General features: G+C 47.2%; 2 protein-coding genes and 1 pseudogene across 4 annotated transcripts in view; 1 reads left to right on the top strand and 2 right to left on the bottom strand.

The window, feature by feature from the left end:
* Positions 1-17711: 17711 nt before the first annotated feature.
* LOC138393359 (uncharacterized) lies at positions 17712-18861 on the bottom strand (annotated as a pseudogene).
* ACBD3 (acyl-CoA binding domain containing 3) lies at positions 18260-49507 on the bottom strand. 2 transcript variants are annotated; one of them, XM_069484622.1, is made up of 8 exons: positions 49155-49507; positions 35713-35854; positions 34922-35062; positions 31637-31795; positions 29720-29894; positions 25696-25882; positions 22839-23123; positions 18260-19075 (listed from the first exon to the last, which is right to left on the bottom strand). In XM_069484622.1, exons 1-8 carry the CDS (start codon positions 49438-49440, stop codon positions 18864-18866), a joined length of 1587 nt encoding a protein of 528 aa, XP_069340723.1. In that variant the 5' UTR covers positions 49441-49507; the 3' UTR covers positions 18260-18863. The 2 variants fall into 2 exon arrangements, with proteins under 2 accessions (XP_069340723.1, XP_069340722.1); XM_069484621.1 differs by having other exon boundaries at positions 22827-23123; positions 49155-49503.
* Positions 49508-69468: 19961 nt separating this feature from the next.
* MIXL1 (Mix paired-like homeobox) overlaps positions 69469-71190 on the top strand; it is a 1885-nt gene continuing 163 nt past the window's right edge. The window contains exons 1-3 of one of the 2 annotated variants that reach the window (XM_069484758.1): positions 69469-69858; positions 70571-70572; positions 71032-71190. The exon at positions 71032-71190 is cut by the window's right edge and continues 163 nt beyond it. In XM_069484758.1, coding sequence (XP_069340859.1) covers positions 69469-69858; positions 70571-70572; positions 71032-71190 — 551 coding nt within the window. The remainder of the gene's footprint in view (positions 69859-70570; positions 70573-71031) is intronic. The other variant, XM_069484760.1, reaches the window with a different exon arrangement.

Consider the following 71190-nt stretch of genomic DNA (forward strand, 5'->3'; position numbering starts at 1 on the left):
CACAGGCACACCTGTTCCTCCCAGGCGGCCTGAGCCACACTGGCCAGTGGGCCGGGGGGAGGATGTGACGGATTTGGCATTTTTAGGTAGGACTTGCTGAATAGAAAGTCTTCCTGACCCCCTCTCCTGGGAAAAATGCTCAAAACAAAGTCCCTCATGGAGTGTGCGGAGGGCTGGCTGTGGCATCCGTCTCCCTGGGATGCCGGGCTCCGTGATCCAGGGCAGGAATTTCAGCCTCGGCCGGCTGCAGTCAGAGGATATGCATGTTAGAGGCCTAAGTCCTCAAGCATGGCTGCCTCCTGCGCGCTTTCCCAGCTCTGAGCCACGCCAGCAGCGCCCGCTTCTGTTTGCATTCACGCGTAGGAGGGTTCGGTGAGGGGGGCTCCGTGAAATAAATGCCCCCTGCTCGGCTTGGGTGGGCCAGGCCTTGCCAGCTGCCTGCGCTTGGCTGCAGAAGGCCTGCCAGGCTGCAGTGTGCAAGGCCTGGAACAATGACTGGTGGCATCAGCTATTTTAATGCAGAGTTAGGCACACAATCCTTGCTAAAAATAAATACAAAGGAAAACCCCAAAGTAGCTAAGCCTATTTTAATACCTTTTATTTTTCTTGTTCCTGGTTCTTTTGTCTTCCCCTTGCTTCTTTGGAGCTGCATTTCACACAGGGCCCACCCTGAGTGTTGTCAGGGCTCCCACCCCGGTCCTGGAGGTGCAGCCCAGTCTTGGTCTGTCTGGAGTCAGGGGCAATAGATCCAACCACCATTCCTTTGAATGCAGTTTACATGAAATGGGGTGATGGTCCCACTTCTGAGACAGGATAAGGAAAAAGGAGCTTAGGGGTGGTGAGCCATCTTCCCATTCGTCCCCTTTTCAGCTCTACACAGTCCCTCCCCGGGGACAAGGGGTGTTTGCAGAGCACCAGCCAGCAGATAAGGGACGTCCTCCTCCTGATGGAGCACAAATCTGAGTCCCTTTGGGCTCCTGGGGCATCACTGCTTACCTTGCAGAAAGGAAGCAAGGGTGACAGACACCTTTGGGGGTGTCTACCTAGACTGGAACCAGTGAGCCCTCTTTTCTCTGGGAAATGATCCTCATCCACGCAGGGTCAGAAAGGTGGCTTCACCTTCTATGTTGCTACAGTTCTGCTCCCCCCACCCACCTCCCCCGCAGCTGATAGGACTGGCAGGTGGACACCTGGCCCAGCCGCAGCCTCTAGCCTGGGAACCGGAACAGGGAGAAAAAGAGAGAAAGAGAGAGACAAAGTCCAACATCTGGGCCCCCTCGGTGAGCTTCTGTTAATTCCTTTTTCCCCCAGAGTATGGGTCACACTTTTCTTTTCTTTGCATGTCTTGTAATTTGTTGTTGTTGGAAAATGGACATTTTAGATACTATATTGTAGCCACTCTGCATTCCCAGCCCCTCCCGGACTGCCGTGTCTGTCTGTGTGTTTCCCGGCTTGCTTGGGCTCATTCTGTGGGTCTGTCTCCTCCTCGCACTGTGCAGCTGTTGCCATCTCTGCTCGGTTTCCGTTTTTTTAAGAAAAATTTTGTCTTTATAGTCAGAATGTTCTAATAAAAATATTATAGTAATAATAATAGCTACCTTTATCTTCTGGGCCTTGACCTGCTCAGGTTTTTCCTGCTTGTTCCACTGGCTTTTTGGACTTAATGAAAAAGTCACAAAGTTCAAGAGATTTAAGTGAGCAGTGGTATCTGCGAACCAGTGCCTGCCCAGTACCAAGGGGCCAGGGGGGGCGGGGCTGGTGGGCCAAGACTTGCTCAGACTTCCCTTGGGGAATGCATGCCATTGCCCCCTCCCCTTGCTCAGAGAGGTGCCCTGCTGAGTTCCCTAACGGTGGGTGTCCCCAAGCCAGACAGGAGGAGCACCCACTCCAGGCAGAGCTACAGCCTGGGAGGCCCTGCCCAGCCCACCTAGGTTGACTGGCCAGTGAGTGCTCCCTGGAGGATCTCCAGGTCTCTTCCAGCCAGGCCATGAAGAGCAGCCAAATAATCCACCCTAGGGTATGGGGACAGGAGGGAGAACAGGTGGCAATGGGAGGGAAGACCCCCCCCCTCCCATTCAGGGGGTCTTTACAGAATATTCTAGGCACCTATCAGCTGAGCCCTGAGCAGGCTCCAGCCTGAATGGCATGCCTGTCCTTGGCCCTGTGGCCATTTTTCCCAGGGAAGTATTTATTTTACAATAGGATTCATTTCCAAGTCCCTGGCTTGTTACAACTATTTTATTTACAGGGGTGGCTCACGGACAATTTACTCATGGAGAAAAATCCCGTTGCAAATTATTTTGTAAGTGGACAAATCCGTTTGTCAAGCGGATTATCAGCTTCTGCGTGTGGGGACGGATCTGCATACAGGAAGGTTTGCTCAGGATTTCCCAGGCTTGTGTCGAGCAGCGACAGAATCACAGCGCGGGGAGCAGGCGCACCTGCAAGTTGGGGGCCCTGGTTCCCACCTTCTTTTAAAATACCACAAGGCGGTTGTATGACGTGGTCCACACCCGAGATAAGAAAGTTCACACTCGGGGCCTCCGGGGATGGCGGGGCCGCCTTGTCCCCACGGCCAGCCCGGGGGAGCTTCGGAATCGCGCCCCTCGACACAGACCGGCAGTGCTCGCTCTCCGTTCACAGGCGGGAAACTGAGGCACAAAGAGAGCCAGCAGCTGCCCCGAGATCACACAGCGACCCAACCCGGTTCTCCAGCCGGTGGGCCCGGTCCAGCCCAGGGAGCCCGCGATGGCCCCGCTTCCCCGCCAGGCCGCGGGGCCGCGGTGACCTCCCCCGCGCCGGCTGGTCCCGCGCTTGGCCGGGTAGCGGCGCCCGGGCGCGGGAGGACCAGGTGACGGCGCCGGGCGCCCTCTGGTGGCCACCGCGCGGCAGCGGAGAGCGCGGAGCCCCGGGGCCTGCAGCCGGGCGGGGGGCGACAGCGGCCCGGGGACCCCGCGCGGGGGCGACCGGGCCTCGCAGGCGTGTTTCCTTGCCCACAAAAAGGAAGCACATTTGTGCTCACACCCAACTTCTGCGAAACCGATAATGACACGTGGTCTGTGAACCCCGCGAGAAGCCTCGAGGGGGAAGGAGCCGGCGGGGAGGCGCGCGGAGAGGAAATGGTGGCTCTTGTCGCCGCCTCGCGCGGCTCGGCTCCGGGAGCTCGCGGAGGGGTGCGGCCGCCGGATCCCCCCGGCGGGGGCCGAGAGGAGACCCCCGCCCCGGGCACCGAGGCCGTGCCCGCCCGCGAGCCCCCCGCCCCGCGCCCCTTTGTTCCGCGGTCGCAGAGCCCGTCACGGCCGAGAACTGGGGGCGGCGACAAGGCCCGGCGCTGAGTGACCGGCTGGGGTCCCGCGGCACAGCCGGGCGGCGCTCAGGTCCGCTGGGCCTCGGGAGGGCGCCCCGCGCTCCGCGGCCGGCCTGGACCCCGGAGGGCCGCCGCGGTCACACTGCGGGTGTGTGTCACAATCTGGCGGGCGCATCCCCAGCGCCCCCGGTTTTTATTAATAAAAATCGCTCTTGTTTACGGAGCCCGGGCAGAGGCGCCGCTTTCCGGACGGAGACGGAAGAGACAGGGCAGCCCGGGGGGGTTGGGGTGCCGCGCAGCGCGGGGGCGTCGCCTCCAGCCCGGCGGCGGCGCGACAGGGAGACGAGCTGCCGGACACCCAGGGGCCCGGGTGGGGGACTAGCGAGCGCGCCCGAGGCCTCGGCCTGCGGCCCTGGGGACCTGGCGCTGGATGAGGATGAAATACTAGTTTCTGCTGCCCGGCGGAGGAGGGACCGACCGCGAGGGCTCGGGCTGGGCAGGCAGGACGGAAAGGATCCGAGGGGACTTTCTGAGCCTGGCAGGAGGCCAGGGGATTTACGGGACAGGGAGGAGGCCCGGGAGGAGCAGAAGCTCCGCGTTGTGTGGCTGGAAGGGAGGCTGGCCAGGTGGGGATGCCGCCGAGGAGGGTCTGGAGGCTGCCGGAGGGTCCCTGCAGGTACCAAGGGCACCTGTGAAGCGGCCCCGCGAGGGTGGGGTGAAATGAGCTCTGGTGGCTTGCTGCTCATGAAAGGGACCGTTTACGACAGTGAGTGCAAATGCAAACAGTACACGGCCAGCGAATGTTTGCCCAGGCCCTGGAGCTGGGGCATGTCCGGGCCCCTGTCCTCTCCAGCTGCCCGAGAGGCGCTCACTGGCGGTGAAGGTGGTTTCCCTGTCCAGGGGGAGGCCCTGCCCGGCCAGGGAAGCCCAAGGGGGGCTCAGCAAGCTTCTCAGGCCCCCAGCTTCCTTGAAAACCCAGCAGAATCGTGTCCGGTGGTTGCCTTTGGCAAGTCACAGCTCCCGTCTCTCAACATCTGGGTCCTGACAGGGCTTCTTGCTATAACCAGCAGCACCACCTCCATACATGGGCCACATGTGGGCACACTGACCAGGTGTCCCTCACACACACTCACCTGTGACACTTGGAAGGGCCTGAGCTCCACAAGCCTGGCCTGGGCCGCATAGGAGGTGGCCAGAAACCGAAACCAATCCTGGTGACTAAGCAGAAAAGGCGTTATTGGGAGTGTCTGAGGAGCCCAGGGACCTGACCAGAAGTCTGGGAATCAGAGAGGGATGAAGGGGATCTGGTGGCCATAGCCCCCGCCAGGCCCAGTCTGGGGAGGTGACTGGTCACCCCCACTACTGGGTTGCAGCCTTGCTGGACGCCGCCCCTGCAGGCCTCAGCCGGATGGCAGGGGGTGCAGGGCGCCGGCGCCGCAGGGGTGAAGGCAGGCTGAGGTCCCTGCATCGGGGCTCTGCACCCGCTGCCCCCTTCAGCCTCTGGGGTGGCAGGAGGGGCCGGGCTCCCGTGACAGCTCACACAACAGGGACTGCCCCCTAATAGGAAGATCCTGGGGATGCCGGTCAGGCCACCAAGCGTTCACTGCTGAGGGCCAGGAGGGGTCTTAAACAGATGAGCAGCAATCGGAGCTTTTAAAAGGCCCACCTGGCCGGGAAGATGATGTGGGGGGGGGGGGGCCTGCGGCGACAGCCAGAGCCGTTGCAGCTGCCAGAGGTGAGGGGGAAAGGCTGTAGAGAGGCCAGAAGGACAAGGACGTTGAGGGAGAGGACAGGAGTCACCATGGGGGAGCCTGGTGGCCCAGGGAGGTGGCTGGGGGGTGGGGGCAGGGGTTGGCTAGGAGGGCAGCAGGAACTGAGCTACTGGCATCAGGGGTTATTTTTTGTTTGTCTTTTGTCTTAGAGACTTAAAAAGGTCACATTAATCGTGTGTAAAAGGAAAGGCCTCCTTCACTCTTGCCCAACCCCCTTCCCTCCCCAGAGGTCACTGTTACTAGTTTGGAGTGTGTCCGGTTTCAAATGTATAGGGAAACACTAGGTCAGGTTTGGGTTTTTTTAATAAATGGAATCATCCCATCTGTATTGTTCTTTAATATGCTTGTTGGAGATGTTTTCAATCTGGCACGCTCCTCTTATCAATTGCATAATATCCCATAGAGTGCATGTTTTGGTTATTTCGTTCTACTCTGTTATGATAAATGCCCGCTTTTTTGTTGTTGTTGTTGCCCGGGCTAGAGTGCCGTGGCGTCAGCCTAGCTCACAGCAACCTCGAACTCCTGGGCTCAAGCGATCCTCCTGCCTCAGCCTCCGAGTAGCTGGGACTACAGGCATGTGCCACCATGCCCAGCTAATTTTTTCTATATATTTTTAGTTGTTCAGCTAATTTCTTTCTATTTTTAGTAGAGACGGGGGGGGGGGGGGCGAAGAGCTCAGGCTGGTATCGAACTTCTGACCTTGAGTGATCCACCCGCCTCAGCCTCCCAGAGTGCTACGATTACAGGCGTGAGCCACCGCGCCCAGCCGATAAATGCCGGCTTCTGTGCACAAATTTGAGTGCGGGGCTGGGATTTGAGAGGAAGAGGTTCATTTGCACCCACTGATGTGAGGCGCAGGTGTATTGGCTCGCAGGTGTATTGGCTCGGCGTTGAGCAGGCAGCTGGCAGCGCAAGCTGAGCTGGGTGCGAGCGCGGCTGGACTGTGGATTTGGGACTCAGAAGTCCCAAGGCACAGAGTGGGGCCAGGTAAATGGCTGGTTTTGCTTTTGGGCCACCAAAGGGATGCGGTCCCTGCAGACCCAGATCTGTCCACCAGACGGCGCTGAAGCCAGCACGATGAGGCCCTGGCTGCAGGGGCTCCCAGAGGATGCGTGAAGATGCTCTCCCACACCGCAGGCTGCCTGGCGGAAACACTGGAGGGTTGCGGGTGGGTACGGAGCTGGACAGAAGTGAACGGTTATGCAGGCTGTGCCCTGGCCAAGGGCTCAGGTCAAGGTGGGGGACTGAAATTCAGGCTGCAGGACGGGTCTGGACGGCCCCGAGGAAAACTACAGGCACGCTGCATTGCCGGTGCCTGCAGAGCAGCCAGCTCCCGCAGACAATGCACGATCATCGGGGCGGGTTGTCCATGCTGAAGGCTTGACGATGACACCAGGGTGGTCCCCGCCCCCAAAGGAGCCCACTGTCAAGCAGAGGAGACAGACACGGGGATAGTGCGCGGTGTTGCGGGCACTGCTCTAGAGGTCAGTTTGGAATCAAACAGGGTGATGCGGGGGAAGGTGCTTGGAAGCCCCCAAAGCCTTCACCCAGGTAGGGAGGGTTGTGTTAATGTCACCATTGACCCAGGAAAGCGCCAGAGCAGCAGCAGCAGAGCTCCCCTCCCCCTTCCTGCCACTCTCCCACCCAACCCTAAGTTCAGAGCTGGCCCTGCTGCTCTGCCACCCACAGCAGTGCCCAGGCCTGTTCCTGTCCCAGCGCCAGGAGCTGTCCCAGGCTCCCAGGGCTGGAGCTCAGGCCTGTTTAAAAATGAATGGATTTGCAGAGGCACGTCAGCCCCTAGCTCCGGTTCCTAGCATCCCGTGGGTGCTCAGTTAACTGTGGGAAGAGGGGAGGAAGGAGGAAGGATGGACTCTGAGCGACTGAGGTTCCCTTCCCTGGATTTTCCGTGTTGAGGCAAGAGAGGTGCGGCCTCCCCACCCTGTGGGCGAGCACTTCCCACCACACACGCTTGACACAATGTGGGGTCAACACCCCCAACGGAGCACGGTGTCTGCTTCCCTCCCCGGGATCTGGGGAGCCTGTGACAGCTTTGGAAGTGATGGTCTGCGATGATGGAAGTCACCTGGCGTTCTCCCCCCCTGCTGCTGGTGCCCCGCAGAGCTGGACATGCCCGAGGCCTCAGCTATTCCAGTCTTGAGCTGGGTGAATCATTTTGGGACAGGAGCCAGGTGTGGAGTGGGAGAACCTTCCAGTGACTCCACACCCCAGGCTTTGAGCTGCCCTAGGAACACAGAATGCTCCAGAGACGAGCTGGCCCTGCCCAAATTCTTGAGCAAAATAATAAGTCACTGTATTTTGGGGGTGGTGCTGTTTCAAGCGTCACATACCGAAATGCAAGCAGGGGTGCCCCACCATCCCAGCGTGCTTGGGACTGAAAGGTTTCCAGGACTCAAGACACTCAGTGTTAAAACTCAGAGAGTCCCAGGAAAATTGGAACAGTCGTCACACAACAGAGCAGGCTCTCAGACTTAGGTGTGCCAGAAACCCTGGGGACAGTGGTGAAACACAGAGGGCTGGCCCCACCCCAGAGTTTTCAACTTAGTAGGTCAAGGGTGGAGTCCAGTGCTTTGCATTTCTATTATAACAAGTTTCCGGGAGCTGCTGCTGTTGCTGCTGCTAGGGTCCCAAACTTCCAGAAACTTCCAGAACGACTGGTCTGAATGAAGGGCTGGGCGTGCCCCTGCACCTCCTCCTAGGTCTGGCCCCGCAGTGTGGTAGGAAATGGAGGGGGTCAGAGTCCTCTTGCTGTCAACCAGGAGAAGACAGTGTCTCGCTGGCTGGCGGGGTGGCTGGGCGCCATGGAAACAAGGCTCGGCCCAGAAGGGCCCAGCCTCCTTCCCAGAAGGATCTCCAGTCCCCAGGGGAGGAGGGAAGTGAACAAACCGAGAGAGAGCGGAGCTGGCCTCACCCCTCAGGAAGCCGCCCTGAGCGGCCTCGGGGCCCAGCCTTCCGGGAAAGGCCACCGTCCGCCTCCCGGGCCCTGGCGTGAGTTTCAGAGTTGGAAGGACCTTGGCAATCACTGGTGCAATGTCCTCTTTTAACTGGGGAGAAGCCGGCTGTGAGTGACAGGACGTCCGGGTCCGTCCGCTGAGAATGAGCTGTGGCCACAAGGTTCTCCCCTCCCGGCCACCCGTCCTCCCCCAGGTGCTGACCCCCGCCTCCGCCGGCGATGCCCACAGTGCTGCGCCCACAGCTTTACCTCCACTCGGCTCCCCAGAGCTGCGAGCCCGCATCCCCCACCTGGGTCCCCAACACTGTGGGTTTCTCAGTCCTCGTCCGCACGAGCCAACATGACATGCAGCTGCGGCCAGGGAGAAGTAGAGGGCGGTGGGGAGTGACGCCATGACACCTAGCGCGGTCCTGCCCGGATTCAGCATTCAAACTGCAGCTTCCCGAGGCCCAGTCTGGTTCCGGGGGTCTGGGGTGGCGCCCAGGCTCTGACCTTCCCACCGCGGCCCTAGGCGACAGGTGCAGGCAGCACCGGCCACATGCTGAAAGCACCTTCCTGGCACAGACGCCCACCCAGAAAGGTGAGAAAGTGACAGAAACCAGCTGAAGGAGGCCTGGGAGGAAGCGGCAATTTATTGGTTCTAAAACCCAGACAACGGACGGGACTGAGTGCTGTGGTTTGAATGTCCCTGCCGTTGTGACAGTACTGGGAGATGGCCTCTAAGGGGTGATCAGGTCACGAGGGTTCTCGAGAGTGGGTCTCTCCTGATAAAAGGGTCAGTTTGGCCACCGCCCTCCACCTCGCCTGCGCGCTTCTGCGGAGCGACCCTTGGCAGGAGCTGGTGCCAGGCGCTTGGGCTTTCAGCCTCCGGAACTGTGAGAAATACATTCCTTTTCTTTTTTCCATGTTACCTGGTCTGTGGTGCTCTGTCATAGCAGCAGCAAATCTACCAAAACACAGCGCAAAGATGTCCCTGGGACTCACGCACAATGGGAGCTGAAGCCTGGAACGCAGAGGCTGTGTGTCACCTGGCCGTTTCCCCACCAGGCTGGAAACGATCACCCCCAGCCACCTCTCCCACCGGGATGGACTCATTCGCTCCCAAACGAAACAATCCAGCCGGGCGCGGTGGCTCACGCCCGTAATCCTGGCACTTTGCGAGGCTGAGGCGGGAGGATCGCTTGAGCCCAGGAGTTCAAGACTGGCCTGGGAAACAGCGAGACCCTGTCTCTACAAAAATTAAAATAAAACCATTAGCCAGGTGTGGTGGTGTGCACTTGTAGTCCCAGCTCCTCAGGAGGCTGAGGCAGGAGGATCGCTTGAGCCCAGGGGATTGAGGTTGCAGTGAGGTATGATGATGCCACTACACTCTAGCCTTGGGGACAGAGAAAGACCCTATTTCTAAATAAATAAATAGACAGACAGATAGATAAATACATAAGATAAAATTCCTAGGGGAGGGCTGATGGGGTCAGATGCTTCTCCCTGGACCAAGGAGCTGTGATCAGGTGGGTGGGGCCCACGTGGGCCCCGACAGCCCGGCTCTGGGTCCGAACCACTCAAGAGTCTACGGGAGGGAAGCATGGTGGGGAGGGGGTAAGGCCTCACCGGTTAACAAATAAAAACTGTATGTATCTATGGCATACGACATGATGTCCTGATGCGCGTACGCACTGTGCAATGACTAAACCAAGGTGACTTATCCATTAGCTCTCCAGAACTTACTCCTCCTAACAGAAACTCTGTGTGCTTTGGCCAAGATCCCCCCACTGCCCCCGGCCTCCCTCCCTACATTCCTGCTCCAGTCCGCGCAGGCTGCTCCCAACCTCTGCGTCTCCAGGCTGCAGACTCGCTGTGGCGGCCAGCCTGTAAGATGGCCCCAGGATTCATGTCCGTGGCACTCCTGTCCCTGTGTAGTGGCTTCCACACTGAGCAGGGCTGACCTATGTCATGCATAGGACATTGAGGAAGTGACAGAGTGTGTCTTCCAAGGCTAGGCCATAAAAGGCATTGTGACTTCGTCCTTGCTCTCTCTTGGGCCAATGGCTCTGGGGGAGGCCAGATGCCATGTTGTGAGGACACCCAAGCAGCCACATGGAGCAGGGCTGGGACGAGGGTGAGGTGAGTGAGGCACTTGCCCCAGGCACAGAATTTAAGGGAACGCCAAAAATAGTCCATAATCAAGATACATATTGTAATTCAATTTTTAAAAATAAAATTAATGCAAAAAAATCGATGATGAACAAAATATCGATTTTTTTTTTTAAGAGATGGGGTCTCACTATGTTGCCCAGGCTGGTCTCCAACTCCTGGCTTCAAGTGACCCTCCTGACTCAGCCTGCCAGGGTGCTAGGATTACAGGCGTGAGCCACTGCGCCCAGCCCGTAGGATATTAATCAATAGAGTACAAAGACAGCATTTGCCACAAGATTTTTAATCCTTTAAGGGATTTCATTACTCTAAAGAGCTCAAGGACTCTCCTCCCTCCAGGAGAGACTCTGCACCACGCTCCCAGCCAGCTCGCTGAAAAAAGGTTTCTGGGGACAAGTACCTGCCCCCAGAGACACTTGAGGCTTCGGGACATTGCTGGCCTTATGTAGCAAAGGCTGACTCCGAGGGGTCCCTGACCATCGCTGTGGGGGCGGATCCAGGACTGAGCCCCATGTGCTACACAACCCCGCAGGCTCCCTATCAACTTCTGAGAAACGGACCTTAAAAACAAAAAGCAGACAGAGCCCCAGAAGGTGCTTTGCTGAATGCACACTTTGAGGTACAATCACCAACTGAACGTGACAAATCTCTGTCCTCATCTGACGCAAGTTCTCAATATGATCCTGGAGCCCAATGGGTGGATGCGGAGAGCGTTACCTGCGTTCTCTCCAGCTCTACCCGCCTCTGCCACGGCTGCTGAAAAGGTCTAGCAACCCCCTCACGGGACTGGGTGAACAGCAGCAGCCTTCACAACCACCACTCTGCCCGACTTACGAATGTGCGTGCAAATCATAGATCTGTTAAGGGATTAATACCCAGAGCACATAAAGAACTTCAACTCAGCAACCACCAAATGATGCAATCCAAAGGACTTGAATAAACATTGCTCCGAAGAAGATATACAAAATTGCCAACAAGCACATGAAAAGATGCTCTAAATCACTAATCATCAAGGAAGTACAAATCGAAACCACATGAGAAACCACATCGCACCCACTAGGATGGCGTAGGCATAAATGACAACAGTAAGTGTTGGAGAGGATGTGAAGGAACTGGAATCCTTGAGCACTATCTGTGGGAAGGCACAATGGTGAGCCCACTGTGGAAAACAGTATGGGAGTTTACCCCCCCAAATTAAAAATATAACTATCATATGACCCAGCACCCCTGCTCCTGGCTAGATAGCCAAAAGAACTGGAAGCAGGGTCTCGAAGAGGTGTTTGCATACCCATGTTCACAGAAGCATCATTCGCAATGGCCAAGAGGCGAAAATCAATGCCCACCAATGGATAAACAAAGTGTAGTCTATACATACAACGGAATCTTTTTCAGCCTTAAAAAGAAATGAAATTCTGATACATGCTACAACACAGATAAACCTTGGAGACAGTTTGCTTTGTGAAATAAGCCACACACAAAAGAATAATTACACGATTCCACTTGTATGAGGTACCTAGAATAGTTAAATTCAGGAGACAGAAAGTAGTATGGTAGTCACGGGGGAGGAGGAATGCTGCTGTTTATTGGGCACAGAATTTCAATTTGGGATGATGGAAAAGTTCTGGAGATGGAGGGTGGTGATGGCCACACAGCACATGAATGTATTTAGGGCTAATAAACGGTACATTTAAAAATGGTTAAAATGGGGCCAGGCGTGGAGGCTCACGCCTGTAATCCTAGCACTCTGGGAGGCTGAGGTGGGAGGATCGCTTGAGGTCAGGAGTTCAAGACCAGCCTCAGCAAGAGCGAGACCCCATCTCTACTAAAAAGAGAAAGAAATTAGCAAGGTGTAGTGGTATATGCCTGTAGTCCCAGCTACTCGGGAGGCTGAGGCAGGAGGATAGCTTGAGCCCAGGAGTTTGAGGTTGCCGTGAGCTAGGCTGACGCCACGGCACTCCAACTCAGGCAACAGAGCAAGACTCTGTCTCAGGAAAAAAAAAGGTTAAAATGGGCTGGGTGCAGTGGCTCATACCTATAACTCTAGCACTCTGGGAGGCTGAGCCGGGAGGATTGTTTAAGGCCAGGAGTTCGAGACCAGCCTGAGCAAGAACAAGACCTTGTCTCTACAAAAAATAGAAAATTAGGTGGGCGCGGTGGTGTGCACCTGTAGTCCTAGCTACTCAGGAGGCTGATGCAAGAGAATCCCTTGAGCCCAGGAGTTCAAGGCTGCACTGAGCTATTATTGTGCCTGGGCAACAGAGTGAGACCCTGTTAAAAAAAAAAAATCCAAAGAACAGATGGCACAAAGAGAGAAAACAGCAAAACTGTATATTCAAATCAGGCCGGGCGCGGTGGCTCACGCCTGTAATCCTAGCACTCTGGGAGGCCGAGGCGGGTGGATCGCTCAAGGTCAGGAGTTCGAGACCAGCCTGAGCGAGACCCCGTCTCTACTAAAAATAGAAAGACATTATATGGACAACTAAAAATCTATATAGAAAAAATTAGCCAGGCATGGTGGCGCATGCCTGTAGTCCCAGCTACTCGGGAGGCTGAGGCAGTAGGATCGCTTAAGCCGAGGAGTCTGAGGTTGCTGTGAGCTAGGCTGACGCCACGGCACTCACTCTAGCCTGGGCAACAAAGTGAGACTCTGTCTCAACAAAAAAAAAAAAAACAAAAAAAAACAAAAAACTGTATATTCAAATCCAATCATACCGATAATCACTACATTAAATGTAAATTGTCTAAACACGCCAATTAAGAGAAAATGATTATCAGATTGGATTTTTTAAAAAAGACCAAACTAGACCAAACAAGGAACCCACTCTAAATACAGACATAGATAAGTTAAATGTAAAAAGATGGAATAAGATATATCGTGTAAACTTTAATCCAAAGAAATCAGGAGTGGCAATATTAATACCAAATGAAATAGACTTCAGAACAAGGAATATAACTTAAGGATGAGAAAATACATTAATATTAAAGGGGCCAATTAATCAAGAAGACACAACAATCATAAATACGTATATACTCAACAGGAAGCTTCAAAATAAATGAAGCAAAAATTGCCAAAAAAAAAAAGAAAGGAAAAAAGAGGAGAAAGAGACAAACCCATAAACTAAAGAATTCAAAACTCCTCTGTTGGTAATTGATAAAACAGGTAGACCCTAAGACCACCACCAACCAACTTGACTTGCTTCACATTTATAGAACTTTCCACCCAGACTATATATTCTATTCAAGTGAACACAGAACGTCAACTGAGAGAGACCATTCTAGGACATAAAACAAGTCCCCCAATAAATTTAAAAGAATCGAAACAATGGAATTAAATTGCAAATCAACAACTGTTAAATGAAATCATTTTATACAAAAATCAAAAGCACTTTACAAAACCATACTATTTACTTTTCACAGCAACATAAATGTGTCATAAAAACCCCATGGAATGATAAGCATCAAAATCAGGAAAATGGTTATGTTTGGGAGGAAGAAAGGGGGATGGTAGTTGGAAAAGGTACACAGGGCTCAAACTCTTTCACTAATGCTTTATTACTTAGACAAGAGCTGAGGCAGAACAGGTAAAATGGCGAACGTGACCCATGTAGGTGGTACACGAGTACTCACTCACGCTCTACACTTCTCCGTATGCTCGCATTGCATCATAATTTCGAATTGCATCATAACTGAAAATCGGAAAAAAAGGCCAGGAAGAAAAGTTTCCAAAATGGTAATAACTGTTACCTCTTAGTGGTAGGCTTATGATTTTATTCTTTTCAACTATATATACTGTCTAAAGTTTTTAGAGTACATGTGTATGGCTTTAATAAAGGTAAAAAAAAAGATCAATGAAAGTTACGCATTTTGAAACTCACCTGATGAAGGCAGCCTGCTCACCGTGAACTACAATCTGCTTCTTCGTAACAGACACTTACCCTTCTCTGCGCTGTGGCCGGATGCTCGGCTGACTGCCCAGGTGGACACACTGCGGCTGGGGCGGGCTCCGCAGCAAGTACTTGCTGGTGGAATGACGGGACGTGAACAAAGGTGAGGCTTTTCCCCTAAACACTGGGCACGGGTCCCCGCACCCCTGATTGCCTACCTGGGTTGAAATGGGAACGAGACCCCCGCAAGCCAGCTTCTAACCACGAGTACAAAAACACCACCTCCCTTAGGATGGTGGAGCAACAAAATGAGATTGGGCCCCTGCACTGCCTGTTTCCTGTGGCCTGTACGTGAAAGCAAACGGTCTTATTTGAGCCATTTTATTTTTGAGTCCCTGTTGCCCCAGATCATCCACTATGCTAATTAATAAAGGCAGGAAGGACCACTTAAAGGCTGTACCTTCCATCTCTTGCACTGAAGATACCATTTAAGAATAAAGAACTATCAATCTTTTAAAAATGCAATCTAAGCTCACATTAAAAATCATGCATCTCCACAATTCATCTGTACATTCAGTGCAATATTCCAACATAAATCTCATTAAGATTTTTCATGAAATGTGACAAACTAATTAAATTCATATGGAAGAGCCAGGCACAGTGTCTCATGCCCCTAATCCTAGCATTTTGGGAAGATGAGGCAGGAGGATTGTTTGAGGCCAGGAGTTTGAGACCAATCTAGCGAGACCTTGTCTCCACAAAAAATAAAAAAATTAGCTAGGTGTCATGGTGTGCACTTGTAGTTCCAGCTACTTGGGAGGCTGAGGCAGGAGGATCGCTTGGGCCCAGGTGTTGGAGGTTGCAGTGGGCTGTGATGACGCCACTGCACTCTACTCCAGGAAACAGAGTGAGGCCGTGTCTCAAAAAAAAAAAAAAAAAATTCATATGAAAGAAAGGTATAAAAACAGGTAAGAAAAATTACCAAAACAACAGGATTTACCTTGTATCAAAATATAAAATTATAGTAACTTAAAAAGTGTGATATTAGCACATAAATGGTCAGACAAATGGAACAGAGTAAAGAAACAGGCGTATATAAATGGAAATAAGCAAAAGCCATAAAGGAAAAAAATGAATAAAACTGACAACATAATTCAAAACATCTATGACCAAACACCTAAACAGACACCACAAACTGACCAGCTTCTACCTTTCATTACAAGAAGAATCAAGCAAAATAAGCACTTGAAATGACAGTGTGATAAATTCAAAGGGCACTGGAGGACAATAATCTCCTTGGTCTTAAAAAATTTTAAATAAGAAAACTGAAGACTCATGGGCAAATATATGTGAGATAAAAGTCTAATACCAGCCGGGCATGGTGGCTCATGCCTTTAATCCCAGCACTCTGGGAGGCCGAGGAGGAAGGATCACTTGAGCTTAGGAGTTCCAGACCAGCCTATGCAAGAGTGAGACCCCGTCTCTACTAAAAATAGAAAAATGAGTGGCGAGGTGGTGAGAGCCTACAGTCCCAGCTACTCGGAAGGTTGAGGCGGGAAGATCACTTGAGCGTAGGACTGAGGCTGCAGTGAGCTACAGTGACACCACTGCACACTACCTGGGGTGACAGAGCGAGACTCTGTCTCAAAAAAAGAAAAGTCTAACACCAACTCACACGTATTTTGAGAAGTCAGTGAATGGAAATGAAGTTAAGATTTGCTCTACCCTAAGCAGATGTACAGGCGCACACATTTTTAGGGCACAGACAGAAGTGCTGAGCTGAGCAAAGGCTGGGACAGAAGCAAAGACGGGTTTTGGTTGTAGACTGCTGCACTCTAAGCCCCAGTGAGTTGTAAGTGATCATTTATTATTTGAACTGGTTGCTCTCTTCTTCCGTAAGACAGATGGTCAGGACTCACCGGCATCGTTTCCAAGATGTGCTTACATCAACCGCTCTCCTTAACTGTTCTTCAGGGCGCCCCGCACGGCAGAAATACTGAGATGATGACCTCATTCCGTCTCCAGATTTCGAAAGAGAACAAAACTGAACACCCGGCCACTCTGCGTCTCAGAGGGGTCCTTCTTAGCAGCCGTGTCCTGACCGTCCACATCCACACAGCTGCTCTGCCATCGCCAAGCTCCGAGCACCCCGGAGGAGCGACTGTAAAATACGCTGGCTCCGCGTACTTCCCGGAACACACTACACACACGGTGGTGTAGGCAAACCATTGTATAACCCAGCTGTTTTCAGTAAGAAAAGTCAGTCATTTTCCTTGCATTAAAAAGTCTGGGGCCAGGTGCAGTGCCTCATTCCTGTAATCCCAGCACTTTGGGGGGCCAGGACAGGAAGACTGCTTGAGCCCTGTAGTTTGAGACCAGCGTGGGTAACATGGCAGAGACCCCATCTCTACAAAAAAAAAAAATTTTTAAATTAGCTGGGTGTGGTGGCACGCGCCTTAAGTCCCAGCTGTTTGGGAGGCTGAGGCAGGAGGATCGCTTGAGCCCAGGAGTTTGAGGCTGCGGTGAGCCATGATCTCGTCACTGCACTCCAGCCTGGGTGAGAGGGAGACCCTGTCTCTTGAAAAAAAAAAAAAAAAAAAAAACAAAATCCCAAGGTAACAAAAAACAAGCCTGGAAATATTTTAATGTATTTTTAACTCAGCAGGGTAATTCGTAGGAAAACTAATCAGCCAGAAAGAGTTTCTTGCTGATCTTCAACTAGAGCCTTTTAAAACAAAAAATCTAAAACGTACCTTCTTGTCCTACCCAAAGGATGGAATATTGTACTAACGCTTCAGAGAGTAACTATATTAATGAAACATCAACAAGGTACAGATAAACATTTTAATTGATTAAATATATTATTTTCAGGAGTTTTTTGAAATCGCACTTGTACTGTACTAATCAACCGCCGAAGGCAATAAAAAAGTTTAAAACCAAAAATGTTCTGACGTGAACACCCGACAGGAACCGCCGCTACTGAAGTGACGCACACCGCTCCCGAGAACGACGACATTTTAGAAGATAATTCACCTTAACATGTGCAAGGACAAATTCGTAATCAAGGGCTGGAAGAAATATATATTAGTGCCTGCTTTTTAAAAGTTTATTTTACATTTTTAAATACAGTATTTTTCTCATTAAAAAAAAAAAAAAAAAGCCAGGAAGTGCCTAACTCCGTGGTTTCTATCCCGAGTGTACAGGAGAGCTGACGGACAGCCGGACAAAGGTTCCGGATATAACAGTATGGATACTTATGAGCTGGGACTGCTTCTCAAACGAAATTTAAAAACACAAATTAAGCACTGCTTCAGAGAAAATAATCCAGTTTCAGAACAACCAAAAAAGAACAGAGTTAGGTACGTATAAAACCAGGTATTAAAAAACAGAAAGAAATGCAGCACACAAAAAACTCAAACACCCCGTTATGTAGTGAATTGTATATACTGCAGCTAATCAATGGAAACCCTCCTACGAGAAGTGATTTATGATTTGAAATTTTAAAAATCTAAGTATTTCAGTAACAACATATAATAACAACATTAAGTGTATATTGCCATCTTTGTCATTTGCTATCTGGACCACCCTCCCATCTGGAAACAAGAATCTCTAGACTAGCCAATCACTTACACAAATTTGAGGCAATTAATCCATATTTGTTTTCAGTAAAGAAAACAGAGGTCTACCTCTTTCCATTAATAAAGACATAATACAGATTAAAGCTATAAAATTTAAGCATGGGCATGTGCATTTCCAATTCTCTTTAATTAGCAATTCCAAACTGGAATCATGTAGGGTTTGTGCCTAAGTAGTAACAAATTAAAAGAAAACGGACCATCCCTGGCAGTGATTCCATATTAGTGCAATGTTATTTCCCATACACTGAATTACATTTAAATGATTTTATGTATTTTATTTTAATTCAGTAGGTGCCAGTTTGAGTTTAATAAAACCTCTAACTGTATTCTTCTTTGTGCAGAAAAGTTTCAATTTGAGATGCTCTAGGAAGCCAAATCAAAACAAAAACTAATTAATTTTATTTTGTTACTAGTGACATGAATACCAAATAAAGAGAGGAGGACTGAAAGTTTGTGGAGGCTCTCGGAGGATGTCTGACGTGTTCTACGTATCTTGATACTTCAGTTGTCAATTGGGTTTGCAATTCTAGTTTAAGATTATCTCTGAAAGTAATTCTCTGTGATACAACTCTAAACTAAACAGCTGCACCTAAAGCAAAACCAATCAAGGTCACTTGAACAAGATCAAATTGAGGCAATTTCTTTTTCTATTATAATCTGTGAGGTCTTGAGTTTTTAACTTTTAAAAGTTAGGACCTTCAATCAAAGCCAGCTGCACCTGACGTAGACTGTTAAACGTAAGGATCTCAAACGAGAGGGCACCGTGTCTATGGGCTCTCACAGAACATATGGAGGAGGCAGCAATGGACTAACCATCAGCCAGGAAAGGTCAACGTTGGGATGTTTTATTTCGGAGACTTTAAATATTTAACACGTAGCTCATGTGACTTCGGCATCCACTAGTGACTCTGTTGGTCAGCAACCAAGGGCTGGATGAGTCTGAGGAATCCTTTTTAACCCCGAAGTATTAATGCTAAAGAGTTTCAAGGAAATTCTGATTCCCAACAAGAGTTTACAAACCATCAGACCAAAATCGGTAAGTGAACACTGACTCCAATGCTCCACACAAGTCAAAAGAAATTTCCAAATTAAATGCCATCTTCTGCCCAACCCTAGACTCCAGACTTCGCAACAACATCTTTATCTAGTATAATAGACTCTGTAGTAGACTGATTTCGACCTCCACAAAGAGTAGGAGTTGTCAAACTTGAGGAGATAGACTCCTCGCCCTGGATACTGGTGGCTGCCAGCGTACACTTCCTCATGACAGTCCCGTCGATACACAGGCACAATCTCATCCAGCAGAGGCTTGTTGGCGTTCTTTTTGGCTTTCTCTTCACAACTAATGTTTTCTGTGAGAGAGAACAGAGACAAGTCAATGATCCAGGAAAAGCACTTTTGCATCAAGCAATTAAACTCTATCCTTTCTTTGAACAATGGCTCGTTACGAATTCTGTTGAACCATTCTACAAGTTATGGGCACGTGAGCACACATTCTTTCAAATACCCGAGCGTCTGCGACGTCCCAAGCACCGTTCTGGGCCCTGGAGCCCAGTGGTGAACATCTGCTGTGGGAACAGTCAGCATCCCCATCCCTCTCCGTGCTCTGACCACTGCTCCTGTTTCTGGACTCCATTTCCCCCTTCCATCTCCACTCAATTTCTAATTCCTCCCCAAAAGGAGGAATCTCATTCATCTAAGAACAAGGAACATGGTGCTCTCTCTCATCCTCCTCCTTCTCAATAATATGAGAGTCTTCTCCATTTTAGGAAGAGGAGAATGTCACTTATGAGGACTAGTACTTTCTGTATATCTTAAAAATGTAAAGAGTAAAATGAAAAAACCACGGTAAAGAGGTTTCAGAGACACCCGGAAAATTCAATTATTTTCACCATGCCTATTTAACCCGGAAATGATCCAAGTGGCAAAAAAAAAAAAAAAAAAAACCCAACCTCTGATTATAGATTTGCCCCAGTAAGTAGTTTTCTGAACTGTAAGGATATGAAGTTAGGAGGAAAAAAACCCCCTAGAAACCTACAGGAATGAGAAAATTATGAACCAGCTTAAAAGTCTCAGTTTAACATATTAAATATAAAAAACCTCAAGGAAAACAGGTCAAAGGACTATTCAGCACAGAAGATAAAAGACTTTAAGTTTTATAACATGGCAGAGTGAATGCTGGCACCATGAGTTAACTGGGTGACGTCTGTCAGTGCCACCATCTGCAATTTATAACAAGGTCATAACCAAAGCTTAGTCAGACTAAAAAAACAAAAACAAAACAAAACAAAAAAATAATAAAGCAATTTAAAACAAGGAAAGTCTGAGAAACTCACAGTTTAGAGGTGTTTAAAGAGACACAACGACTACCTACAATGTGGCATCCTGGATTAGATCCTGGAACATTAGGTAAAAATGAAGACAATCTGAATAAATATGGCCTTCAGGTAATAATAATGTATCCATATGGGTTCATCAGTTGTGGTGAATGTTCCATAGTACAATGTAAGATGTTAACAATAGAGGAAACTGCATGCCTGGTATACAGGTACTCTTCGTACTATCTTTGCAACTTCTCTATTAAAACTATTCTAAAATTAAAAGTTTACCAAAAAAAAAGAAAACGAAAGCAGATGACACTCTTATAAAAGTAGGTCCAAATCAGATTTGCTTTACCACAGCGATACTTACAAGTGAGCATCTTTCATGTACACATAACACAGGTTCAAAATGTACACGATTATCGATATCTAAGAAACAGAGTGGTCCATTAATAAGACCAAATTTTGTTCAAAATCTACAAAATTAAAGATTACTGGGATAGATGGAAAATGCACATTTCTTCCATTTAAGGAAAGACTTGGGAGCTGGAAAGCATAAAGCAAGCGGAGAACTGAGGCAGGGGGAGGGACGGCTGCACATGCTGCTTCGGAGAAAGCAAGCTCCTCTGTCTACCTTTCAAGACCTAAGGGGGAAAAACCAAACCAGCAAACAACAACAAAAAAACACTCTTTTTCATCTGCAGTCAAGCCAAAAAGGACTCCCCACAAAGTGCCCATCATGGTGGATAAGACCTCATGGCACAGTAACCTCCTAAGGCCTATGGACAAATGCAGTTTATGAGCCAAATCTTCACATAGGACAAAGTTATGCTCACTCTTAGCAAGCAATTCTTGGGAGCAATAAACCCTCACTGTTATTCCTGTTGATACACAGGTTTTAATGGATTTTAATGGATTAGTTTTAGCTGCAAAGTGCTTTATGATGAGGAATGGTGCAAGGGCGGGTAGGCAATGCCATCTTCCATTTGAGGGACACACGTTAGAGCTACCTTAGCCATCTTCACCAATGCTAGTTTCAACATCAGTAACCCCAAAACTATCATCAGCTGAGGGCTCAGACTAGGAAGTAACCTACTTTTAGAAAGAAGCTCTCTAGCAGGCAAGCCAGGAGAAATGTATCACTGCAACTGACTTCTGAACAGAGATTTCTTCTATACTTCTCACAAAACTCTTTTTATAAGTACAGTAATTTCTGCACGCGCGCGCACACACACACACACACACACACACACACACTTTCCCCCAGACATCTGCTAACAGTCTGATTTAATGAGTCCCTGTGATGCGTCAGAAAGGCCAGCGCAGGGCTTAGCCCTGGTCCCAATGTTGCTGAGGGGCACATGAGACAACAGTGGTAGCACCTGGCCCATCTGCTCAGGTCCCTTTCTCTCACTTCCTCCTGGTTTTTTTCACTTTCCTATTTTTTCTTTCTGGTCAGTAAATAGTATTTACGGGCACTGCTTTCCTTTGCTGCTGGGACTCGGGAATAACGACGGCTAAAAGCAAAACACCACAGAAGACGAAGCGGCTCGTGCTTCCACGTCTCCCAGCTCCACCGTGGACCTGCAGGGCATCGAGGGGTTGCAGATCTGCTTCTGGGCTGAGTCACCTGCAAGATGAACTGCAAGTTCTGGGACACCCTGACGGTTCGTGTAGATGGTGGTACAGAATAAAAATTATCTTTGGAGCTGAAAAACTCCCTGGCATTAAATTAAATATTAACTGTTAAATTGAACACTAAATTAAACTTAATTTCAAGAAGGGCCACGGCATACCTGCGGTGTGTGTTTCTACACGTGACCCCAGAGGGCCCAGAGTGGGGCACGGTTGGGAATATGATCGAGCAACTCTGTGCCTCAAAAGTTGAGCGAACTTTTAGGCTCGCTCCATGCACTTCCGACAACACCTCTTTACATTTATCCCAGTACAATCCCTATAAAACAACATTAACAACGCGCTTCAAGAACAAGCAGTCTATCTCCGAGTCACCTGAACGGTCAGTTAGTCCTGAAAAACTGAGAGAGGGTCCTTTTCTGTTCTCACCATCAGGCCTCCTTCGTATCATTCTCAGTCAAGTCAACAAACTTTAAGTGCTAAGTAGGTGTGCATAAAAGCCTCAAGTTGTAACTTTTCTGGGTAATAAAATTAAGAAGACCATCTTCTTCACAAGCAGTACATTTTATAACCTACTTCCTAGGTCAGGATAGTTTAGACTGAACTTGAAAACACCCAATTTTGTCTACTTATTCAGAGACAATAAAAAATTCCACTCTAGTAAAATAGAGATTTCCAAAGGGAGGAATAATTGAAATTTCTTTAGGTGGAATGTTCTGGTGAGTTTCTGTATTTACATAAGAAAAAAATCTTAGAATAATGACCTAAAAAGCTAATATCAGAAACATAAATTTAAATAAATTCCAGGGTTAACAGGAACTCTCACATGTTCCTTTAAAATTTTTCAAAATTATCTTGCGTATCTGGCTTTTCCACACAAAAGGCTGGAACTAAAATGGTATTCAGAAAGAGGTAAAATGACAAACTGCCAGACAGACTTTCCTGGCATCCAGAAAAATTCAGGTTCAGGTCCCAATCCCCCTATAGGAGGCTGGCGTCTCCTCCAACCTTTTCAGCTCAAGGTCCCACTAGTGAAGAGGCTGTTCCCTGACCAGGAAGCGCTAATCGGGAAGCATACGGCTTCAGGTATGTCTGACCCATGCACCACTTTCGCCACCACAGAACCCAGCAGCTACTGAATACAGACCAATGGGTCTACCTTCCTCCTCCTCGTCGTCATCGCTGGACTCACTGACGTGCACGCTGACAGCAGTGTTTGGAGAGTCTGTCCATTCAAAATACACCCCAAACCCAATGTCATAACTGTCTGTAGCAAATTCCCAAAAGAGATAGGATCCTTCTTCGTGGGTGGGTACTCGAACAGTGACCACTTCTCCTCGGCCCACTGTGATCACAGAATCTGCATCCTGCCGAATCTTCTCTTTAAAGTCTTTGATCTGGGGTCTCGTCCACATGGATGGAGCTGCTATTACTGGAAGAGATTCTAAAGACAACAGGAATTACAAAAGCTAGACTGAAGGAGCCTTCACCCTGCAGGCAGCAATATTCACACAGCACCACCCGTCTAGCTGCAGTCAGGCACCAAGCACGACATGGTCTAGCTCACTCAGATCAGGGAGTTGGGGGAATATAAAAGCCTCCCCATGAGTTTCTCCAGATTACTAAATTTAACAATGCCACAGGTACTCAGGGGTCATCATACTACTTCAAGTAACAAATGTGATCCTCATTGTTTTTTTTTTTGAGACAGAGTCTTGCTCTGTTGCCTGGGCTAGCGTGCCATGGCGTCAGCCTAGCTCACAGCAACCTCAGACTCCTGGGCTCAAGCGATCATCCTGCCTCAGCCTCCCGAGTAGCTGGGACTACAGGCATGCGCCACCATGCCTGGCTCATTTTTTCTATATATTTTTAGTTGTCCAGCTAATTTCTTTTTATTTTTTTTAGTAGAGACAGGGTCTTGCTCTTGCTCAGGCTAGGCTCGAACTCCTAACCTCGAGCGATCCTCCCGCCTCGGCCTCCCAGAGTGCTAGGATTACAGGCATGAGCCACCGCGCCCGGCCGATCCTCAATCTTTGAAGTCATTTTTTTCAATACTCTAATTATAAACAGGATTTAAGAGTGACTTTGGAAACTCCCTGACTGGAGCTACAGAAACATTCTGGCAAAGAAGAGAGATCTGGACCTAAGAATAAATTACTCTTCTGGATATGAACAAAGAAAACTGGGCTTTCACTTCAGTCTATCTGTTGGAAAAAAGTCTTGACCTCTGAGAATCCCACATTTCTAGGGGTTATTCTAAACGAGCTCAAAGAAACAGAAAAATCTGGACAGGATTAGAACCACTAGGGACTGAGAAAAAGGGGTAAAGTCTTGTTACTCAGCATTATCTACATGCACTGAACTACCCAACTCTTCCAGAGTTAATTATAGAGACTTTGATAAAAGATTTTCTCTCATTTAAAAATACTGGTATAAACCCTTGATAAGAAAGTTTGGGGGCAGTAAACCAAGGGATTTCAAGGTCTTTTCTGAAGCCATTTTCTGTTACTTGTCACTGACCACTGTCACTGAAATGCTCTTTTCTTCCTCCTTACTTAGTTAACTCCTAACTCCTGCCTCAGTTCTCAGCTCGATTGTCCCTTCCTCAGGAAAGCCTCTGGTGACCTCTCTGACTAGGTCACACCCCCCATAACACATGTTCTCAAACTGTAGTGTACCTCTCTCTCCACTGTAGTACTTACTGTATAGTTACTGCTACAGTTTACCTTTTTTGTGTTTATTTTGCCTCACCACTATACCCCGAATTCAAAAAACCTTCACCCAATTGTTGAAGGAATGAATGAGCTGCTCATGGGAAGCTAGTAGAGCTATGAAAAGTCAAAGCTATCTTCTAGGCAACATGGTCCTTTGGTCTCAAAAAATACAGTAATATATGGTAGCCAGCTTCCAAGATGGCCCCAGTGACCCTGACTTCCAAGTCTTCATGCACTTGGGAGGTTCAACGCCCAAAAGGTATCGGGGTTGCTATGTGTGACCAACAGAATATCGCGGAAGTGCTAATGTATTACTTACAAGGTCAGTGCTTTGGCTTTGGCATAAAAGGCACTGCCACTTCTGCCTTATTCTCTTTTGGATCACGTGCTCGCAGGGAAGCCAACCAGTGTGTGTGAGAACATTCAACTAACCCTATGGAGAAGTTCCATGGGGCAACGAACTGAGGCCTCCTGCCAACAGCCAGCATCAACCGGCCAGCCACGTGCGGGAACAACCATTTTGGAAGCAGATGGTCCAGTCCCGGTCAAGCCCTCATGTGACTACAGCCCCAGCCAACATTTTGACTGCGAACTCATGAGAGACCTTACGCCAGAACCATCCAGCTAAACTGCTCCTGAAATCCTGACCCACAAAAACTATGTGACATAATAAATGTTTATTGTTAGTTTAAGCTGCTAAATTTGGGTGTAATCTGTTACACAGCAACAGATAACCAATGTACATAATAAGACAAATGACATCTTTTGTCTTAAAAGTGTCCAAAAGACATCTGACTTGCTCTTCTACACTATTCTAAGGGTCTCCAGAAGCATCAGATTCTGACTAAAAAAAGTAAAAAGGTGTTTAACTCTCATAAATACATAATCACTCTCAAAAGCTAGTTAACCTGACCTTGTGAATTTGCTTTTTTTTTTTGAGACAGAGTCTCACTCTGTTGCCTGGGCTAGAGTGAGTGCTGTGGCGTCAGCCTAGCTCACAGCAACCTCAAACTCCTGGGCTCAAACGATCCTATTGCCTCAGCCTCCCGAGTAGCTGGGACTACAGGCATGCGCCACCATGCCTGGCTAATTTTTTCTATATATATTTTTAGCTGTCCATATAATTTCTTTCTATTTTTAGTAGAGATGGGGTCTCGCTCTTGCTCAGGCTGGTCTCGAACTCCTGAGCTCAAACGATCCACCCACCTCGGCCTCCCAGAGTGCTAGGATTACAGGCGTGAGCGACTGCGCCCGGCCTGAATTTGCTTTTAATGGAGTCTGAACTATGACACCAAACCATACCTTTTGGTCCATTCTCCAGGGCTTCTTCCGCAGCTTCTGGTTCAAGTTCTTTCTCAGAGTTGTCAGTGTGGGTTTTGGCCTGTCCGTTAACTGACATCATATCACTTGGCGCAGTCGCATTCACTTTTGATGACGCAGGCAAAGACGCCCCAGCCACTACCACTTCCTGTTGTTTCTGTAATGCTGCCTACAAGTCGAGAAAAAGTGAAGACACACTGACCAGGAAGGCGAATAAATGGGACATTTGCCCTGGAGTGCATTCTGACCACAGGCTTTTGCCCTACCAAAGTACTCTGCTCTAAGAAATCACTAATAAACTTTTTTTTTTGTTTGTTTTTGTTTTTGAGACAGAGTCTCACTCTTTCACCCCAGCTACAGGGCAGTGGTGTCATCATAGCTCACTGCAACCTCAAACTCCTGGGCTCAAGCGATCCTCCTGCCTCAGCCTCCCAAGTACCTGGGACTACAGGCGTGCACCACCACATCCGGCTAATTTTTTCTATTTTTGTAGAGACCGCGAGTCTCACTTATGATCAGGCTGGTCTCAAGCCCCTGGCCTGAAGTGATCCTCCCACCTCAGCCTCCTGGAATGCTAGGATTACAGGCATGAGCCATCGCACCTGGCCACTAATAAACTTTTATAAGGTTTTATCTTATCTATAATGAACAGCACAATATCAAACTGATAGCTAAAAATGATAAAAATTAATGTGGATGAGAAACTGTAACTGATCACATTTTTGTGATCTGAGAATCACGAGAAAAACTAAGAGGAAAAGTTAAAGTAGATAGAAATAATCAACCCCAAATAAAACTATTAAAGGCAAAAATTAGGCCAAGCATGGTAGTGCATGCCTGTAGTCCCAGCTACTCGGGAGGCTGAGGTGGAAGGATCGCTTGAGCCCAGGAATTTGAGGTTGCAGTGAGCTACAATGATACCACTGCACTCTAGCCTGGGTGACAGAGCGAGACCCTGTCTCAAAAAAAAAAAGGCAAAAATTGAACACCGTAATATATGTTCTTAAAATTGCTGGAAGAAGAAAATCTTCTTGATAAAATTCAAATTAGAAAAATTAAACTTAGTGGAAACAAATGGTCACAGAAGAAAATTCACAAAGGCAGAAGCCATAATTGGTAAAATCTGATATGAGCCCCCAAAGTAACCAACCAATCAAATATGGACAATTATTTTATTTTAATATGGACAAAAATAATCAATAAATTAATCACAGAAAATTTATGACAATTAAATTAAAAACTGTTAATATTATAAAATACTGATTTAATTAAATAGGCTTATAAAATGAAGTTTGAAGTAAAAATATTTTCTCAATGAAAATTTGTCACTATTTACATAAGTATGATTAAAATGTATATCCATTAATATGAAGTCAAAATGTCCTCTGAGTCAAAACCCAAAGGACAAGTACTTTGGGACACTGCCCTGTTGCCCTCCTAAATCAAGATAGATACTACTTGAAATATTTAAGTATTACTTAAGTAACTTTTGGGAGAATTATAACATACATATAGAAATGTACACAAATCATAAACTATACAATTTCATCAATTTTCATATGTCAAACATATCCATAGAATCAACACTCAGATCAAGACATTATCTGCATCCCAGAATCCTCCTTTGTACCCCTTTCCAGACACCTCCCCCAAGGGTTACAACCATTCTAACTGTAACACTACAGATTTGCTTTGCCTGTTTCTAAACTTTATATAAAGGGATTATATGGTATATGCTTTTTTTTATGTCTGGGTTCTTTCAACATTGTTTTTGTAAGGTTCATCTACAGGATCACAAGTAATTATATTTTGTTGTTTGCATTTATTATAGGCCATTCCATTGTGAAAATGTAAAATTGATTTTACCCATTGATTTATAACATGTAAGTAATGCTATTAACTAAAACACCAAGTCACACGCAAGCATATGTTCACTGCAGTAATAAATAAATAAATAAATAAATAAGGGGGGGAAGCCTTTGTAATCATGGCTTAGGGATAATGACATAGTTTGGCACATCTCTACACACGTTTCATTTACAAGCCAATTACTTAAATGAACAGCAACACCTTTTTCTGCTGCTAGTATATGCTCGTCACACACCTGAGATTTTACTTCTCCAAGGCCTAGATTTTCAGTAATTTCTGTATTAGTTTTCTAGAAAGGGTACCAGCTTCCAGAAGAAGTGCATACAACCAAAACAAGTCAGCATGCTCAGAACATTCACTGCATGACAGGAAAGCAAAAAAGCATCTTGCTGATGATCAGTAAGCCCTGCTCAGACGGGTCCTCTCTGCCGAGCCTTTCCCGAAAGGCTCCAGCAGAATGAGCTCCCCTCTCTGAGATCCCACTGCCCAGGAATCCACTGTATTGCACACAATAGACTGCAATCACTTATTTACATACTCCCTTTTCTATACTTTAGAAAGTTTTTAAAAAGCACTTAACGTAGCAAACACCCACCCATGTAACTACATCTGAAAATTAACAAGTATGCCCATTTTGTCATTTTGCTCAGTATTTATATAAAAATTAATACTTCACAGGTGTGACGTTCCCTTTGTTCCTTCCCTATTCCCTTTCCTTCTCTCTTCCCAGAGGCAACCGATCAATCTGATAGACTGACTTTGATCACTCTAATCTCAATTATGGCATTCTAATTCCATTTCAAAAATTCATGGTTTCGCCCTTCCTGACTTTCTTCTCATTAAGTGACCGCAACCTATAAACAGGACACTGTGTACGGGCTACGCTATTAAAACATTATAGATTTTACTCCTGCCTATTAAAGAAGCAGAAAAAGGGAAATGATATGCTCAAGTAGAAACAGGCTTCCGAGGACAGAGAATAAATCCCTCAAAAACACCACTTATCATCTTGAATAAACTCTAGTTTAATAAACTCTAGTTTGGCATCTTTTCCTCCTCTCTTGGATTACACAAAACCTGCGGTGCTTTTTAACTTCTCACTGATGCCAAGAACTCAGGGCAAGAGGTATTTCAGCTAAGGATATATACTTTCAAGGAACTCAGAGAGTTTGGCAAAAATAATAGATTACTTCATGTAACAGGAAATGCTGAGGAACTATAGTGTAACACTTTTCTTCACTCAGATTTTCTGACAGGTGTTAACTGCTTTATAAGCGAAAATTAAGTTAACTCGGATAGGTTACATTTAAGGAGGCATTTTATACCTCCACAAGATATAAAAAGTGAGTGTAAAATCAGTGTACCTTCCGTATGTACAAAACACTCTCACAGGGTAAGTACGTCCTCAGTTTATTCCTCTGACAGTCCTGTGACGCTAACAGGACAGCACTTGATTTTATATTCTGTGCTTATAGACGGGGAGACAAGCTAGCAAAGTCAGAGCAGTAATAGCTTTTCTGAGATCAAACAAGGCAATGGCAAAGCCAAGACAGAATCCAAGTGTTACCAGACCCCCAGTCCCATGCTCTTTCACCTCAGTCACCTTCTCCCACGTGGAAGCCAGCTATGTGGGGCAGGGATTTGGAGGAGGACTGCCACTGCGCTGTCATGAGCACTGCCTGGCTTTGGTGCCTACCACAAAAGGCAAAGGGGCTCAATCTAGCTCTGCAGAACTAGCCCATGGCCTAGGGGAGGGGAGTTCCCCGCTCAGAAGCTGTCCGGGCCTTTGACAGTGCACTGCCTGAAGGACGTCCTTGAACTAAGGCCAGTTACCCAGATCCTCATGGTTCCAGGGCCACTGGTAGGGTCCATGCCGGGCTTACTGTAAAGACAGTGGGCCTATTTGACTCCCAAAGACCTTTATGACAACGTAACAGCATCTGTTGCTTCAATATTGTATTTTCTCTCATAATTGCTAGTGCCATTCTACGGTTTGCCTAAAGGATCACCTAAAAGTTACTTTGTATCTCAGAGGCTATCTAATGCAAAATTCATTGGCAGATGTTAAAAAAAACCTTGGGTTCCAATGAAACTGAAAACCCTCTCTAAGGCTGAGTTCTGGGGTTGTCTGTCGTACCTGTTGCTGCGCAAGCTGGACTTGATACAACTGCTGCATATACTGCTGATAGTGCTGCTCCTGCAACTGGCGGATGAGAATCTGCTGCTGCTCGTAGTTCCCTGGGTACTGCTGGGCTGCGTACTGCTGGAACTGCACTGCAGTCTGGGAGTTTAAGGCTGCCATTATCTGCTGCCTAGAAACATTAAAAATATATACACTAGTCTGACTGCAGGAGATTGTTCATGACAAAATACAATGTCCTTATCACTCATTTTGATAGTGTGTAATTCTTAAAAATGACTAAGCTAATAATGTATACCAATCAGCATGTGTCCCAGACCCAGAAGCAAGATTTAAGAAAATAAATCTGGCTGCTAATTTTTACTTAGGTTTTTCATGGAAAATTTGGGATGGAGAATAAGCATACGGTCATCGTCATCACCAGCACCATGATAATTGCTAATACTTATTGTGCCCTTGCTCTGCGCCATGCAGCGTTCAAAGTGCTTACATGTACTAACCCCCTTAGAGCTCACAACAGCCCCATGAGGTTCACAGGGTTCAGTAACTCGCCCAAGGTTACACCACTAGTGCACGCGAGAGCCAGGATTCAAATCCGGGCGGTCTGGGTCCAGAGCTATACTAATTAGCCACGATGCTGTGAGAGAACAGACTGTTATCTACGGCAGGCATGAGGCATTTACTTAACTGTTGGCTATGGCTTCTCTACCTAAACACAAGAAAAACATTAAGAGGCAGAAGAATAGTTAAAAGATGTTATGGGTGTCCCTGGTAAGTATAAATAAAGTCAGTAAAAATTTGAAGGTCCACGGCATTTAATTTACAGTCTGCCTTAAAGAAGAAATACTGAAAATATTATCTGGGCATATTTGGTTTAGACATACTAATTTCTGTAAGCTATTATAATGCTCTTTTATTTTGTTTTCTAGATAAACCACGTTTCTTAACTCAGTTATGTGACCAACTTAACAAAGACCCCAAAGCCATCTATTAATAAATAGATAACGAAGCAGAAGCTCACAAGCTCCTCAATACAGCATGACAACTGGGTCCACCCAGGACACCCTCCCTCCCCACCCCCGACAAGAGCAGCATTCGAAGTCTCTCTCCACAACTGAATGAGGCCCTGGATTAGTATGAGGCTAGGGATGAAGCTTTTACTGAAGAACTACCCAGAAATAAAGAGGAGAAATCAACGGTCCCTCACGTTCTCCAGCTTAACCTGTAAACTGTGCCACCCCTAGAACAGCAGATCTTGTTCCCTGTGTGTTTCATGGGTGTCAATCACTGCCTTCTTGTACCCACTGCTCCCTCGTGCAGAGCTGGTCAGTCCCTACTGAGACAGCAGCTCTTATAGCCCCCACTGAATCTGAAACAGTCTCAGCCTCCAAGTCCTGTACTAGGGACCACGAACGGACAGCTGACACAGACTGGGCCAACGAGATTCTCTGTCCTGGGTATTTGTAACTGGGTCTCATAGATTCCAGCCAGTCTCCATCAGATGCATGAAAACAGACCACATAAATCCAGGCTGGGATAGCCCTGCATATGCCAAAGCAGGCAGTGACAATCTACAGAGAGCAGGAGGAACAAAGCAGAGACATAAGCTCAGAGAAGCAAAGACAAGAGACAAAGAGAGTACCTGAGAAACCTCCGCTCCTGCTTCCAGTCCCTGGGTTCTACAAGCAAATCCCAAATCCATCCAATACATTCCTCTTTTTACAACTAACTGACAGTCTGTTACGGTAAGGCCCTCTTTGGTAACAGATCATTGGTAAAAATGGCAAGTAGCTCATTCTACCTCCCTGTCACACAAATCACAGAACTATTCTAAGGCACACAACGGTAAAAAGCGAAGTCACAACAGTATGGTGGTCCTTTTCTCATTTTTAAATACAAGCCATCCAAGCTTACTTTTGTTGCTCCAGCCGAAGCCTCTCTTCTTCTATTCGCCTCCTTTCTTCTTCCTCCCGTCTAAGCCTTTCCTCCTCTTCTCGCCTACGTTTCTCTTCCTCCTTTTGCAGACGCTCTCTTTCTTCCTCTTCACGCCGCCTTCGCTCCTCCTCTTCCTTCCTACAAGGTAAAAGACAGAGAGAATGAACCCTATATATTGTCAGGGCTTTTTGTGGCCTTTTGTTTGTCTGCTTGTTTAGGAAGGGTCTTGCTATGTCGCCCTTGGCTAGAGTGCAATGGCATCATCATAGCTCCCAGCAACCTCAAACTCCCAGGCTCAAGTGATCCTCCTGCTTCAGCCTCCCAAGTAGCTGGGACTACAATACACGCCACCACACCTGGTTAATTTTTTATTTTTATACTTTGTAGTGATGAGGTCTCGCTATGTTGTTCAGACTGGTCTCAAACTCCTGGACTCAAGCGATCCTCCCATGTCTTGCCTCCCAAAGCGCTAAGATGACAGCCAAACTGCCACCCAGCCAAACCTTATATATTGAATCCTGTTTTAAAATAATTTAAAACTTTATTTCCCAGTGAAAACTGACACAACTTTTTTGGAGAACAATGTGGCCATATTTATCAAAATTTGAAATGCATACACTTCACTAGTAGAAACTTATCATATGGACTCAATCCTACAATATAAAAGATCACATCAAGAATTACTGTGGTGCAGCAATAGAAAATGGGGTCCACCAATAAGATGCTACTTAAATCATTATGATATACTTACACCCTGAAGGATTCCCCTCTAATACAGGCTCACAGCACTAAAAGCTTTTCCTCCAGAATACCTGCTATAGTTTTAACTACATTTGTGTGATAAAATCAGCAACACATTGGCCTTGCACGTTAAAGCCGAGGCTCCGTAAGGACAGAGATTGCCTATCTCACACCAGTGCGTCTGCAGGCTCAGCACAGGGCTGGACAGAACAAGCACTCAACAAACGTGCACAGACATGGAAAATTCACCCTGAAATGTCACACAGCCATAAAAAAACGACAGAACTACATGGCCTAATAAATAGGTAAAGACATTAAATACATTTGTTTAATGAAAAAAGCAGGTAAATACAAAGAAAAAGGTCTGGAAGGATAGATGCTAAATTTGTCGGTTATTATCTTTGCAAAGGGGAGTAGAATTACAAGAAAGGTGAAAAGGAAGATTCTTCAGTGTGTGCTTCATATATTGCTATACACGAAAAATCATTTATATTGCATATATTTGTGTACTGTTTCTGAAATTCTAAAAATTTTGAAAGTTTTTAATTTAAAAAAGAAGAGTTGGACTTCTAGGTGCAACCCTTACCCAGCTTTTGCCTACCCCCAATGCCCCTTTCCAACGAGAACACACTATACGGCACTAGGAACAGATACCTGATGCATTTAAGAGTGGGGTGGTGCACGGGGAGGCTGAAGATAGCACGAGAGGGAAGACTTCTGAGGACTGTCAGAGAAGACACCTTTTCTTGGTCCCACCATGAGAACTGCCTGGGTTCCCCCACTTTCCTCCCCTCAAACTCCTGCAAGTGACTAACACCACACCTGAGCCACAGCTAAGGCTCAAAGTATAGCAACAGCACGACCCACTTTTAATGTGTCACCGCTGGTACGGAGCAACAAGTTTCATCAGCCAGAGTCTAAGCTTCAGGACAGATGAAGTCTAGTCTTAAATGCTTTAGAAGAATTCTGTATGTACTTTGTCCCACAACCAAAGTGTATTTTTAAAAAGAAAATGCAGTTTTATATGTTAAGATAAGCAGTAATTTTTGATAATGCTTAAAGAAATATGAATATTTATCATTGAAATAAGAAATTAAAAAGCAGTGTATACATACTTCCAAAGACATTATAGCAATACCCCAATGATCCAACATCACTATACAGTGGAGTGTAGCACATAAATCCATTTTCCAGTTAAAGGAACCTCATTCCATTCTTATAAGAACCAAAGCTTTTCCTTTAGATTAAAAAAAAAAAAAAAAAATCTTCCCTTGGATAAATATCTTCTGAATATGTAATTAAGCCATTTCCTATTCTCTTAAGCAGGAATAAATTATATCTATTGCTCCGTCTCTTGATGACTCAGAGGTTCTAACTATAAACATAAAAGCTGTACTAAGTCAGGCTGGGCGCACAGTGGCTCACGCCTTTGGGAGGCCGAAATGGGAGGATCACTTGAGGTCAGGAGTTTGAGACAGGCCTGGGCAACACAATGAGATCCCATCTCTACAAAAAATAAAAAAATTAGCCAGGTGTAGTGATGCACGTTTGTAGTCCCCAGCTACTCAGGAGGCTGAGGAAGGAGAGATCACTTGAGCCCAAGGAGTTCAAGGCTCCAGTGAGCTATGAGTCCCACCACTGTACTCCAGCCTGGGCAACAGAGCGAGACCCTATCTCAGAAAAACAAAAACCACAACAAAAAAAATACACTAAGTCATAATACTGTGATGGAGAATTTACATTCTTATTATTAATAAATGGCCCCTGACTGCCAAGCTTTTATAATTCTTGTGTATTATTTTTCATAGTTTCTATCTTTTCCCTTACTATCGGAGCTATTTTCTCTTTTAATCTGGTATTTCTAATTCAGGTTAAGGTAGGAAACTAGAGAATGAACTGTTTCTAAAGTATAACTGAGGAAAACCTGGTTTTAGTGTAGTTTTCATTGCCTAGAAATTTTAGATAGTCAAAGCTGTTGAAAATATAACCTCTAGATAAATAAGGTGTAACTATAATTCTAATTCATAATCACAACATGGAATCCCATAAACATAAACAGCGCATTCAACAGCTTCTCCTCCAAACCCTGACAATAAGCCAGTGGGAGCCAATATGAATGTCTACACAGGCCTACCATGTAGCATAGCTGAAAACCATGAAATGGAGCATGAATATTCCAGAAGCTCAAGGGATAGCAGCAAAGGGTATGTGAGACCAGAGGATAGGGAGGAGGGAGTGACTGAGTTTATGGTGGAACTTACTCAGAAACTTAGTGTAGTAAGACAAAAGGAACACTGCCATGATGGGGGGAGGTTCCTTTTCAAGGTATAGCCAGAAGGAAGCGGCCCTCCTTCCCCACAGAACTCACAAGTACGTGCTCACATGAGGGAGCACGAACAACTGCCCCAAGAAGTGGGGCTCCACAGGAAGTGAGACCCCTGACCTAGAGCAGGCACCCGGCAAAGCAGAGGCATCAACATGGGACTGCACGGGGGTGAAGTATTCCGTGCCCTCAAACTTCACCTTTTTTTCTCTTGCTCTTCCTTCTCTATTTTGTGGGATGCAACATACGTTGAAAAGAGATGGCAACACCTATTTAGGAGCTTGACAAACTCTACCATGGCGTCCTCTTTGGACATGTTTCCCAGGGCTGCCCATTCTCTCCTGTAAAGAATAACAAGAAAAGTTACCTCCTCCTCTTAACAGAATGAGAACTTGATTTAATTTAAACCTAAAAATGAGTAATTCTCAATTATAACTAAAATGAAGAATGATTCTACTTATAAGCAAAAGGCTCAAAACTTCAAATTTCAACAAGCATGTATTAACTTACTAAATTAGATATGCCACATCTAATACAAATTTAATTTAACTGCATTGCTGGTAACGCCCATACAGCAAAAGGGTATCAATGCTTTATTCTCCTTATATCATATTTTAGTCTTAATTGAATGAAATAGTCAATGTATTCTTTTTTGTCACAATTCTCTCTGCATGTCCCAATAAGGGAATCAGTAACTACATATTTTAAATGGCTGCTTTTAATATTATTTAGGAAGAATCAAATGAAGCTGTACTTGTCTTATGTTCATAATCAGAGGAGTAAACTTCTTCCACAATATTTAGCCATAAACACCTCGAAGCCAAAAACAGATAAACATCTGAAGACTCCAGAAGCTGCAAGCAAAAATGTTTGTTTCAGTTTTTATTCTAAGCTAATGAACCAGCTAGTCACATCTTAACCAATACACACTGTACCCTTTTCCAGTGTTATTCTTACTTATTAAATTCACTATGCAGCAAAACATTGTTACCTCCTGTCATTCCCCAACACATCAAAGAATCCAACCTCAGGACAAGTGTCTGGATTATATGGGCCCATAAGAACCTGCTTATGCAGTGCCACAAGCTTCAGTTTTTCTTCGTAAGTTGGATGAAATGCTTTGCCATCTTTTTCTATAAAAAAAAAGAAACACACAACAATTAACACTGTGGCAAAATATATAATTTTCCGCATTATATACTGCAGGTTTGCATTAAGGTATGTCACAGAATGTCTGTGATAGGTATAAACACTATTATAGTGGGATTTTTATTTCAATTACTAAATTTTAATAGGGCCTAAGACAGAAATCCTTTATGCTGAATTATTATTATTTTTTTAAACAAGCCAACCACCAATATTTATGTCAAAGCTATTACAGAGAAGTCCGGCTGTTAAGCTGCAGTCAGGCACACATATATATGTCAGCGCACCACTTGACAACTTTTACACATATTAAAAACAATGTGGGCCGGGCGCGGTGGCTCACGCCTGTAATCCTAGCACTCTGGGAGGCCGAGGCGGGTGGATCGCTCAAGGTCAGGAGTTCGAGACCAGCCTGAGCAAGAGCGAGACCCCGTCTCTACTAAAAATAGAAAGAAATTATCTGGACAACTAAAATATATATAGAAAAAATTAGCCGGGCATGGTGGCACATGCCTGTAGTCCCAGCTACTCGGGAGGCTGAGGCAGTAGGATCGCTTGAGCCCAGGAGTTTGAGGTTGTTGTGAGCTAGGCTGACACCACGGCACTCACTCTAGCCAGGGCAACAAAGCGAGACTCTGTCTCAAAAAAACAAACAAAACAAAACAAAACAAAAACAATGTGCAACCATTGGTTTTTAAAATAGTTTTAAAAAATAATTTTATATTAGTCATTTTGATACGATCGTGCATAACAGGTTACATACACTTTGAAAGGCTGTATTCAAAAACATATCCATCCCAGAGGTAGTATAATGTGGCAGAAGGGACTTTGGAATCAGACGGCTCGGGTTTAAATGTCACCGGAGACATTTCCTAGCTGTGCAATCATTTAACCTCTCAGTTTGTTCATTGATAAAAATAAAGTGAGGGTTACACTGCTACTTCAGAGGTAATGGGATATTATTATTAATAATAACAGATGCTTTACCTTCCTTCATATTATGATTAGCGCTGGCAGATTTCCACATGGGCAATTAAGAATGAAGCCAGTTTGACCTATGAAGACTAGCTGCCATCACCGCTCAAAACCAGTATGCAGCTGGATGCTGGTAAAATGGGAAATCCTTAGAGACTAGTTCCGCTTCTTTGACAAGTGCTAGCATTAATTTGTGGTTGATCTAATGATAACAGACTACCCAATTAAAAAAAAAAAAAAGAGTAGAAAGTAGTATATGCTGCCTGCGTGTCACTAATGAGTGAGAAGAATATGGGTTGAAGGACATTAGCAGAAAACTCAGAGAAGAAAAAAATACAGAATTTGCCGATAGACATCCAAAAAGATATTCAACCTCAGTAGTCAAGGAAATACAAATTAAAACCATCAGCTACCAAGACCCCCTCCTCCCATCGATAGGTCAAAAAGTTAGATACAACAAACAGGTACCCACTCTCACATACTAAATGTTAAAGTACAAACGGGTATAGCTATCTTGAAGGGCAATTTGGCAACATACAGTGGTTCCCCCTTTTCTCCAGTGTAAACTTGAAATCATGGGCAGTATCAAACCCTGTATGTTTTATCCTACACATACATACCTGTGATTTATAAATTAGGCACAGTAAGAGATTCACAATAGCTAAGAACATAAAAATTATAATAGGCTGTAATAAAAGTTACATGAATGTTGTCTCTCTCAAAATATCTTACTGTACTGTATTCACCTATTTTCAGACCTCAGTTGACCCCAGGTAACTGAAACCGTGGAAAGCAAAACCACAGATAAAGAGCGACCACTGCATTTGAAAACTGTAAATGTGCAGGCCCTACGATTCAGTGACTCCAAATCTCACTGGAATTACAGTGGAGGCAAATATACAGGAGGAGGCAGATACAAGGCCGTTCATTGTAGCACTGTTTTCTTGTTACCGAAAGCAACTTAAAAGGTCATCAATACGGGAAAACAGAATAATGTGGTACACGCATGTGCCACATAATGACATTTCAGTCAAGGGCAGATTGCATATACAATGGTGGTCCCGTAAGATCACAGTGGAGCTGAAAACTCCCTATGGCTTAGTAATGTCCTAGCGTAACGCATTACTCACGCTGTTTATGGCAACACTGACGTAAACAAACCCACTGTGCTGCCAGTCGTAGAAAAGTACAGCACATCCAACCATGTACTGTACGTAACACTCGATAATGACAAACAACTATGTTACTGCTTTCTGTAACTACACTTTTTATCATTATTTTAAAAATGTACTCCTACTTATTAAAAAAACCCACATTAATTGTGAAACAGCACACGACAGGCCCTTCTGCGGGTGTTCTGGAAGAAAGCCTGGTTATCTCAGGAGATGACACCTCCATGCCCCGGAAGACCTTCCAGTGGGACCGGATGCGGAGGTGGAGGCAGATTGATATTGACGCCCCTGACCCTGTGTAGGCCTAGGCTAACGTGCATGTTTGCGTTTTAGTTTTTAACAAAAAGTTGAATAAAAATAAAAAATTTTAAAAATGGAAAAAGCTTATTGAATAAGGATATAAAGAAATATTTTTGTATGGCTGCATGATGTGTTTGTGTTTTAAGCTAAGTGTTATTACCGCAATCAGAAAGTTTTAAAAAAATTAAAAGTTTATAAAGGAAAAAAGTTACAGTAAGCTAAGGCTAATTTATTATTGAAGAAAAATACTTTTTAATAACTTTTATGTAGCCTAAATGTACAGTGTTTATAAAGTCTGCAGTAGTGCACAGTAGGGTCCTAGGCCTTCGTATCCACTCACCACTCACTCCCGGACTCACCCAGAGCAACTTCCAGTCCTGCAAGCTCCATTCATGGTAAGTGCCCTATAGGTGGACCATTTTTTTCTCTTTGACGCCACATTTTTACTGAACCTTTTCTATGGTAAGGTAATGCTTGGATATATAAATACTTACCACTGTGTTACAACTGTCTACAATACTCAGTACCGCAACAGGCTACATACATATAGTCTAGGTGTACAGCAGGCTGTACCACACGGGTTTGGTAAGTACACTCTATGATGTCTGCACAACAAAATCACCTAACAGTGCCCACCGATGCATTTCTTAGAAGGTATGCCCATCGTTAAGTGGCATGGGATCAAACACACAGACTGTGCTACAAATGAAACAGCTGTAAGAAATACTGTGACTGGAAAAACGCAAGCTGCAGAAAACCACATACGATCATAGCACACAATAAACTTAACCAATTCTAAGCACACTCACACACGCACTTTAGCACCTTTAAAAATCAGATGAGGTTTCATAATCTATAGCATTTTACAGTTAGTAATCAGCAGTTTTTCCTTGTGAACGGCATATAAGGTAATAATCTTAGAATAGACGAAATAAAGCATGTGAAACACATCCGCATACATATTCTATGGGTACATTCACGTGAGTGTAAGAATAAGAAAGTGGGAGGAGGCTAGGATTAGCAGTGGTCATCAGGGAGAATTTAAGCCTTCCTTTCAACATTTTTTCATCTTTCAAAGGAAAACGTCCAGAAGGACAAACTAAACTGTTCCGAGGCACTGCACATGGACAAGCGACTGGCCAAACTGAGCGGGTGAGGAGTGAAGAGGAGTTTCCCCATTTATATATATTGAAAATTTTTTTCAATAAGAACTCATGCAGTATTTGGAAAAAAATATTTAAAAAAAAAAAAAGGACAAAACTATGGCTCTGACCTTATTCATATAATAAAAATCAAAAGAATTCAGTAACCTGTGGACCTGCCGTCTGTCCCTTCCACCAAGCAAACAGTATCACTGAACAATAAAGCACCAAGAGTAGGAACTTCTTTTAAAGCTCCTAGGACAGGACTACCAAACTACCACGTCTACGAACTAAAACGCAATTCTCATTTCAACATCTAATTCTGGCTGGTGTAGCGGCTCATGCCTATAACCCTAGCACTTTGGGAGGCTGAGCAGGGAGGACTGCTTGAGGCCAGGAGCTCGAGACCAGCCTGGGCAACTGCAAGATCCTGTGTCTACAAAAAATAATAAACTAGCTGGGTGTGGTGGCACACGCCTGTTATCGCTTGAGCCCAGGAGTTTGAAGTTGCAGTGTACTATGATGACTGTCTTAAAAAAAAAAAGAAAATCTAACCTTAGAATGCTATTTCAATCAATGGTGGACATTATGCAAGATCCTTTTTATATTGATACATTCATTCCACTTAATAAATATTTATTGAGCCTCTGTGTACAAATCACCGTGCTAGATGCTAAGCATTCGTTGCCCTCATGGAGCTTATAAACTATTGAGTTCAATTAAAAATTTGTAAGTTGGCAATACAATGAATGATTGTGTCTGGGTGTGTATCTAGGGATATATATATATATACATATATGTGTGTGTGTGTGTATATATATATATATATACACATATATATATCAAGCAAATTCTAACAAAATTATATTGAGATAAAAGAAAGATAATTTTAGAGTTTAATTCTGACCTAAGAAAAACTACAGGTAATGAAATAGACTAGTTCCAACTCCTTAAGTAGAGCAGTTGTGTTAAAAAAAGCGCCCGAGCTCTATGCACACAGTAATACTCACAGTGTCAAGCGAATAACTTAGCAAAACTATAAAGCTGATTATAAAATTGATCTGACCCATGACTGTAATGAGATATATTAAAATATCTTCTCGGCCGGGCGCGGTGGCTCACGCCTGTAATCCTAGCACTCTGGGAGGCCGAGGCGGGTGGATCGCTCGAGGTCAGGAGTTCGAGACCAGCCTGAGCGAGACCCCGTCTCTGCTAAAAATAGAAAGACATTATATGGACAACTAAAAATCTATATAGAAAAAATTAGCCGGGCATAGTGGCGCATGCCTGTAGTCCCAGCTACTCGGGAGGCTGAGACAGGAGGATCGCTTAAGCCGAGGAGTCTGAGGTTGCTGTGAGCTAAGCTGACGCCACGGCACTCACTCTAGCCCGGGCAACAAAGTGAGACTCTGTCTCAACAACAAAAAAAAAAAAAAAAAAAAAATATCTTCTCAGTAAATTAAAAAGACAATAACATTTGTCAGTAGACAAATTGTTTAAAAACAGTTAATAAACTATTTCTAAGAAACATGTCCACAAACTTTGAGGCAAAAAATGCATATTGTTTTTAACCACATATGATCAAACATAATTAACTGAGGGACCACATTCAGCTATAATAGGAAACACCCACAATACACCTGATACGAAGAAGGTACTTATGCTCACATGAAAGTTGTGGGCGAGGCCAGGCACAGCAGCGTGTCTATAATCCCAGCACTTTTGGAGGCTGAGGTGGGAGGATCACTTGAGGCCAGGAGTTTGAGACCAACCTGGGCAACACAGTGAGACCCCCATCTCTACAAAAAGATAATAATAAAATTAGAGTGCCTGTGGTCCCAGCTACTCTGAGGGTGAGGCAGGAGGATTGCTTGAGCCCAGGAATTTGAGGCTATGGTGAGCTACGATCATGCCACTGCACTTCAGCCTGGGCAACAGAGCAAGATGCTGCCTCAAACAAACAAACAAACAAACAAAAAGTACTGAGTGACACCAGTAGAAAAATAAGCTTCCAGGCAGCTGCTTTTGATGACACCACTGTCACTGCCATCCTGAATCAGGAACAGTCAATACCAGTATGAACAGAAGTGTTTACTATACAAATTAGACTTTATATCAATTCAATCTACAGACTAGGAGAGTCAGACCATCAGCATATTCCCACCCACCCGTCCGAACTGACTGCCTGGTACACACATTAGGGCTTGCAGGAAAATCCAGAGTGTGGATGAACCTTTGAGTATGTGTTGTTTTAAGCCACCGAATTTGCAGTAATTTGTTAACAGGAGCAATAAGAAACTAAAACAACACACTAAACACATTTTCTCAAGCAATTAAAAATAGATATGGAATCTACGTCAAGTTCTTACTAAATCTGTAAGTATTTAACTTTACAGTTCTAATAGGACAGCATAAATAATTTGATAAAAGACTTATAACTGGTTATCAAGCCCAAAGTTCTGAAAGATTAAAATTAAGTCCCTTCTACCTGAAATTAATCGTACTAAAGATTATTAGGCTCACACCTCAACTGACAGTTTACAGGAGAAATAATATTTTTCCTTTTCTCTCTGGAGATAAAAGAATGTGCCAAATTATTTCAACGCTCCTTCTGGCCTTTATTTGATGAAGGCCATAAAATCTACGGGTTGGAAAGGATGTTAAAGATAGGTGACTGAACTGCAAAACCAAAGCTCCAGTCCCCTCTACGTGGCTACCCAGCAAATGCCAACCTATGCTTGAAAACTTCTTGGTGACGGGAACTCCCTGTCCCAAAGCAGTCTGTTCCATCGTTGGATGGCTGTGATCCCTGGTTCTTTATTCCGAGCACATCTCTCTCATTTCTACCCACAGGGTCTACTTCTTGTCCTCACCGTTAAATAAAACACATCTAAAAAGATCAGACCTCGCAAAAGTCACAAAATACCCCTTGTGTTTGCCCCGAGTTTTCTATTCTCTAGGCCGAACACTCCTAGCTTATTCAATCATTACGCAAAGACCTAAATTTAAACCCCAGGTCTGCTGTTTATTAAGTATATACAACATGGACAAGTTATTTAACCTTTTGGAATCTACTTTATCATCAATAAAATGGAGATAATACTGCTCCTTAGGGTTCTGGTGAGGGTTAGAAATAATGTGTTCCAAAGTCTTGGTATAGTGCCTGCACAGAGCAGAAAATGACTCAACAGTGGCCATTATGATAATAATGGCAGGAATTTGAATTCCCACTTGATACAAGTTGCTGTCTTCTGAACGAGCTACATTTTGTCTTTAACCCTAAAAGGTAATTCCTCCAACTGAAGGCAGTACCCAGGGCTTGTCTGCTCCGTGCAGAGGCGAGCAAGGCCCTCTCTCCCTTCCCTCTGTGTTGCCTCAAAGAGAAAACACTTCGAATAAAATCTACCTTTTAGAAATACTAAAATTAAAAACATCTCCCTCATGTTCAATTGAGGTGAAAAAAAACCCGACAATTTTTTTTTTTTTTTTTTTTTAAAATAAGAGTCCAGGTCTAGCTCTGTCATCCAGGTTGGAGAGTTGTGGTGTGACCATAGCTCACTGTTACCTTGAACTCCTGGGCTCAAGTGATCCTCCGACCTCAGCTTCCTGAGTAGCTAGGACTACAGGCACGCACCACCAAACCTGGCTAATTTTACATATGTTTTGTAGAGACAGGGGCTCACTATGTTGCCCAGGCTAGTCTCAACTCCTGGCCTCAAGTGATCCTCCTGCCTCTGCCTCCCAAAGTGCTGGCATTATAGGCTTGAGCCACCACACTCAGGCTGAAAATTTTGGTTCAGCTCAAATTTAATATGAACTCTATATTATAGAGTGTGACTATAATTGTTTTCCTATTTTAAAGCTGTCCCTTAGGTCTATATATCCCCCTATACTATTATACACTGGTGTCTAAAGGTAAATATAATAAAGAAGGGAAGGAAACAAACTCAAAATTCAATAGATGTTCCAAGTAACAATTAAACTTGAAATTATATGAGATTAGACCACTTAAGTCCAGGAGGCACCCACTAATTATACACATAAGTTTTCAATGAATAAATTCCAGCTGTACCGTATTTTAAAACATTAATGAGGCCATTTATAAAAGTTCTTGTAGATGCCTATGTTTAAAGATGACAACAGGAAATGGAACCATTTCAGCTGCCCATATGATTGCTATCATTAATATAATTCTCTGCTAGTATATAATATTCTGCTATCAGTGATATAATTAAGTATAATCGATAGCAATGCTAGCAAAATATGTTAACTATTCCATAAAGAAAGTGAGGTTGGGTGAGGTGGCTCATGCCTGGAATGCCAGTACTTTGGGAGGCTGAGGCAGGAGGATGCCTTGAGGCCAGGAGTTGCAGATCAGCCTGGGCAACATATCGAGACTTTGTCTCTACAAAAAATTTTTAAAAATTAGTCAGGCATGGTGATGTGCACCTGTAGTCCCAGCTACTTGGGAGGCTGAGCTAAACTGCTTGAGTCCGGCAGTTGGAGGTTGCAGTGAGCTGTGATCATGCCACTGCACTCCAGCCTGGATGACAGAGTGAAACCCTGTCTATAAAAAAAAATGAAAGAAAGAAACTGAGACCAAGACTTAAGTCCTTCCAAATCCAACTACAGCTTCCTTTTACATATAATTATCCCCCAAAAAACTCCCTCCCCACATACCACAGATCTACTGAAAAGGCCTAGAAATAACGGCCAATCCAGATGGCAACAGCACCCACTCCTATCACTCAGGTTATTACTGTTCAAATGCCAGTTCCCACTAAAAGGAACCATGTCTCCTTGGAGAAATGGCTGATTCCTACCGAGGCAGAAAATGTGTAAGACGAACCTGGAATATCTTAATATCAGATAGCAAGGAAGCTATGGAAGACGACTACAGTCATGTCAAAGGAAGCCAATCTGAAGACAGTACGATTTCTCACTTGCCAAAGATGGTACAACTTAAGCATCAATAATAATACTTCTGCTGAGTCCTTTATTAAAAAAACACTAGGAGCTAAAAAAAAATTGTACGTTTAAAAACATGAGTACTTTATGACATTAAAACTTGAGGCTGCCAGGGTAACAATTCAGTATTTTGAAAACTAGTAAATAAAGGAAAAGAAGCATTTATCTTTCCTTTCCTATTTGAACTCTATCCCAAAGCCAAATAGTATATGAGGAAAAGCATTCCAGTGAGGGAAAGACAATTACTACAGAGTATCACCATTTTTTAACCCCTAATGAATGAACAGATCAAGACATTGATTATCAACAGTCCTAACATCACAAAAAAGAGATCCAACCATTTTCATTGGCTTATTCAAGGGGGTGCGGGGGGAGAATTATGAAGCAGTCTTGCCAAAAAAATAGAACTTGAATCTGATCAAGTCTTTAGATACAACTGCAGGAAACACAGAGATTGAAGGGAATACAGTAAGCCACATGGATGCAACCAGCAAAATCTACTGAACCACTAAATTTTTTCAACAAACAAAATGCAAGGGAAAAGCGGAGGGGGAATATATCAACTACTTGCAGCGTGTAATCTTTTATTCTGAACCTTATTTAAGCAAACTGTTTTAAAATTTGTAATGTTCATGAAACTGGAAATTTGTCACTTGACTGGATATCTGATGATACTAATAAATTACTGTGTTTTTCTACATGTGATAATGGTATTGCAGTCACTTTAAAAAAAGGAGTCCTGCCAAGCCCACCTGGAATCTCAGCTACTTTGGATTCCAGGTGGGAGCTGGGGTGGGAGGATTACTTGAGACCAGTCTGGGCAACATAGTGAGATCCCATCTCTTTAATTATTTATTTATAAAAATATTTTTAGTCCTCATTTTTTAGAGATACATAATGAAATATTTACAGATGACTTGGGAAGTAGCTGGAGCAGATCTGGTCATTGCACTATTCTGTTTTTGTGTATGTTTGAAATTTTCCATAATAAAGTTAAAATTTAAATTAAAAATTTTTAAACTTAAAAAAATTTTCACGTGCATTTGCAGTTTATAAGAGTGAAAACACTCATTACATTATTGCAGGCCTCCCGAAAGTCTAATATTTTATTAGTGGAAATAAGATGTAGCAATAATAGGGATTATCAATATTTTAAAGGCACATTTACTTTAGTCCTTTAGAGGGAATTTTTCCTCACATTCAAATTTTCAAACCTGATAGCAATGTTAGGTAAGAATTCAGAATACACAGTTCTCTCACACTTTACTTTTCCAGATATCTGGACTTTCCATAAAGTGATCATGCTTAGAAAAACAACCTAAATCTTCCCTTAATATTTTCAAGCTATTAATAATAAAGAAGTTCCAAAATGTGCTAAGGCAACTGGATAGGCAGTTTTGAATATTTTTCTCAGACCACCACCAGAAAGCAGGGTTCGTACTTGCTTTTCATCTCTTGAAGAACTGTCTTTGGAATCGGACTGTCTGAAAACCAACCCTGCCTCTTACAAATAATAACTGAGTGGCCTGGGGCAGCTTCCTGAACTAAAAAATGGGAATGATACTCTCATAGAAGGGACCATGGGAGGATTAAACAATGTGCACATACAGCTTTCAGCATAGTACCTGACATTTAGCAAACATCTGCTCAATAACTACCAGCAATTATTCCTCTGAAATTTTAAATTAATGCGAACAATCTAGCAGCTTAATGTAATGAGGCAATAAAGCATTAAAAAAGAAAAAATCCACCCCAAAGAACTCTAAAAACCAAAATACAATTCCCCAGGTTGACTTTATCCAAGAAGTATAAAGGCTATAATATAACAAAGCAAACCCATTTGGGTTCCTGTGGGTCCTTAATCCAAGGAGATAAGAAACCCAGATTAGGCCAGTTGCGGTGGCTCATGCCTGCAATCCCAGCACTCTGGGAGTCCAGGGAGGGAGGACTGCTTAAGGTCTGGAGTTTGAGACCAGCCTGAGCAACACCAAGACCCCATCTCTACTAAAAACAGAAACAATTAGCCAGGCATGGTGGCATGCGCCTGTAATCCCAGCTACTCGGGAGGCCGAGGCAGGAGGACCGCTTGAACCCAGGAGTTTGAGGTTTCAGTGAGCTATGATGACACCACTGCACTCTAGCCAGGCAACAGAGACCCTGATTCCAAAAAAAAAAAAAAAAGGAAGTCTCTGCAAAACTGGTATAACACCAAGCAATCTGCTAGAAAAATTGAAAAATTCACACATTAAAACAAAGGCAGCATTACTTGACTCACCCCACTCACTTTCCATAAGTGGGGTGAGTGCTTTTACTTCTGACTGCTTTTACATCTTTTTTTTTTTTTTCAATTAGCATCTCATATACTAACAGTCTCTCCACTGCTAAATGATCCATGCAGAAAAGTAGCTTTTAATTGCTACAGAGGTATTTCTCCTTTTAAGTACTTCGATATTGCTTTGAGAGCCTAATTTAGGAAGTGAGTGAACTATAGCTATCAATGTAGCTTTATTCTCGAAGGTGACTAATAACTAGGCCCCCAAATTAGAGGTTCCTCTAGGACTTCTACCACTCAACAAACATGTTAAAATGATCTTTCAGGTTTAGACCACTGAATCTTAAATCTGAGATGTCAGATTTCATCTAATCTAGCTCCCTCTACATATATGAAACAGTCTGGAAAAGTTAACTGTTTTGAAGTTTACATGGTAACTAGAATCCAAAGCTTCCTAGCGTCCTGACTCCCGAAACAATGCTAAGTGTACTACCGCACATTATACTGTCTCAGTCTTTCAAAGATATTACTACTATTTTCAAATACGGCTCAGAAAAGGAACTAACCTATTTTTTTGTCAGTCATGTGGCAAAAGGTAGGTTTAGAAGTTAGTTCTTTTCTATTCTTACTCTCTGTTACAATATACTTTATTGAAAAATAAGTTCCAAGAAAAAAAAAAATAAGTTCCAAGAATAAAAATTTAAGATAGAATGTAGCTATATGGACTATACACAAACCAGCAGATTTTTATACAAGTGGTAATATATCATCACTATAGTAAACTCTAAATTCAAGACTGCGATCTAAGGTCAAGAGACCCAAAACCCATTGGCCATCACCAATTCCCCAAGCTAGCTAGTACACAGAGGGCTGAACTCATGGGGCAACGACAATGAACATTTCAAGGGTAAACTTTTTAATAAAAAAATACAATTAATGTGAGATGATCAAATGTTCTGGAAAATTTACAAAACAGAGACTTTCACCAGTTTGCACAATTTATCTTGAGAGAAAACAAACAACTTCAACATGTACCATGGCATTGGAACTACTCAACTTCAGCCAGGGAAATATGTACTCCAAAAGGTACTCCCTCTGGGTAAAGTGTCATAAAGATGCTGTTCTGGAATGTGTGTGGAATGTAGCAACCCCCCTTTCAAGTTTCTTTTACGAATGTCTCTCCCTGCCCATCCACCCTACAAGACCTAAATATCCTAGGCCGGGCGCGGTGGCTCACGCCTGTAATCCTAGCACTCTGGGAGGCCAAGGTGGCGGATCGTTTGAGCTCAGGAGTTTGAGACCAGCCTGAGCAAGAGCAAGACCCCCTCTCTACTAAAAATAGAAAGAAATTATATGGACAGCTAAAAATATATATAGAAAAAATTAGCCGGGCATGGTGGCACATGCCTGTAGTCCCAGCTACTCGGGAGGCTGAGGCAGGAGGATCCCTTGAGCTCAGGAGTTTGAGGTTGCTGTGAGCTAGGCTGACGCCACGGCACTCACTCTAGTCTGGGCAACAGAGTGAGACTCTGTCTCAAAAAAAACAAAAAACAAAAAAAAAAAAAAAAACAAGACCTAAATATCCTTAAGAATCAAACTAACGGACTTCTCAACAGTCTTTCCCACTGACAAAATCATGTGACTGGTCTCTCCACCATTTGACTAAGTGAATCACCCAATTTAAAAAAAAAAAAAAAGAAACCATACACTACAGTCTTGCTCTAGACAAGAAATATTTAACAATTAATTATGCGAAAAGCACGGAAGGTACTTTAAGCCCTTACTCTGAGAATTCACTCTTGCACATGGCTTACAAGGTAAAATTTTAACCATCCAGAAGGTACTAGAAGATAATGGACATCCCTTCTCCACAGTTTAACAAGCGGGAGGGGATGAAGGAGCTTAATACTTTACTTCCTCCTCTCTGCCATAGCTATAGGGCCAGATGATCAAGTCTTATCTGAGTTTATGGTTCCCCAGCATAGCTGAAAAGACTATGTATGGAACCTATTGAAAGAGTTCTTCCACTATGGGAAAAGGGTTAAAAACTGGCGGGGTCTGATGTGCCAAACCATGAGAAAATGGGAAAAGGAAAAGCGTCAGTAAGAAAAAGCAACCCCAGAATGGGATCCTCTGGGAGAGAGAGGGCTCATTCTTCCATTCTGGCTCCTGGAAACCCGAGAAGCTAAATCAGGTGAAATGCCCTGGTAACCTCGGGGAGGCGGGACTCGTACTGCTAAACCGCGGTTCCAGGCCCCGCAGGGGTGTGACCTAGTGGACGAGGGGGTAGTGACAAACTTCGGATACCCCCCACCCCAAGGACGGAGCCCTGCCCGGGTCACCGCGGCCCAGAATGGGTGGGTGAGCATCAGACTGACCCAGTCCCCCTGGGGACCACGGCCCTCGCCGGGCTCCCGGGGCCGGGCAGGGCGGCGGGGGTGGGCCCGGCCCGGCTCACCTTTGAAGAAGCGCAGGGCCAGGCCGTACAGCTCTTCCAGGCCGAAGCCCCAGCGCAGCTCCAGCTGCCGCGCCTCCTCCGCCGCGCCCCCAGCCGCCGCGTCCCCGGGCTCCGGCCGCTCCCCTGCGGCGCCCGGGCCCCGACCGGATCCGGGAGGGGAGGGCGGCGGCAGCGGCGGCGGCAGCAGCGGGGCGCCCTCCGCACCGGGCCGTTCCTCCGGGTCTGGGCTCAGCGTGAGGCCGTCGACGGACACTTCAAGTCGCTCGGCGTTCAGCACCGCCGCCATCTCCGGCTGCTGCGCCTCCTCAGCGGGGACAGGCGGCGGCCACGTATCGACTTCCTGCTGACCTCTGACCCCCACTTACCGACACCGGAACTTCCGTTGCTGAGGGAGCCGGAGGGCTCCGGGAGAGGGGCTGAGGCCTGGCGCCCCGCCCCCTCCGTCACCCTCGGCCACGCCCCTCCGCGACCACCCGCCACGCCCCCCCCAGCTCCCGCTGGTTCCGAACGTCCTTCGCCACCTTCACCCCGGCTTCTGGGACCCCATTTCCTACCGGCGGGCGGGTGCTGCAGCCCGGCGTCCCCTGCCCGGCCGCCCCCGCCGCTCCGTCCTATTCCGCGGCCGTCAGTGTCCGGCAGGGCTGGGGTCAGGCGAGCCCTGCCTGGGGTCTGCGCTGGGAGGGTGGCTACGCGGGCAAGCGCCCTGGCCCCCCTCCAGCTCAGAGACCCTGCACGTTTTAGGGAGTCGTGTGGTGGGCCGAGCTCTCTTGCCCGCCACAGTTTCCCTTGGCCTTTACAGCAACTCCGAGGAAATGCGGGCCAGATGCCAAGGTTTTTTAAAAAAAAGAAAACCGAGGCTGCAGAGAGACATTCAGTGACTTCCCTGAGGTGGTTGTAGACAGAGGCAGATCCTGGTTTTTCAGGAACTAAAGCTCATACAATTTGTGGGACCCTCATTAGGAAAAAGGGTACAAAAAATTACAAGCGGATAGGAGAGTGAATATATATTTATAATGAGAAAGCAATAACAAATGACATTTTTAAAAGTTAGCAAAACACACAAACATCACACACATAGCCATGATATTTTTATTAACTGCTTGATACAGGGCGTCCAAGAGCCCAGAAACAATTATTTTTTTTTAAAGATTGAAGATGCCCTTGACATTATATATATTCACCTACGTTTCCAGACTTTTGGAGCACCATTTATGATAATTTTTCCTACCTTTTTTTTTTTTTTGGCTGCATACATTTGATTGTCTTTTCTTGTATCAATTGTAATGGTTCTTTTTCTTTTTTTTTTTTTTAAGAGACAAAGTCTCACTCTGTCCCTAGGCTGGAGTGTAGTAACACTATCATAACTCACTGCAGCCTCCAACTCCTGGGCTCAGATCTCCCAAGCAGCTGGGACTGACTACAGACAAGGGTGCCCCACCAACTCCAGCTAATTTTTTTTTTTTTTAGAGAGAAGTTCTTTCTATGTTGCCCAGGCTGGTCTCAAACTCCTGGGCTCAAGCAATCCTCCTGCCTTGGCATCCCAAAGTGCTAAGATTACAGGCGTAAGCCACATGCACCCAGCCTATAGACCACACTTTATTTTATTTTATTTTTTTATTTTTTTCTTTGAGACAGAGTCTCACTCTCTTGCCCAGGCTAGAGTGAGTGCCGTGGCGTCAGCCTAGCTCACAGCAACCTCAAACTCCTGGGCTCAAGCGATCCTTCTGCCTCAGCCTCCCGAGTAGTGGGACTACAGGCATGCGCCACCATGGCCAGCTAATTTTTATGTATATATTTAGCTTTCCAGATCATTTCTTTCTATTTTTAGTAGAGACAGGGTCTCGCCCTTGCTCAGTCTAGTCTCGAACTCCCGAGCTCAAACAATCCGCCCGCCTTGGCCTCCCAGAGTGCTAGGATTACAGGCGTGAGCCACCGTGCCCGGCCTAGACCACAGTTTAAATAGCAAGAGTCTATGAAACTTTTTTCATGCTTTATTGAGGTATAATTGATGTACAATAAACTGCAAATATTAAAGTCTACAATTTGATGTACTTTGACCTACGCATCTACCTGCAAAACAAATTTAATCATATGTTCGAGGGATATAAACGTTCAGTGTATAACACCACTGTAGGCATATGTGTTTGTGACTCCCTAAGATAGAAGAAAGAGACCTGCACACTGTCTGGAAGGTTCGAGGATGGCTTCAGAAAGGAGATAATTCTCTGATGGATCCCCGCGCATTTGAAGAATGTGGAAACAACAGTCTAGGCAGAAAGAAAACCATTTGCCAATGCCCTGAGGGCCAAGAGAGCCTGTAGTTAGCCCTGGCTGGGGCGTGCAGTGCCTGTACTGCAAGGGAGGAGTGGCAGGAGAGGAGCCCAGAGAGGGAGGCGGGGGAAGATGTGCAGGGGCCAGAAAGACAGGCCAGAGGTTGTCGTGTAGGTGGTGGGAGCCGGTGAAGGATTTGGTGCCAGGGAGGGTCATGAAGGAGGGGCCGGAGAGGAGGCGGACAGTAGGGAGCTCAGAGTGGAAGCTGCTGGCACAACCCCGGTGAAAATAATGAGATCTTGCAGAGGAGCAGAGCAGGGAGATGACAAGAAAGAGACAAGGGCCAAAGATCTGCAGCACAGTTAACAGAGCCACCAGAGCCAGCCAAAGTCGGTGAGGGAAATGAACCTGTCACACTTTTGCTGTTGCAACCGTGGGCCCGTTTTCTGGGCCTCTGCCTCCTTATCTGTAAAAAGTAGAAATAGTTTCTGCCCCGGTTTCGCCACATGATGTCGATAAACCTCGATTAACTTATCTCTGGAAAAGTGCTTTAGAAACTGTGTGATAAATGGATGAGATAGGATTCTTACAGCTGCCGTCTCTCTGGCCTTCACGTCCAAAACACGCTTAGGGGCCACTGTCCATTGTGAAGTGATATGATATTTTCAGAGTCAAAAGTATAAATAATTCTGGCCAAAAAAAAAAATCAAATATTTATAGAAATTTGTTTTTTAAAAAACAAAAGTCTCCCGTAATCCCATCATGGAGATCTAACCAACGTTACCAACGCGGGGAGCATGCTTCCGTTTGCCGTGCAAACTAATATTCATATAATAATAAGGATGATAATTATTATTAAGTGAGCTACTCCAGCTACAGCAAGGAGACCGGGAAGGTGGGGAAGGAGACCTCTGATGCCAATATCTGTGCGGAGACCAAGGCTTAAGCTTCGGGGCTCCTCGGCCCCACCTGCTGGCCGGAGACGGTAGCGCGGCCCCTGCTGGGAGGTGCTCGGCGAGGCTCGCACTCCTACCCCACAGCCGCGGCCCTGTGGCCACCTCCTGGGTGGGGGCAGAGGAGCTGCGAGCCAGAGCAAAGGCTGGGGCTCTGGGCGGGTCTGCCCCAGGATCTGCACTAGAGAAGATGAAACTTTTCTAAATGATGCATATAAAAACCAAAGTTCAGTCAGCCAGGCTAGAGGAAAGACTGAATTATCTTTCTATTCTCTCTATAGAAAATTAAATTATAAAATTATCATGTGGAGATCAAGGAGTATGCAGCCAAAAAAATGCAGGAAGAAAAATATGTACAGAGCTGGGACAGGAAGTCAAATAATAATAGTAATAATGATATAATAGTTATTACTACTGAGTTATTTAAATTTTGTGATATTAGCTTTTTAACAGCTGCAATTTGTTGTGGTTTCTTTTCTCATTCTAAATTGTCGTTTTTGTACCTATTAATAATTTTCTATTCTTGTTTTTCTTTCTTTTTTTTCAGGGACAGGAGCTCACCCTGTCACCCAGGCTGGAGTGCGGTGGTGTGATCATAGCTCACTGCAGCCTCCAACTTCTGGGCTCAAGTGATCCTCCTGCTTCAGCCTCCCCAGTAGCTTGGAGTACAGGTGCACACCACCACACTTGGCTAATTTTTACAATTTTTTTGTAGAGATAAGGTCTCACTATGTTGCCAAGGCTGGTCTCCAACTCCTGGCCTCAAGCGGTCCTCCCACCTCAGCCTCCCAGAGTGCTGGGATTACAAGGGTGAGCCACCATGCCTGGCCGAGCTATTTTATCATTACTATTTTTATAGAACTCTCCCAGAGTCCTGAGTCAACAAGGGAGTAAGAAAGATCCTGTCACCAAACCCCTAAAACACAGGGAGAAATCCCAGCTCCACTCCACATCCGGACTGCTGTAGGTAACGCCACTTGAGGGAACCCCGCGCAAGAAGGAAAAGGCATTTCTACTTCCCTCCAGCATGTGCCGTAAAACTATTTAAGATAAAATCTAGGCTTTTTTTTTTAACTGTAAAAATATATGTTTGTCATAGAATATTTTGTCAACATAGATATATACGGGAAAAATATGCAGAATTCTGCCACTTTTATAATCATGGGTTCCAGTAATACCTTTAACATTATTCCTAATGGGCCGCTTTCCTGGCCCAGCCCAGCAGAGGTTGCTGTTTGAGAGACAAACCCTGCCCTCCCCTCTCTTTGGCTGGGGCTGGCCAGGGGAGGACAAGATTTAAATCCACTCTCAGTGGCTCATGCCTGTAATCCTGGTACTTTGGGAGGTTGAGGAGGAAAGATTGCTCAAAGCCACAAGTTTGAGAGCAGCCTGGGCAACATAGCGAGCGCCTATTTCTACAAAAGATTAAAAAAAAAAAAAAATTACCTGGATGTAGCGGCATGCTTGTAGTCCCAGCCACTCCGGAGGCTGAGGCGGGAGGATCACTTGAGCCCAGGAGTTCGAGGTTGCAGTGAGCCGTGATCGCGGCATTGCACTCTAGCCTGGGCAACAGAGCAAGATTTCGTCTCTTAAAAAAAGTCGTTCTGGCCGGGAGCGGTGGCTCACGCCTGTAATCCTAGCACTCTGGGAGGCCGAGGCGGGTGGATCATTTGAGCTCAGGAGTTCGAGACCAGCCTGAGCAAGAGCGAGACCCCGTCTCTACTAAAAATAGAAGAAACTATATGGACAGCTAAATATATATATAGAAAAAATTAGCCGGGCATGGTGGCGCATGCCTGTAGTCCCAGCTACTAGGGAGGCTGAGGCAGAAGGATCGCTTGAGCCCAGGAGTTTGAGGTTGCTGTGAGCTAGGCTGACGCCACGGCACTCACTCTAGCCTGGGCAACAGAGTGAGACTCTGTCTCAAAAAAAAAAAAAAAAAAAAAGTCGTTCTATTGTGTACATTCTTGTATTTTTAAAAAATCATCTTTTGAGGCGGCAGCAGCTATTGGCACCGTGGCTTCTACGGCTCTCGGTGCCTGACACTTAGTAGTTACTGAATAAACATTTGTTCAGTGGGTGACTAATACGATGTAAAGGCCGGAAACATTTCTTTCTTACCTTTATTTCCCTTCAGAGAATATTTCCTGAATTAAATCCCCTGCATCATCCTGTCGAGTGTTCCCAAAATACCTGAAAAGCAGGTTAGGTGACAAGGTTATCTTAAACATGCTTCCTCCTCTGCTGAAAGTCTCAATCATTGTCACACATTCATTTAAGAAATACTTTTTGGTCACTTACTGCATGCATAGGACAGAGCAAGGGGCTGGTGTCAACTTCCCGGGAAGATTTTCCTAGTGACGTTATTCATTCAACAAACATTTATTGAGTCCCTACCACATGTTCCAGGTGCAGGGACATCTGGGTGCCAGGGATCTGAACCCTGTCAGATCCGAAGGCTCTTTGTCAAACAGATCATTTTACTATCTGGAAGGAGTTCATAGTTAAAACAAGGAATCTACACAATGCACTTGTAAATGTCCTAATTATGATATAAAGGAGAAATACAGGGAAAGCGATCAATAATAAACTGTGAATGTTTGCACACGACTCCCAGGACCATGAGGAAGTGGCCCCACACTTGAACCTATCCACGGAATCACCCAGAAAACACCTGCTGTGCATGCACACGGAGAGTGGTGTCTCTGTGGGTGATGTGATCTTTTAAATTTTGAACAAACTTGAGAAAGAAATTAGTTTCTATAGTAGATAGTTTCCTGGAAAATTTAGTGTATGTTAAAAGCATGTACAAATTCACTGTGCTTATTTGTCAAATGCAGGTTCTATGCGCAAATAATGACAGATTGTGTTTTTGTCTCCGTGGCTGCCCAGCCGTGGGATGTGGGGTGGACTGACCGGTGTACTGCAGGGCATCTGGCGTCCCCTGCCCCGCCCACGTGCCCCAGTCACCAGGCACGTCGTCCCCAGGGCTGGAAAAAGCAGCCTCTCTCTCCTCCAAGGGCAGATCCGCCCACTGAGAACACAGGGTCCCGGGGCAGCCTCGGGAGGCTTCAGAGGCAGGAACTCCGAGCAGGCAGAACCAGCCCTGTCTCGCCGCACATCTGTAGGCGGCAGGAAGTCCTGACACCCAGGAAAGTGTGGCGTGCCAGCCCCAGCGTGCAGGGACCCGGGCGTTGGCGTCCCAGGTGTCAGACAGCAGGATTCCGGCTGGGGCAGATATAAAGGTGATAATCAAATAAAACCCGTGTTAAAAAGGGCCTTATACAAAGTCCCAAGAGTGAAGACCAGCCACACTCTCTTCCTCATGGCACAGGCCTGTGTGCCAAGCTGCACGTATTTATTTTTAATAAACAACATTTTTAAAGTTATCTGGGAAGCAGAGCTATGGTGTGCAACAGGCGAGAGCCTCAGAGAGCACACCGACAGTCAAAAGCCAGACAGACCATGGAATAAGGCAATATTTTCTTCTATTTGTTTGTATTCCTTATGGATCTTATCTATTAATCCTCAATATTAATTATAATTAATACACGTCAATATATCATGTATTTTAATAAATATACAACATAAATATATTCTATAACTATAATAGAATAATTGACATAATCAGAGACATATTAGTCATTATTATTAATCATTAATAAAGAAATATTCTTTATTCCTCATTGACATCTTTCTAATATATTTACTTTTTTTTTTTTTTTTTTTTTTGAGACAGAGTCTCACTCTGTTGCCCAGGCTAGAGTGAGTGCTGTGGTGTCAGCCTAGCTCACAGCAACCTCAAACTCCTGGGCTCAAAGGATCCTCCTGTCTCAGCCTCCCGAGTAGCTGGGACTACAGGCATGCGCCACCATGCCCGGCTAATTTTTTCTACATATATTTTTAGCTGTCTATATAATTTCTTTCTATTTTTAGTAGAGGTGGGGTCTCGCTCTTGCTCAGGCTGGTCTCGAACTCCTGAGCTCAAACGATCCGCCCACCTCGGCCTCCCAGAGTGCTAGGATTACAGGCGTGAGCCACCGCGCCCGGCCTTACTTGTTAATTGATCAGAAAATAACACGTTTGTGGTAAAAAAAGACTCACACAGCACTGTAGGGTAAGAGTGCAAAGTTGAACAGTCGGAGCCGCAGTGCCAGGACGGGAAACACCCGGGATCCACGTCGGCCGGGGAGAGCTTCGAAACCCATCGAGGGTCCCTGGGCGCTCTGGACATGGAACAGCAAGTGGCCTTCTCTGGAGGGCGAGTTGGCCTGACGGATTATAGAGCCAGGGCGTATCCTTTTGTTTTGTCCTCAAATTGGTTTTCTGAGGACAGAGGTGTCATCTCAAAATCTAGTCCCCTTGGGGTTCCTGTGGGAGGAAGGGCTTGATTCCTGGTTGCCCTAAATGGCTGGAAGCCGGCCGGGAAGCGCTGAGGCAGGCGACTCTGTCTTTCCCACGGTCTCCAGTGGACTCCGGAGTCCCCAGGGTGGAGGTTGGAATGTTTTTTTTTTTTTTCTTTTGAGACAGAGTCTTACTCTGTCACCCGGGCTAGAGTGCCGCGGCGTCAGCCTCGCTCACAGCAACCTCAAACTCCTGGGCTCAAGCGATCCTCCCGCCTCGGCCTCCCGAGTAGCTGGGATTACAGGCATGTGCCACCATGCCCAGCTAATTTTTCTATCTTTAGTAGAGACGGGATCTTGCTCTTGCTCAGGCTGGTCTCGAACTCCCGACCTCAAGCGATCCTCCCGCCTCGGCCTCCCAGAGTGCTGGGATCACAGGCGTGAGCCACCGAGCCCGGCCACAGTGGAGTTTGGAGGGCGGGGCAGACCCATCCCTGTCACCTACAAGCTGTGGGAGACAGGGCTGCTCATCCACCTTCACAGAGCCTCAGTTTCCCAACCTGTCAATGGGAGAAATAGCATATGAAGGGTGGAGTTTTGGGGAATCCGTTGGGGTCATAAGTGCAGAACATCTAGAAAAGTTCCCAGCCCGGCACAGATGATGCCTTCTCTTTTCAGCAGGCTGAGCAGGGCCTCGCTGGATCATGCGGAGTTGCTGCTGGTTTCCAGGTGGGTGTGTTGAGAGCTAAGGCTCAGAAGAAGGTTTGCGACTTGAGTCTACATGAAGCGCACCACGGGTCAGAGTCCAGGAAAAGATTTCGTAATAAAAGCCCAGTGTGTGCAGTCCCAAGGGGCTACATCCACGGCTGCATCTGCAGGTGGGCACGAGGGAGCTGCCGGGCCAGGTGAGGCCACCTCCCCTCTGCCAGGCCTTGCGTGATGTGCGTTCAGCCAGGGCAGAAATCAGGGGTCTCTAAAGAGCATTGGGGGTGAGGGAAAATTCTGGAACACTGAGGGGACAGCACCCCCCGGGAGGGGCCAGGTGCCAAAGAACTTGGTACAGATGAAAAACCCACTGGGCGTGTGGCCATCTCTGTCTGTCCCCTTTGTCCCTGCAACTCTCAACACAGCACTGGCTCTTTTTCCATGTCCCCACGCTGTCTCGGGCTGACGGCCTAAGATTCGAAACTCAAAACGCCCTGATGGTATCACCTACTCGCAACGCTAGTTTTTTAAAATATATTTTTTTATTTTCCTGGAAGCATCGATTCCAGTGACCCTGAATATATGCTCCCTACTCTAATTAAAAAATAACAATAATTGGTCAAGGGGGAGAATAAAACCTGACCAAAAAGAGTGCAGGAGGGATTATACGTGGATTTCAGTTCTGACATATTTTGCCTTCTAAGGTACAACTGGGAAACGGTTGGAAATAAATTAATCACTGAGTTCTGAACACGCAGGCTGCTCCAGAGACTCAGACACACAGGTTAAATCTCCAAGTCCCCACGGCCTCCTCCTATGGTGGGAAAGTGAGCTGTGATTGTGGAATCACAGGATGCTAGAAATCTTTTATTGTAGTTCTCAAACTAGGCTGCACAGGAATCACCTGGGAAGCTTTAAACACTCCTGACGTCGGGGTCTCCCTTCGAGGAACTCAGATTTATTTCATCTGGGGTGCAGCCTGGCATCGGAATTTTTTAAATCCCCCTGGGAGATTGTGATACACATGGGCACTGACACTAGTGTAGCCAATTTAGGAACCACTGCGCTCTTCCTCCTCTTTTCACGCATCTGTAAACTGAGGCTCAGAGCCGGGGGAGGCCTGAACCAAGGTTGCCAAGGCTGCCTGCTGGCTCCGTCCCTTGGGCCCAGTTTCCCCAGGGGGTTGCTCCAAGTCCCCCTCCTCAGGGAACGACAGATCTCATCCCTGATAAGGGAGCCCCCGAGGGGCCCCTCACGCCCTAGGTGTGCTGATTGGCATGCTAATTCCCCACGGCATGGGCCTCCGGTGGCTTCACAACTACCTGGCAGCTGACCACTTCCTCCACCTCCTCCACCGCTCCTCCAGGGCTTCAAAAACCCAGGAGAAACTTAATATGGCCCCAAGACCCTTTCATCCCGTGGCTGCCTTTCATCCGAGTCTTTTAAAGTGCTGTGAAAAGTTTCACGGATCAAAGAACCCCCAGGAAGAGGGTCTCAGGCAAGAACCACTTACCCCATTTCAGTGGAGGCAAAACTGAGGCTCTGGGAGAGGCTGTCGCTTGCTCCAGGCTGTAGACCCACCAATCTCCAGCTTAGCCTTCTGCTTCCTTTTGAGATAAATCGGTTGACAGAAACCGGCGGGGGCCGAAAGAAACCCCACAGAGCCTTCCAGAAAGAGATAGTGAACCAGAGAGCTGCTCTGGGATGGACACCCTCCTTCGTCCTCGTCCCTGTCCTCTTACACCGCAGCACCTTGCTCCCCTTACCTGCATGCCGGCAGGAGTTCAAGGGCCCGGCCTCTCCTGCAGCTCCTGCCTGCCCACCCAGCATGGAGCCGGCCTGGAGCTGGGTAAACACAGGCCGCTGCCCACCAGGAGCTCACAGGCCAGATGGGAGCCGAGCTGAGCACACCTGAGACAACACTGACTTTGCAAAGCAGGCGGGGACGTGCCAGACGGGCAGTGTGGGCGCCTGCCAGGGGCCCGGCCAGGTGGGCAGGTGGGGGCCGTGGAGGCGGGAAGGGCTGTGAGCAGAGCTAAAGCGCGTGTGTCTCCACCGCACCAAAATCTGCAGTGTCAACAACATTTGTGGTGAGGGTCACCTAGATGCTCCGGGAGCCGCGGTGTGTACCGTGTTCGTGGCCACGCGTGCGTGCCCGCGGCGTGCGGGGATGGGGCCCTGTGCTTTGAAAGGGAGACAGTCGAGTCCCTGTGCCCCTGCCGGGCACACGTGCAGATGGGAAAACCAGTGCTCGGAGCGGTTACGGGACTTGACTGCAGCCGGGTAACTAATACAGTTAAGACAGACTCGAGAACCCGCACCATCCTTGGCGTTGGAGCCTCGACCAGAGAGGGCGGAAACCGCCGGAGCGCACGCAGCGGGCCAGAGCACAGGAGCCTGACCCCGCATGTTTGTCACTCATGACAGGGTCACTGGGCTTCATGAGCTACCAGATTCCGGCTGGGTGGGCTTGGGGTGCGGGGAACGGTCAGCTTCCAACGGTCTCCCGGGGAAGACGGACAGTCACATGAAGCTCCCCAGGCCACCGAGATGAGGGGTAGAGACCCGAGGGCTGAGAGTGCCCTGCGATGACCTTGGTCTGGTCTCGGGCTCTGGGTCCTCTCCCGTGTTCTCACGCACACTTACGGGTGGGCAGACCCCAAGCCGTGTCTCCGGCTCGGGTCAGAAACGCCGATGACTGTGGGCTGGGCAGGGGGTCACTTGGATGGGGCCGTGGTGGGGGGTCACCCCTGTCCGGCTCCAGGCTGGGGAGTGACAACCAGGCACAGTTTAGTGTCAGCCCTGCACGTGCTCCCGCTGAGAGAGCAAGCAGTGGGCTAAAACAGGGGGAGGCCTTTCAGGGTTTGAGATAGACGCTCCCCAAACAGCCTCAGCCAGCCCCTCCCCTCCCAGGCCCGGGCTGGCTGGACCCCTTTTGCCCTCAGACTCAAGGTGCCTCGCGGAGGCCCAGGTTAAGAGCTGCAAACCTGTCCTCAAACCACGCTCTCCACCAAGCCTCGTTCTCGTTCTGGACAGCAGAGGTGGGCTTGTGTCTCTGATCTATTCTGACCCCCAGAATCAGCACCGGATGCTGCCGCAGCAGGACCGGCCCCAGGAACGGCAGGGTGTTCCCAGCGCTGGGGCGGCCAGATTCCCCTGGGACATCCTGAGTCCTCCCACTCCCAGCACATACGGACCATTACAGGAGTTTAAGGCATGATTGCTATAAAAAAAATACAAATACTTTCAAAGCACGTCAAGTGTGAATTCCACTGCCCCCATTTTAATTCACTTTTCCCCTACAAATGTACTCACACACAGATTTTGGATTGTGAGCCCGGAGATTTCTTTCAATTAATTGATCGAATATGTATTAAGAGCCTATTACAGATTTTATATGTCCTAGGCACCTGGGGGACACAGTAATTCTAAACATTCATGCCCCCAGAGAAATTATAGTCTGGTTATGGAACATAGTGCACGAGATTAGCGCACATAAAAACTATACATGAAATGTACATAAGCTATACATGAAATATACATATACATATATATAGAGAGAGATGAACACGCACACATAGAAAGGGCTTTATATTAAGCGCTGACAGTGGCCGCCTCCAGATGATTTATTTATGGGTCTTTTCTTTCTGCTGTGGCTTATATTTGATTTGATTTCTCTGTAGTCAGCACAGAATACTTCTATAATAAGAAAACTTTACAGAAAATAGGACTGACGAGAACTGACCAGAGAACAGCACCAAACCGAGGTGGGCAGCGTCAGGCAGAGAAACCCGCAGTTTCCAAGGCAGGGAGGACTTGAACCTGGCCGGTGTGCGGGGTGGGTGGGATTTGCAACACGTATCAGGAGGAAGAACCAACTTAACCTAGAGAAGAAGCGGGGAGTGGAGCGTGGGGTCCGAGAGGGGAGGAAGGACGGCCTAAAGGGCGAGTGGGTGCCCAGGCCCTGGGTTTGCTCGGCCCAGCTCTGATCCCAGCCACCTCGTCGTGCCCCCAGAGCCCGTTTCCTCCTCCTGGGTCGCCCTGCGCCCCAAGGAGAGCACGAGGGAAGGCGACATCTGTGAAGTCACGCCTGCAAAGGCCCGTCTGCGTCGGTGCCTCCGAGGGCCGGGGCCTTCCAGGGGGGACAGCACCCCGCGAATCCTCTGTGAGGCCCACGGGAGGCAACATGCAGGGTTTGCAGCAGGTTCTCCTGCTGTCGTCTGCCCAGCTCTGGAAAGTTCCCAGGGCAGGTACCCTCTTGCCCCCATGGGCACCTCCGGCCCAGGAACAAGGACCCAGTGTGCTGGAGGCAGGGGTGGCCTTCCAGCGTGGGCCCCCAGCAGCTCCCCAAGAGGGCCCGGGCCTGCACCCCACCCAGCCTGAGCTGCCTGGAGGGATGCGCCCCACTGCATGGGGTGGGTTTCTTAAGCCTCACTTGGGGTCACTGTTAGGGCTGTGCTTGGGGAGTCTCTTCTCCCAGACTTCAAAATGAACAGTTCTAAACTGACCCTCTGTGTGGCCCTTTTTTTTTAATCTTTTTTAAGACAGTCTCACTCTGTCACCTGGACTAGAGTGCAGTGGCGACATCATCGCTCATAGCAACCTCAAACTCCTGGGCTCAAGCGATCCTCCTGCCTCAGCCTCCCCCAGGTAGCTGGGACTACAGGCCAGCGTGTGTGGCCACTTGTGCCGAGACAGCCTCTAGCACTTCGTCATCTGGGGGAAATTGAATCATAGATAAAATTCCCAGAGGTGCCTGACTTGCACGGGACATCTCGGGAGAGGAAAAGGGCCTCCTGCGTGAAGGGTTATTTGCGGCAGGAGAAAACGTTCCCCATGAGCAGCGGAATGAGAACCTTGATTGTCCTTCCTCTGGGGTCCTGGCGCTCAGTTCCTGCCGCAGCCTCTTATCAGTGCTGGGGTGGCCTCAGTTTCCCCTGCAGGGCGAGGCCCAGCCACCCACTGGCTGTCCCGCAGGCCTTGCCTTTGTGCCTCTGTTCACACCTCTGCTCCCAACTTCTCACAATCCTCCTAAAGCCTTTCAGGCTCAGCCCTGGCCCCTCCATCCAGAAGGCCTCCCCTCCGCACCCAAACCTGCCTCTGCCTCTGCGCCAGCCCCACGTCCCCAGGCACTGAGCACATCCTGGTGACCGATGAGACGCGGTGGCTGTGACTTGTGCAGCCTGGCTTGTCACACATCCCCCAGAGGAAAAATGAGGCTCATCCTCCTGGCTGCCCTCCTGCAGCCCCAGTGCCCCAGGGAGGGACTGGGGCTGGCCGCTGTCCCCTCCTTTGGGTTCACAAAGCCAGCGCCGCACACACAAGCAGGCCTTGCCTTCCCCAGATGGTATTTCTGTTCTTACGCTCGATAGCTCCCACTTCTTTCAAAGATACTCCCTATTTTTAAAAAAACTTTTTATACTGGAAAATCTCAAACGCACCGAAGTAGAGAGACTAGTACAGCGATCTTCACGCCCCGGCTTCAACTGTCACCGTTTCAATTCACAGTCGTTTCTTCTCTATTTCGCCCCCTCCGCCCCTCACCCCCAAACTAGATGACTTTGAAGCCAATTATCATCATTATTATTTCATCTGCCAATATTTCTGCACACATCTCTCACAGACAGGAGCCTTTTAAAAGAAAACACGACCACAAAATCACTATATAAACTAAAAAAATATATTATTAATAACTACAATTCTCTAATAGCGTATTGTACCCAAGGTTTAAATGTGCCAGCTCGTCCTAGAAGTGCATTTTTACAGATGGTTGGTTTGAATCAGGATCCAAACATGGCATTTGGTCGAAGGGTCTTTTAGGTGTCTACAGGTGCGTTCTCTCTGTGTCTCTTTTGCAACGTATTTGATTATTTGAGGAAGCAGCTGGCTGTTTGTCCTGTGGAATGTCCCACAGTCTGGGTTTTGTTGATTGTGTCCCCTCGGTGGTGGGACATGTTCCTGTTCTCTGCGCTACTAGAGAGCTCTAATGGCTGGATTGGATTCTGGGTCTAGACTTTCGCGAGAATGATTCGCAGGCGGCGGTGTGCATTTCTACAAGGAAGCAGACAGTAGGAGCCGTGAAGATCATTGCTTACGCCCATGACTTCATCACAGGTTGCAAAATGGGGCTATTCTAACTCCAGCATTGTGTCTTCATTTGCCAGCAGGACCGTGATACTTCTCCAGGGAGAAACTTCTCTTCATCAGCGGTTTGTCTGGCAGGATAAATGCTCGTTTCCTTCTCTTTGCCCACCAGTTTTCAGAATAAAGGGTCTGCTCCCTAGAACCTTCCAGAGGTGACCCATTTCTTTCACGATCATTGTGAAATAATGCATTTTAACGTGTTCGATGTGCTTCAATCTAGTGCTCCTGTTATTCTTACTGATGCTCACATTGTCCTGTGTTTGGCCGGTGGAGCCTTTTCAAAGTATTTCTTGAGAGTGTTTGCTACCTCGGTAACTTGTTACAGTTTTCTTCTTTTCAGATACGACTAAATAGTCCAGGCTCATATATTTTATGTCCCAAGGCCTAGAATGAGCCATTTCTTAAAGGTGCATTTTTTTCCCTTTTGGTGGGAAATGGTATGTAGAGAACACAGTCGGAGGGATTCAAGTAATCCCAGAATAAGCAACTGAATTAAAAGCAGGGCTCTTTTTGGCACAGTTTGTACCGAGATGAACCCAAAGCGAAAGCATATATCGGGTGATAGATGCACGTGGGCTGAGCCTGGGTCTAAGGGAGACGTCCAAGAGGGCTGAGTCAGCTGGCCTGGCCCGGCCTCATCGGAGCAGGGCGGCCACCCCCGCAAGCAGCCAGGCCGCTGAACGGGAGGAATTCTCACGTCCTGCAGCAACGGCCTGGCACGGAGTTGGCACTCAGAGCACGTGGGTTCAATCTAAAAGAAGAGGAGGCCGAAGTTATCTTCTCTTTCATCTCAACGAGTACAGAAAGTTCAGGTTACTACAAAAGCTAAATGCCCAACTGCCTGAGAGAGTGGGACTGTTTATCTGAAACCACCCCTTTCTGGAGCACGATCTAATCTAAAATGGATTGGAATCTATTTAAAAGTGTCTTATTATATCCTAGATCCACCAAGAATCTGTGTTTGATGAGACCAACTTAGGGTGGTATTTTACCTGCACGATGCCGCCAAGCCGTTACAGGGCGTCCTGTGAAAGACAGTATTTTGGAAACATACACCCAACACATGCAGGCCGGGACTCAGAATCCGGAATTGATCTTGGGTTACTCGGGTGTCTGCTAACACTTTCATAAATTATTTGGGAGCAGCGAAGAGACAGATACCGGCAGGTTCCGTGTTCTCCTGATGCCTCTCTCTTTCCTGGTCCTTGTACAATAGGACCTCACGCTGGTGTGGGATACGCACGAATTCAATACTGTGCCACGTCCCGCAGGGACTCAGAGAACTTCAGCAGCAAAACTTTCATTACGCGGTCCGAAGAGAACACAGCGATCAAACCTAAATGAGGTTTACGTCAAACGACAGTGTTAAAGAAACTTACAGTATCATAAACTTTTAACCAGCAAGTGATCCCAAACTGTCACTTTTGAAGAGAGACCATTTATGAAGGCTACGATAATATTTAACACACTGTTCAGCGAAATCTACATGAGATTGTCTGGTATACAAGGAAGTAACCACTTGAAAGATCCAGAGTTGTGTTCAAACAGTAAAAGTGAGAGTCCAGAATCCAAGTTCGGTGTATAATTTTGTTCCAACCAGATACTCTGTATCTGCACATAAAAAGTTATCAAAGAAGGACGGCGGCACAGAGCTGTGCTGGTGGGAGCCACCAGCCCCATATGGCTATGTATAGTCAAATAAATTAAAATGAAACTTTAAAACTTGCTTTCTCAGTCGCAGTAGCCCCCTTTCAAGTGCTCACAGGGACGTTGCAGAAAGAAATGTCTGACGGGCGTCAGGTTTGAGGACCAAACCTCCTGCCAGTGGTTTCAGTTCTTCATTTTAAGTATGCAGACAGGAGCTTGGAAAACCGACGGTTTCCTTTCTCCGAGGTGGAAATATTCTTTTACCTTGATCGGTTGGCTGCGTGGATCGGGGCTGGGAAAGATCCCCTGTGTGAGGAGAGGCTTCTGGCAGAAATAGTGGGAGGAAGAAAAGGAATTGTTATTTTTAAAAACGCGTTGGGTTCAGAATCGATTTTGCATTTGTTATTCGAATGTATACGGTGCTGACAAAACAACACAAAAAGGCTTCCTAACATTTTGTCACTTCCCGGCACGTTAATACCTTTTGGGGGGGGGGTGTTGTCTTTCAGTCCCCTGTAACCACGGGTTCCGAAATGAACTTCAGAAACTCAGGGGCCCGGCAGCGAGAAGGGCGGAATCAAAGTGAGGCCAGGATCAAAGGCCGCCAGCGCTGCGGATCTCAAGGTGGAAGGGGACCCATCGACGCCCTGGGCTGCCTTTTCCTGGTCTCCCTTTGACAAACACCCGGACGCCCGGGCCAGGCCCTGACAGCAGAGAGGGCCGGGCCTGAACAACAAAGAGCCCGGGAAGAGAGCGCTTAGCACCTGGGGAGGAAAGGCGGGCTGCTGTGATATCTGGGGGAGTCAGCGACGGGAGCCGTGGTGGGAAATGTGGAGGATGCGGAAGGGGACAGTGACGCCAATGGCCTGGTCCTTCCCAGCCTGGCTGCGGACAGTCGCGCCTTCCTCCCCGGCCCCACCGCCTCCCGGGTGGACCAGCTCTGCCTGGCTCTGCCCGGCTCTGCCTGGCATACAGGAGGCAGCTGCTTCTGCTTTGCCTCGGCCTCCCTTGTGCCCACTGCAAGACTAAATATAAATAACGGCCAAAAGCGCTTGGCCGGCCCAGGTGTTGCAGGGGGAGCCCAGGTGTTGGAGGGGGAGCCCAGGTGTCGGAGGGGGAGCCCAGGTGTCGGAGGGGGAGCCTCCGGACCCTAATCTCAGTGACTGTTGTCTTCAGCTGACCCTGAACTTCCCGGTTGCTATTCTCAAGCTGGTAGAGCACTCGTGCTCCTGTAGAAAAAAGCACTTTATGAGGCCCTAAATTTCCCAGATTATCCACTCTGGAGAAATAACTTGAAATAATTATTTTTATAATGACATTGCCGAGAATAGGGCTCTTCCCGTTCTCCAATTGGCAACAATGACTATAGAAGAATTAACAAAACTGCAGCAGGGTCACGGGGTAAGGAATCTGGCACTTGCATTTAGTGAAAACTACTTATAATTTTGTAAGTGTCAGTCAAAGCAAAGAGAAGTAGAAAATCGTTTTCATTTCAAGTGAATGTACATAGCATAGCCTTTGCAGAAACCGGGCAATGGCTCCCATGTCCCCAGCCCTAGTCACCGAGAAGCCCAAGTGACCTGGGAAGCTCGTTCCAGTGGTGCAGTTGTATCTCTTTCCAGATATGTTACATTGTATCTTCTCCAGTTTTGTAAAATTAGTTTTTTTTTTTTTAAATGGAGATTTCACCATTTTTTCCACTGGTACCTTTTTTCTTTTCCAGGACCCAATTCAGAATACCACATTACATTTAGTCGTCAGAAATCTAGGGTTTAAAAATGTATTTATAATAATAATACATGCACATGATTAAAAACTAGTAATAAAGCAGTCCTGAAGGGTACAGACATCTCCCTTTCCAACCCTTCACTACAGTTCCAACCCTGGGTCTCCACCGTGTCCTCACGGAGGTTATTTTTTAGGCACATACAAGTACACTCAACAGAAACCGCGTTTAGAGCAAAAGGAGGAGAGAATGGGAGAGGCTGAAATCTTATTTAATATAGAGGATTAAAATCCAGCACAAACTCTCAGGAAAACAGTCACATGAAAATGCCCAGTCAGTTTGGAGGATTATCAAACCATAACTTGAATGCTGGAATTTCTTACCATGCGTTTAAAAGACAGAGAAAAGACTGCTTGACGTGGTCAGACGGCTTCACAAAAGCACCACCGCTTTGGTGACAAGCAGGAACTTCATCAGTCTCCCCGGGGCCATTTCTCTGGCCTATTGCCAGGCAGGCTCAGGGTCCTGGAACATTGGGTGGAGGACCCAGGGGACTTCCACACAACAGGCTGGATAATTCCCATGCTCCCTGACCCCTGGGCAGCGTTTCTGGGTGGCCCAGGCCATCTCTGGCTGTTAGTTTCAGCAAACCTCTGGTGTCCTCCTCCTGGGGCTGGCCTCATGGTGTCTGTAGCTATAGCAATGCATCCGTCACTGCAGCCTGCGACTAGGGACCTAGGAGCCCAGTGTGCCCGAAAGGCAACAACCTCCAAGACTGGAGAGGGGCCAGGGCTTCACCCTCCTCCTGAAGGTGGCAGGGGGGCTCAGTGTGACCATGGGATTAATGTCTCAAGGCCAACTTGGCTCACTGGCTTTGAAGTTCTATGGGCCTCTGTCTGGATTGTGGTGTGTTTCCTGATCTGTAAAACTGGGATAGGACTAACATACATACATAGCATGACCTAGGACAGTGACACTTCATAAATGTTTTTTTTGAAATAATGAATTAAAGAATGAATGAGCATAGAAAAATAGAAGGTCTAACCTCCCATCCCAGACTTCCCCAGCCGGAAAACCTCAATGACCTGGCAAAGGAATGAAAGAGGAAGGGAAGAAGGGGAAAGGAGGAGGGGGAGGGGAGGGGGCGATGGAAGAGCAAGCGTTGGGTATAGTCAGGCCGCCTAGAAGAGCCTCAGGGGCCACGAGGGGGTCTGGGACAAGGTAGGGACACCCCCACCTCCTGCCCCAGCCAGGAGAGGACGAAGCCCTGAACTCCTGTTCGCAGCAGCTCTCAGAGTGCTTTCTGCTTTGACACCTGAATGTCCACCTGGGATGAAACGATCCAAGCTCTCCTGAGAGACTGTCCGTGAGCATTCCAGAATGGAGAGAGACAGGATGGAGACTGTGCCCTGGACGACCTTCCCAATAAACAGCCCCCTGGTCCCGGCGACATCAGCGCTCAGGTGTCGGCAGCAAGGAGACCTGGGCCTCTATGCTCTTCCCCTGGGGACCCGCACTGTGGCGGGGCAGCTCTCCCAGCGGGGTTCTCCCTGGCTAAGGTGAGCTGGGTGGCGCGCAATTGGGCAGACATGGGGCCTCACCCGGAGCAGGCCCACACAACAGACCCTCAGTAGATGGCTGAATGGCAGAAGTGGGTCCCTGCTCTCCTAGACTTTGCAATCTAGTGGGGGAGCAGATATATGAACCACAGCCACAGCGCAAAGCAGGATTCCGGGAGCCTTACATGAGCCCCAGGGGCAGGGCAGAGAACCGTGACTTGTTCCTTCCACAGACAGGCCTGGAGCACGGTTGGTGCCTTCGGAAAGGCCACATCAGGTGTCTGCTAAAGGGGGGCACACTGTCAACCCCGCCCTGCCTGGGATGGCCTTGTGGGGGGCCCATGCGGATATCCCGGCAGAAGCTCCCCCACCCTCTTCTGGGGAGGAGTGTGCTGCCCGCCTTGAGGTCCCCTTATCTTTGCCCGCCCTGGGACTCAGGATGTGTCAGGGAGGCTCGCAGAGGACGGGGGCTGGGCTGTTTGACCAACCTGGTACAGGGTCTAGCACATAGCGGGGGTGGTAAATAAATACTTCGATGAGGACAGGCGGGACGGGGGGCAAGGCTGATGCCCGGGTCATGTGAGACCCCGGCCGCCGGACCCGGGCCCTGGCCGCTCGGACCCGGAGGAGGGAGGTTCTGCCCGCGTTGGGCCCCTCCGAGCCGCCCCTCCCCAGCAAACCCCCTCTGGGGATGTTGATTGCGGTGCGGGGCCGGCGGGCGGATGGGCGGGGGCGGCGACGGAGGGGGCCGGGGCCCAAGTTCACGCCTCGCTCCCTGCATCCCGCGGCCGGCGGAAGCGATTAGTCCCCCGGCGTCTGGCGGGGCCGGGGCGGGCCGGCACCCCGAGGCGCACGGGCCTCCCCGCGCCCACCCTTTGATGGCGCCGCCAGCGCCGGCCCCTCCGCCGGCCCCGCGGGTATAACTGCGGCCCGCGCCCCTCGGGCGGCGCACGGAGTCGGGGAGCCATGGCCGCAGCAGGGTCCCGCCAGCGCCAGGTCGCCGAGGGCGCCGCGTTCCCGGCCTACCCGGCCGCGCTCCTGCCGCCCCCCAGCCCCGCGGCCGCCCTGCTCCCCGCGCCCCCCGGCCCCGGCCCCGAGCGCGGCGCCCCGGCCCCCTTCGCGGGGTTCCTGGGCAGGGGCCCCGGGCCGGCCCCGCCGCCCCACGCCGGCCTGGGCTCGCGGGCGCCCCGCAAACGCGCGGCCGCCCCGTCGGCGTCGCAGCGCCGCAAGCGCACGTCGTTCAGCCCGGAGCAGCTGCAGCTGCTGGAGCTCGTCTTCCGCCGGACCATGTACCCCGACATCCACCTGCGCGAGCGCCTGGCCGCGCTCCTCCGGCTCCCCGAGTCCCGGATCCAGGTGAGCGGCCCGCCCGTCCGCGGTGCGCCCGGGGGTTGGGGGACGGGACTGGGGGGTCCAAGCCAGGACTCCCCCGCGCCGTAGGCCACACCTGGCGCCCGCTTCCTTGGGGGACGTTGGGCAAGTTGCTTCCCTTGACCTCTGTCCCAGACTGTAACATAAGGATCATATCCCTAGGCTTAAATGAAAGAATTCAGGCATGTATGCAACGACTTCTGTCTCACTGCTGGGTATAAGGGCTCCTAGGAGGCGAGCTGGTCCCTTGAAACGGTCAGAAAGTAATTCCCAGCGGGAAGGTGGTAGAAGCATCTGTACACTTTTCCTTATCGAGGAAGAAGACACAGACGAGGTGCAGCTGAGGTTTCCCGCTGGCTTTGAGTTTGAGAACCGTAGCTGAGAGAGGGCGGGGCTGACACCAAGTTGCTCCCAGCCCACTCTCTCAGCAGGTGTTGGTTCGGCTATTTCGGTTCGAAAGGATGCAGCATTTGGGGGTAAAGCCTGAAGCCTCTGGAGCTTGTTGTCACAGTTTGAAAAATCTAGTACAAGGTGTGTTGATTGTCTAAAGTAATTTGGATCAGAATCGTGGAGTTGGGGGTGAGAAGCCTGTCTTTTTACCCCCGTCTGTACACCTTGCTGTGTGTCCAAGAGCCTGCATTCCAACACGGGGAAAGAGTAGACTTGTTTTTTTCTGCATCTCTGGTGGTCACAACAGCTGTCGGTTTCAACAGTCGGCACAGAGACTTCCTAATCAGCCCACAGCATTTGCGGGGAAATAGCAGAAAGATTTAGTCACAGAAGTCCACGGAGCAAAATGCCTCCTTGATTAGTTTGACAAGGGAGTATAGACTTCCAAAAACTGATTTTCTAAATAATTCTAACGCCTATCATCTTTAAGCAGAGTAGCATTTTTTCCTGAGAATTCTAAATGCTGCTATTTGTAACCCCATTTTTCACGAAATTGTCCCTAAATAAAGAAGAGATAGAACCAGGCATTATTTCAATTTTGCATCTGGGAATGGTGAGGCAGGGAAAGCTAGGTGCTCTGAGCTTTTAACCGTAAGTGCTTTCTCAAAACCAAAGGCTTTGGAGCAGCGAGCCCAGGGATGTTAAGCTGGAATTTATGATTGTGAACCATGGACATAACAGGAGCATAAGAACTCCAACCCAAAGCAGCTTTTTCCTTCCCCTCTTGCAGGTGTGGTTCCAGAATAGGCGTGCCAAGTCACGGCGTCAGAGCGGGAAATCCTTACCAGCCCCGGCCAGGCCGGAGGTTTTCCTCAACCACTCCGCTCCTGGAACTGACGTGAAATGTCTGAAGCCCCCGCTGCCTCT

This window comes from Eulemur rufifrons, chromosome 11, assembly GCF_041146395.1.
Source record: "Eulemur rufifrons isolate Redbay chromosome 11, OSU_ERuf_1, whole genome shotgun sequence".
NCBI lineage: Eukaryota > Metazoa > Chordata > Mammalia > Primates > Lemuridae > Eulemur > Eulemur rufifrons.

Excerpts from the sequence above, each read along its gene's own strand:
- ACBD3 (XM_069484621.1), bottom strand. The coding sequence starts at position 49,440 with ATGGCGGCGGTGCTGAACGCCGAGCGACTTGAAGTGTCCGTCGACGGC. Across the intron at positions 29,895-31,636 it reads CTTCGGCTGGAGCAACAAAA|GCAGCAGATAATGGCAGCCT; the intron begins GTAAGCTTGGAT and ends TAATGTTTCTAG. Across the intron at positions 23,124-25,695 it reads CCTGGAGAATGGACCAAAAG|AATCTCTTCCAGTAATAGCA; the intron begins GTATGGTTTGGT and ends TGTTGTCTTTAG.